Source organism: the organism of the source record quoted next, unplaced genomic scaffold, assembly GCF_019419815.1.
Source record: "Pyrus x bretschneideri cultivar Hongxiangsu unplaced genomic scaffold, Pyrus_bretschneideri_v1 Contig18, whole genome shotgun sequence".
NCBI lineage: Eukaryota > Viridiplantae > Streptophyta > Magnoliopsida > Rosales > Rosaceae > Pyrus > Pyrus x bretschneideri.
The window spans coordinates 1,074,082-1,146,170 of NW_025999479.1; the positions used below are offsets into that span (position 1 = coordinate 1,074,082).

The 72,089-nt window shown below is 37.8% G+C and overlaps 3 protein-coding genes across 4 annotated transcripts; 1 reads left to right on the top strand and 2 right to left on the bottom strand.

The window, feature by feature from the left end:
- Positions 1 to 17,992: 17,992 nt before the first annotated feature.
- LOC103926692 (ubiquitin carboxyl-terminal hydrolase 27-like) lies at positions 17,993 to 27,959 on the bottom strand. Its single transcript, XM_009335506.3, is given in 10 exon segments — positions 17,993 to 18,544; positions 18,734 to 19,072; positions 19,182 to 19,244; positions 20,275 to 20,412; positions 25,553 to 25,681; positions 25,842 to 25,910; positions 26,290 to 26,520; positions 26,602 to 26,702; positions 26,881 to 27,007; positions 27,404 to 27,959. Coding segments are annotated over 10 exon segments (1,752 nt in total). The 5' UTR covers positions 27,683 to 27,959; the 3' UTR covers positions 17,993 to 18,268.
- A 15,210-nt stretch (positions 27,960 to 43,169) lies between these two features.
- LOC103926677 (ethylene-responsive transcription factor ABR1) lies at positions 43,170 to 45,251 on the bottom strand. Of its 2 annotated transcripts, none has more exons than XM_048581952.1 (2): positions 44,580 to 45,251; positions 43,170 to 44,021 (listed from the first exon to the last, which is right to left on the bottom strand). In XM_048581952.1, the coding sequence occupies exons 1-2, from the start codon at positions 45,049 to 45,051 to the stop codon at positions 43,306 to 43,308; spliced, it is 1,188 nt and encodes a 395-aa protein (XP_048437909.1). In that variant the 5' UTR covers positions 45,052 to 45,251; the 3' UTR covers positions 43,170 to 43,305. The 2 variants fall into 2 exon arrangements, with proteins under 2 accessions (XP_048437909.1, XP_009333767.3); XM_009335492.3 differs by having other exon boundaries at positions 43,170 to 44,024; positions 44,580 to 45,244.
- Positions 45,252 to 61,246: 15,995 nt separating this feature from the next.
- LOC103934782 (pentatricopeptide repeat-containing protein At4g19191, mitochondrial) lies at positions 61,247 to 63,555 on the top strand. Its single transcript, XM_009344529.3, has one exon. It carries the CDS (start codon positions 61,564 to 61,566, stop codon positions 63,499 to 63,501), a length of 1,938 nt encoding a protein of 645 aa, XP_009342804.1. The 5' UTR covers positions 61,247 to 61,563; the 3' UTR covers positions 63,502 to 63,555.
- Positions 63,556 to 72,089: the final 8,534 nt, after the last annotated feature.

A 72,089-nucleotide genomic window follows, 5' to 3' on the forward strand; every position in this document is an offset into this window, starting at 1 on the left:
TTTCTTCAATATCTGTTTAAATAAAAAAATGTTTAATAGTCATGGCATGCAACAATCTTTGTAAGTTTTTATTTTTTTTATTTATAAATATATTGTTGAGGGGAAGGGAGGGTACAAAATTATTACAATAATTTAGGAGAGGAAGAGTTTCGAACTCGGAACGGATGGGTGGAAACCTAACACCTTATCTACTAGGATATTAATGCATATGAAGACTGTATCGGAGGGTGCTTGTCGACCAAGGATGCAATATATCTTTTCCACACTAGACAGCAGGAGACATGATGTTGACTCCATAAGACCTTATGCTCACGTAGAGTTAAGAGCAGAGGAAGAAACTACTACAAAACTTACGTGGCATGTAGTCCATCACAGCACAAGTCTTAGTAGCTAGTAAGAATCGACGTACGTACAGTACCCTTCATCGGTCTATAAAGACCCTTAGCCATCAAAACAACCTCCAAGCAGATAGACAGAGAGAGTAAGAGATTAATTGATCAATATTAATTCGTACTACTAATTCTGTACTAGCTTGCTTAGCTGAAAGGAGCAGTACTCTAGTTCAGATCGATGGCTGCGATTCCCTGCAAGAACCTTGTTGTTGTGGCTTTGTTCTTGCTTTGTTTCATCTCAATCACAGCTCAAGGTACGTAAATCATGTAGACATATATTTTTCTTCTTAGTAATTGTTTGTAATTCTTGACTATTTGCTATATTTAACTATAAACATATTTATCGAACGAACTAAATATTTTAACGTATGGTGTTAATGTGTTGTAATTTGTTGCAGGAAGGAGTTTGGAATTGGGAGTTGTTAGTAAGGGAGCTGCTGATGCTCATCAGAAGAAGAGCCATGATCTTCATGACACTACCTTTAAACAGAAACAGGATGATGATCAAGGAGTAGTACTGCCAGACGAGAGTAATGATCTACTGGCTATGGATTACACTCCAGCAAGAAAAAAGCCTCCAATCCATAACTAAGTTAATATAGTAGTCTTGCCCAAGGGAAGATAAATGGAGTAATAGTTTAGTCTCAATCTCTATATATTTTCATGTTCTCCTTTGTAATTACATACCAAGCTTCATTATCTATATTCTAGTAAAAAGTAAAAATTGTATTGGTTGCAGTCCTAATTTTATTAGGAATTTGGTTGTGTATATCCGACTAGATTATGTATAGGAATCCTATGAGATCTAGAAGAGCTTTCCTTTTACAACTTGTATTACTTTGAGAACAAGTTCTCTCTCCCTTATTAGTATAAATAAAGGCACATGGCATGAGGGATACATATAGAGAATTCCTCAAGGCTTTCTATTCTCTTTTTGTCTGGCGCTAACTCTCTCCCTCTCTTTTCCCTTAGTAAACTATGCCTACAACATGTTATCAGCACATTCTCAATGTTGCGCTAAGGAACTAAGGGATTTTGGAGAAGGATATTCTACAACTAACAATCAAAGGCTTTTATTGTTTCCATACAATTCAGGTTCTTCTAAAACACGAAATTGATATTTAATAAGCTCTGCTAGCATGAAAACATTAACCATGATGCATGAATCTCAAATTTATGTTATTCGATATTGCGATGGTGAATTGTGCAAGTACAAAGAAAAACAAGAAAATAGAAGTAAAAATAGGATTTTCTTTCAAAACCCTAATCGTTAAGCCGAGACGAGCCAAGTCGCAGCCTGAAGCCGCCTCCAATACGACATTGTTTTGGCATCATATTCTACAGCCCAAATCTTTTAGGCCTATTGTGAGCTAAAGCCCAAGCCTAAGAGTTGGGCTTTCAATTTTTCTCGGCTCACCTCAACTTCTGATATATTCCCTGCTGCTGCGGCATGCGGCCAGATGATGCTGGACTGCCCTCATCTCAGCTGAAGCCCCAAGTTGAGCTCCTCTCTGTTTTCAGCCCACACACAACTTTTATTGGGGTGCACTGATCACAACTCACGCCAATTTGGGTCTTCCACCTGTTTGGCCTGCAGACATCTACCCTCAATATGGCATGAACTGTTATACTTTCTTGCTTCCACGGCCATCCCCTATTTGGGCCTGGCCTATTGAACTAATATAGAGACCCACGGTCCATAATTCAATAAAAGAACATATTTTTGTCTCGTAGTCCACTTTTGTAAATTACGATCCAATATTTTTTTTTTTTTGAAACCGAACATGAAGTTTCAAATTAGTGCCTTTGAAATCCGAAGTTTTCATAAAACAATACAACCATGTAAAACTCGAAGTTTTTCATGCAAATTATACCAAAGTCTTTAAACCCGAATTTTCTAACTTTGATGCTTATGGAGGTTTTTATTTCCCATAACACCAACCACAATTTTGTTTGCTCCATGTAGTGGATTGCTGAACCATCACAATTTTAATTTCACCGACATGGAAGTTTTTGATAGAAACTACTTTATGTGGGTACAAGACATGAAGCTCTACTTGACTATTGACGCCAACAAAGGCATGGAAGAGCTGAATAAGCTTCCATCATGATCTTCATTCGAAGACATATGCATGAAGTATTACAAACGGAAGTACCTAGCTAAAGAGGATTTCATGGCTCTTTAGCTTGCTTTACGGATTATTCATTCATGAAAGATGATTTTGCCTGAAGTAAAACATGATCGAAACCCTTACGTTCATGAATAGGTACAATTCTGAGTTTATAGAATCAATCAAATTTTGGTTCTAGCATATTTTTTTTCTCGTTTTTTTCATGTCTCTAACTTGCTCCTAAAGTAGCAGTGTAGAAAGCAAAAGTTTACTAAATTCTCAAATTTGATTACTACCACAACTATGAGAGAAAAGTACCTCAGTGATCCAGTTGGGAGGTATAGAACAGTATAAACCTAGCTTCGATTAGAGTCTAACGAATGGTTTGATCCAGTTTCGGTTGGTGAACACCTAAAGACATTCCCTATTTCGGCATGGATGTACCAAAAGACATGCAAGGGCGTACAGAATAGAAGGCTCTACTTTGATAGATGCCTACTGAATATGCTCATCCAGCTTCGGCTGGAACCTTCCGAACCTAAGTTTGGATTTGTCTCTTTCTTACCCATTTTACGATTTGTTTTACTACATATATCTACCAAGGGGTGGCATCACAGTCAGAAGTGTGATTTTTTCGCACCTAAGACCCAAAACTTCACTAATAAGGGACAGTATTCTCGAACCTTAAAATTAAAGAATCTACTTTCGTTTTGATGGAAGAGATCATTGGTTATGCACTTACTTGTTTCTCGACCAACGTTGTTGAGAAGTGCCATTCCCATAATCAACATGTGAGACTAATTTTGCTCCACCTAACACATTTGAAATAGCAGAATTTTCACATGGAATGCCCATGTTGGCCAAACCCCTAATTAAATTTGGTTTCCTTTAACAATTTTCTATGTTCTCGGATTCAAGTTTGGTGTTTGTTTTATTTATGGATAATGTTTTGGATATTGTCCTCGAATATGAGTTAATTGAATCATGTTTCTTGTATACATGTGATTGAAGTCAATTAACATGTGATTAGGTATAAATGTGGGAAAGTTAGTTGTTTAGATGAATGTGCTACTACACACTAATTTCATACCTCAATCATCACTCTGACTACGAATTCAGGTTTATCTAACCTGATTACGTGTCTTGGCACCACTCCTCATTGTATGAATGGTACTGAATTACCATTACAAATGCCTTATATCCTTCGCATTCTAGAAGAACGTTGTTGAGTATTAATGACATGCTCGACCCTGATATTCTCCAAACACCAGGGTAGGCACGTGCTGGCCGACACCCGAAGGTGACGAAGCCATATTAGGATGCATGAGAACCAATGAAAATAAATAAGACTTATAAATTTAAATATAATTAATATGCAATGCAAATGAGGAACATGTTCAAAGCATACAAATAATCTAGAACACTAAAAAGAAATAATGTAAAATTGAATGAACAAAGAGATGGGTCCTACACCGTGAGGACTCGAAGATGCCAATGCGGGAGTGCCTTGACGTTGGGATTGTATGCCTCGATTTTAAGTCTTGAGGGGCGCAAAACAAAACATGAGTGGACCAATTTGATATATAAATAGTACTAATATAATTATTCAACAACGTACTAACCCCCAAAGTTTATGAAAACTTAATAACATAATACGTAATAGGTTTTCTGAAAACCCTAGCATGCCATAAAACCTTTCATAAAACATGTATCATATATAGTGTGTTTAGTAGTGGTATATATTATTAAGGCATATACATATATATAATATTTCATTCGCCCGAAAGCATATACAACACTTATTCATTCATCCGAAAGTTCTACATCACGTGCCCATAGGTAGTGTCATTCGCCCGTAGGCACTACATCTCCTGGCCAAAGCTAATTTAAGTATCTTCCGACCGAAGCCACCAACCTACTCCCGGCCGAAGCCACTGACCTACGCCTGGCCGAAGCCATTATAAATATCTTCCGCCTGTAAGCCTTCATTCACCCGTAGGCTCCTACAGCACTCACCCATTTGCCCGTAGGCTCCTACAGCACTTACCCGAAGGCATATAAGTATCAATCGCTCGTAGGCTCCTACAACACCCACCTGAAGGCATATATAAGTATCAGTCACATGTAGGCAGAACATATGCACGTAGGTAGGACCGTTCGAATAACCATTTAGTAAGTACATAAGTATATATCTATCTTGATCGGAGTTCAGTAGCTAAAACGTCATATCGTAAAACCTATTCGTAGTATATACTCATTAATCATATATACTACGAAGAACGTAAAATCGATAAAGTGTGGTATTCCAAAATATTCTCCATAAAGCATGATATCTCATAAAGTGTAAATCTAATTTACTCATAAACGTTTCATAAAATGTAACCATTAAATCATGTTTTTCATGTATGCATTTCTAATAGTAAAATATGCATTTTAGAAGGGGTCCACTTATAGATACTTCGCTGCCGAAGAGCCATACAAACTAGCGAAGATGGAATCGCCACAATAAATGCACCCAAGCACATAAAGGGTCCAATTAATAAAACTCTATCATAATGATTCAATTTCAAAAAACAGACATCATAAACGGATTCAGGACGTTGAAATTAGCCTAGGAAGGATCTTGGACAAAACCCAAAAAAGTCAACCCAAAAGTCAATGGCCAAAGTCAACGGTCGGGTGAACAGTTAGTGGGTTGGCCAGGTTCATTTGGGTCAAATGGGTGGCCTCTCTTGGGTTTGGGCCGGTTCTGCTTGGATTTTTGGGTAATGGGTTTATGGGTTTGCGTTTGCCAAAAGGGCCGATTCCACGGCCCAAAGGCCTAGGTTGGGGTTTGGGTTCAAAGTGGTTTGGTTTGGGTTACCTCAGGTTGGGTCTGGCCTATTACACTTGTGGGTCACCGAACCCTTTTAAAGAAGAAGGTCAGATTTCGACCGAAATTTCCTCGAGCTCCGACGAAGCTTAAATCTCAACTAAAAGTCACCATATAATATATCGAAATGAAACCTGTGAAACAAGGAATTGAACCATACCTGTGGACTGAAGATGGTCGGAAGACACCTATAAACCTTCAGTCTTCAACGGAAAACTGGGGAGAGTCTCCCCGAGTTGATTTCTGCGTCAAAACACATGTATAACCCACAACCAAGCTCAGAAGTCTGCCATTTTAACAAAATGAAAGGAAAAGGGAAGGACTTTGAAGCTTACCTTGGTCAAAGTTGGCGGAGCTCGTTGGGAAGTCCAAACACAATCACTGTGCTGCCATAACTAGAATGAGAGAGAGAGAGATATGGAAGAAAAGATAGTGGTGATCTAGGGGTGTGGTTCAAGGGCTCGCCAAAAATGGTAGGGTGGTGAGGGTGGTGGTGTCGTTTGTGTGTGTAGTTTAAGAGGGATGAAGGGAGTGTAGAGGAGGGAGAGAGATGAAGTGAGAGGGAGAGTGAGACTCACGGGAGGGAAGAGGAGAAAGGAGAGTGGGCTGGGGGACAACCCAAAAGCAAGTGAGCCCCCCTTGAGCACACCTAATCAGACCCAAAAACAATATTTTAAACAAATATCCCATAACCCAAATGAATTTACCAAAATACCCTTCCATTCCATAAAATCTGGGCCGAGTTGTTACAATTAAGGATATTTAAGAGAACAATGATCATTAATAAAACCATTGAAGAAAAAAGAGTGGAATATATTTGCACCACCTCCAAAATATGAAGGCAGAGGCTATGTTTTGGGGCAAATAGGTTGCCTTCCAACTGAGATGCATCACTAGTTGGCCTGGCGCCAGGTGATTCAAGCGGTTTACTTGCTTTGGCACAACAATTTAGGACACTAAAGTCAAACAACGATGCCACGTGTTATATGAAGCATCTCATTAACTGAAATAAGAATTTTGTGCCTACAAGCACACTTTGCCAAGTCTTCTTTTTAGGGAATTGGATTTCTATATCATCCCTAGCAAAGATACTAAATGACCCTCGTTCACTATTGATTCAAGGAAATAGTTGTGTACTAATCCAACTTGTGGGATTATGATTTTCCGGACACATGCCCAAAGCCTATAGAGCATAGTCTGGTAGGACATGCTTAGACTTATTAAAGATATTACTTGTCTCCCAAGTAAAAGAAAACCCTAGTTAGAGTTAAATTAGGACATCTCAGGGATTAGGCAACATAATCCACATTCATGTAAATACTTATGGTTTTGTTTGATGTATCGACACACTGGTCACATGTTTGTCTGCACACATTGCCGCTAACCTCCTTGCCAATTCTATCTTAAGGGCTCATTACCTTGATTATCATATAAAATTTGGAAAACCGGATAATGCTGGAGAGTTTATATTCGATATTTATTGATAAGTATTGCATGTCTTATGGGATTGAAATTGAACATCAATTCTCAATGTTCAAGCCAAAATAACATCTCAGAGGTGATCATAAAGCACAATTAAATTGATCACTCAGACTTTGGTAAATGCACCAAGTTTTCGATTTCTACCAAGAGTTATGCAATCTTGTATGCAGCTATGTTGGTCCACTTGAGGCCTGTTGTCATCCAACCATTTTTGGCTTACAGTTGGTTACATGGGTCCAAACCATGATGTTTCGCATTTACGCATTTTTTATGTGCACCCTATGTGCCATATTGCACTGCTGTAATGTACCAATATAGGTCCTCACATCAGGATTTGAATTTATGTCGATTCTGATTCTTCTTCAAGCTCTTTAAAGCCCTTGCAAATGATCTCTTTACTACTTATATTTTGCAGATTGTCACTTTAGTGAGACAGTATTTTGACTATTAGGGGGAGATATGAACGTTAATATTCTTGAAGAACGATTTGCATAGGCACTGCCCACTATGTCTCATCTCCATCCCTGTATCACACAAGTATGATAAGTAGATGCAATGTATTCTAACTTTCAAAATATTGCTACAGATGCATTTTTTTTTATCTAGTTAAAGTTACAAGATCATATACCAACTGCAAACATACCTGCAAGGATAGATATACCTAACAGACGTTGAGTAACTTCCCTAAAATGTGTATCATCCCTGAAGGATGGTTGGCCACCTTTGTTTGATGGTCCAATACCTTGGCTTCTAGCCAATCATCTGTCTTCGGCTAGAAGTGCAAAAAATCACTCGGTTCATGGGATTCATTCCCCTAAAAGAAAAAGGATATGGCACAAATGAATCCATAGTCGACCACTGTCTCAACCATTCAATCTCATAAGATTAATCTGGTTATCCTAAAACTTGAAGTTCTTGGTCCAATATACTAGTTTGGGTGAGATATGGAATTGGAACGAGATAATGAAAAGTGACGAATTGAACCGCATTCCATTGATTAGTCAAATTCCAATCTAGGTTGAATTAAATTCCTTACCAAAGAGTGTTTGGACCTATTGTTCCTGCACTACCCAAAGTTAGTTCGTTGTATTACAAGTGGGAAAGAAAGCGTAGTGAGATGAATGAAATAACGTGATGTAATGGACACCTTATGGTGCAAGGTTTCTCTTAAAAGCCTTGTGAATGATTGCAACATTATGAATGTGGTTAGCGTTTCTCCATAGGGATATTGATATGGAGATTTCATGTAAGTTCCCAAAGAACTACATAGACTGATTCGGATAGTTCTAGGCCACAAAACACCTTTTCAATTCAAATTAGGCGTTCTGTTTACGGATTGAAGCAATCTAGGAAGATATGGTATACATGTTTAAGTGATTATTTGATTAGTTAGACATATAAGAATAAACTATGCCCTTGAGTGTTAACTAAGAAGTATTTCGAATTGCTAGAGTTGCAGTTAATGTCATGACATAAATCTCACCAAGACTCTAAAAGAGCTTGAGAAAACTGCCTCGCACTTGAAGACGAAATTTGAGATGGAGGATCTTAAGAAAACTTGTTTATGCCTTAACGTGAAGTTCGAGCATTATTTTGACGATCTTCTGGTCCACCAGTCGAACTACACTCTGAAGGTGTTACATTTTGCGTATGCTTATAATTATCTATTCGCTAGATGCAAATAAGTCCCTTGAAGAGGTTGAAGAACCCGAAGTTCTATATCTAAATTCAATTTTGCACTTTATTGTACTTAAACTTTCTCGGCAATCCCTCAGTGAGTATTCCTACCTATGCATGTGTTTGACTCTGCATTCCTTTGAAATCTGATGAATGTGGACAAATGATGAATGTATGAATGTTGCTGAATGCATGATTCAGTCGAATGTGTTCGCTTAGTGGTTTTTAGGGATGAATCAACACTGTATGCAACTTGCAAACATCACAAAAATTAAAAACAGGTTAGCTAAAGAATAAAGAAAAAGGAACTGAAATTGCTATTTTTTGGTTTTTCAATTTTCTGAAATTTTTTTTTTGTTGTGTGATTTTGTAATATTTTTTTATTTTTTTTATTTTTTATAAAAGCATGAAAGCAAATAACACAAAAATAAAAAAAGAAAATGAGTTTAAAAAGTTGGGTTGCCTCCCAATTAGCACCTTAGTTAATATATATAACTAAAGAATGAGGTTGGTAATCACGTCACTTGTTTTTTTAGAGTCAAACACTCCTTAGCAGCATTGTGGGGTGACAGTGGATACAGAATAAGTCGATGTTTATCAACTGTGCATTTAAATGCAGTGGGTGAATACTTCATACCAACCCTTCTATGAGAATGAATCTTTATAATCAAATAGGGTTGTTTCCAGCGAGGCTTATGTCTCTGTCGAATTGACTTCAATCTTGTATTTAATACCCATAACCTCTACAATGGCAAAATTTCTTGATGAAGAATTTGGTTGCCAATAAGCTTTTTATTTTTTATTTTAATTTTTTTTCCCATGTAGATCTTAGCTTTCTTGTAAGACCTGCACTGAATTTCTTCAAGTATGATCGATTGTGCTAGTGCGTTGTCCAGTATAGCAACTAAAATTTTCTCATCAGCAACTATTTTCCATGTGTCCAAATTGTTCAACTTGTTGAAGAGTTGACCATGTGACATACTTGATGTTGAATTTGTGTGAACCTCCCCTAACACATTAACTTTCAAGCCTTCCTGCACCTTTTATGGGAAAGGTTTGTTGGCACATAAACTTAGGTAGCCATAGATTATGGGAGGATTTTAGGATCAGCATGTGCCATTTCCTCCCTTAGGCGTGAATAGTTGACAGATTGCTCCTCAGTTCCTACACCAATCTCATTTTGATCATCACAGCTTTTCCCGCAGTTAATGCTTGAAAATGAAATCCTTCATTGGTTATTTCAATGTACAACTCAGTTGATTCCAACAATTTAGAGATTTTATCTTCCACCGAAAGCTCTAATGGCACAATAGGCTGCTCAAAATACTGCTGATTATTTGCCCACATAAATAAACATGCTTTTTCAAACCTGGAGTGTAGAACTCTGAATAGGGATCGTTCCAACGCCTTTTTGGGTTGTTTCTCACATTGATATGCTTTTGGACAAACTTTGGAAAATATTCCCCTTCGGGGCATTGCAAAATATCATGGGTCTTCAAACAGAAAAGGCACAAACTATAGGTTTAAATCCATAAAAACCTTTTTCTGCTAATGAAACCTATAAAGGTAGTCTTCCTGGTGGTAGCTCCATCATTGAATTGCTCTCAAAATTAACAGACCATAGCCTACACAAATAAAAATAAAATCAACAAGTAAATAAAAAGATATATACAAAATTAATTAACTAAGAATATGATAAACATAAGTTATTTAAAACAATCCCTTGCAGCGGCACCAATTTCTTGGTGGGATTTTTATCACCTGCAAAAATAGGGATAAAAACACTTACAAATACTTGCAAGAGTATAAGGTAATTGTAGTATAAACGGCCCAAGTAAGGTCGTTCGATTATTTAAAACAATTTATGTAAAACCAAATCTTAATTAATTATTTAAAACAAAGTTTGAGAAAAGGTTGATTTTGTGACTTAAAATATTATAAATGAATTTAAAATAAAAACAATTAAATAAATTGAAAAAGTAAGGAAAACAAAATAAAACAGTTTTTGAAAATCAATTTGTAAATGCACTAGGGTTCCATCTTCACCTTAACAATCCTATATAGTTCTCCCATTTACTTATGAATTACCCATGCATGTTTTGAAGGTTAAGTTTTCCTAAAGTATGCTCTATTTGGACCTCTAACCTAGAACGTATATCAAACATGTAGCCCATCCCGACTTCCGATCGAATGTGAATATGAAAGACTCACTAAGCTTTATGAAAAATCCTTTGAAAAACCATTCAACCCTTAGGACGTGGTGTTCACCCTAAGTGAACTACAATTATTAACCACAAGAACCCATTGCCAATTTTAGGGAACCTTCTGTAACGACCAATCCCCAATTATTACGATTTTTATAATTTTTAAATGTGAATCTACAAAAATGCCCTTCGAGGTAAAGTGTTGAGTTTTGTTGACTGCTGTGTCGTGTCATGTAAGGTTCAATTTCTTGGCGTATCTTCGTAGTACTCGTCTATACGACCCGACCCGCGGAAACTATGAAACCCGATGGGTTTCGATGGTTTTCCGGTCAATTTCCGACAATTTACACCGAGTTATCACCTGGGAACTCCTCACCAGCCTTCCCTCTTCAATTTTCCACACAAATTAGACAAGATTTGGTCTTGGTTTCATGAGAATGGCATCGGCGGCACCATGGTGTTCTTGGTGGCAATTCGCCAATTTTTGAAGCAAAGTACTTCGATCTCTACCACCATTAGACTCTCCTTGAACCCATAAACAATGCCCAATCATTGGTTGGAGCGTCAGAGTCGATTTGAGGACGAATCAAGAATCACCCTTTATAAGGTTTCCGACGGGTTTTAGTGGAATTAGGGCTTTTCCCGACCAAATTGGCCTTAGTCACAGGTATGAAACTTGCTCCACTCACTGAGATCTTCATTCTTGTTAAATTTGGTAATTTTTAGAAATAGTTAAATTTTCTGGCAAGTCGGGGCGGCCAAACCTGCAGTGGCCCATGGGGCAAGACGTCCCCTGACGTTCCTAGGTTAAATTTGAATACTTTAATTCTATTGGTGAAGTCCGATTGAAGAATTTCTGTCATTTGAATGTAGTTCCATGAAAGTCTGCCGCTTGATTATTATAGCAATCGACAATCCGACCGTTGGATCGTCACCAAACTTTGATACGTTATAATACATAATATTTGAGGATATTAGAAACTTATGGATTGGGAATCCGACATACGTATCTTCCCAATTAGGACATGTAAGTTATATGTTCAATTGATAAGAATTCTAAGACATGATTTGATAATTGTTCTAGGTGCCGATCGTTCGTGATGCCTTGATGTTGTGCTAGGGCGTTGGAGCGCGGACTCCAGGTGAGTAGGCTTTTGGTTTTCTATATATATACGTATGTATACTTTAAGTTTTTCCCAGAATTTTTTTTAAATGAAATGTGATTGAAATGCCATGTCATACTTGCGTTATATTTTAATATATGCATTAGTATAGCTTTGCATAATGTTGCATGATGCTGCGGAGCCCAGGTAAGCTACAGGTAAGTACATTATGATGTTAGTGGTTGTGATTGATAGCAACATATTTATGTGACTTAGTTAGCTTGTTTTCTTGCATTTACATAGCTAATTTCTATTTGTTAGAGTGTTTTAAGCTATTTTCGTGTGTTTTCAGGTTCAATTGACAAAGTTGGCAAGAAAGTGCAATTTGGAGCATTTTAGAGCAGTTTTGGGCTTGGAATGGATTGCACATGCATGGAGCAAGGTGGATGGACGAATTTGAAGATCAAGAGAGGCTAGGAATGTGATTAACATCTAGAAGAATTAAATTGAAGACTTGGAAGATAAGAAATCAGCTACAATGAAGAAATATTATCCAAATTACCTTATCTTATCCAAACCTTATCCAACCTTATCTTATCTTATCCTATCTTAATCTTTTCCTACCTTAATTCCAGCTTCAAAGAGGACTCCTTTTCACATTAAATCACCTAAATATTAGGTTCTAGAAGCCCTATTTTCGTGCCCTAAGTTTATGTCACATGTAACCCTTCTAGAAGTTCTAGAATCTGCCACAAGGACCATTCCTTGTCCTCCTTGGAATCTGATTGAAAGTGTCCTTGTTCTTTGGTGATTTGGAGTCTTAATTCCTTTCATTTTCAGCCCAATTTTGTGCCTTCCCTTCACCCTATAAATACATGATGCCGCAACACTCATAAACCACCACCCTCTACCCCAATTTCACACCACACCATCCACCACACCTCAAGAGCCTAAATTCACACAAATCCCCATTGTGTGCAGCAAGGAAGGAAGGAAGAGCCACCTGGAGTGTTTTTAGGTGTATTCTATCTTTGTTCTTAATGTTAAGTTTAATTATCTTTGTTTTACGAACATGCGAAGCTAAACTTGTTTTAGCTAGAGGAGACTTTGAAACCATGATTATATTTGCAATATGAATTGATTACTTTCAGTTGTGATTTCATAAATCGTGAATATAATTTACTTAACTGTTTGATTAAGAACTTATTCTTGTGTGTTGATTAAGAGGGCCCGCTTAGTTTGCATGCATGAATTTGATGCTAAAATATAAGGGAGTTTCACCTAATCGTTATGAACTTATATTTATAAGTAGTGGAGGTTGCTAGTCACAATTGTGTTAAGTAAATTCTTGGCAGGAGTATCATGTTGTTCATAGTTACGAATGCCTTGTCAATGCTTATGATTTTCACAAAGCATAATGATCTTTGATTGTATCTCTATTATGCTGTTCATGTAGGGAACTATTGAAGAATAATTTGGTTGTCGATGTGTATTCCATCCAATTCAATGACTTAAGGAAAATCTGAGGGTTAATTAGTGTTGTTCACGGTTAATTTGGGGTGTTGAGGTTCATGGTTTATTGGAAAAGCAATTGGAAATCAATTTGTATGCAAGTGTGTCATGTGTGGAGAAGGACCCTCTAGCTAGCTTATCACCCATAGTTTTCCTTAATTTCGTCCAAAGTTGTTTAAGTCTTTAAATCTGTTTGTTTTTACTTTAATTTCGTCCAAATCAATCTCCCCTTTAATTAAGTGTGTTAGATTAGTTAGAAACGTGTTCAAATCTATCCAATTTAGTGTTTTGAGTCTTAATAGTCTAAAATTCGTCCAAATAACTTCTTAGAGTCTGTTTCGAGTCAATTTAACTTAGTTTGTGTGTTTTGAGTCTTTTTAGTTTGTTTTGAGTCATATAAGTCTAGTTAAGTGTTTTTAAGTTTTGTTTTGTGTTTTTAAGTTAGTTTAGAGTAGATTAGCATCCCTTCTAATCCCCGGCCTAAAACGATCCCTACCTTCATATACAACAATCATAGGGTTTTAATTTGAGTGTTAGAATATTTCACATCAGTGATGTATATGGTTATGCCTAGATGCATTTGGTACCCATTATCCTACACCCCAATGTTAGTGCTCCGCCCGAGGTCAAGGCCAGCCTTCACGTGATCGTTCACCTCCCACACCGTATGCTCACCTTGGATCCAAGGCATGTGCCAGCCTATCGTACAGACCACATTCGGTGGTTCCGACTCGTAGGTCACTTGCGATACTTCGCACAGTCTTTACGTGATCGTAGCACTTGAGCGTATTTATTTACACCCAGCCTGTAGTACAGACCACATTAGGTGGTTCTGACTCGTGTGCAGGTTGAGCCGTACAAGTCATGTTAGGTGACTCCGGCTGGCATATCATTTTACATTGATTTATTTTACCTAGCTTACCTATTTCATTGCTGAGATACTTGACATGGCATATACTTGGTTTTCACTACTCTCGAGCATGATTTCTATATACGTATGTATTATTATTTTCTGGGAAATTAAATGGGTTTTACGGCGAGGGGTTATAATGTTTTCAAAAGGTTTTTATTAAAAACTTTATTTTCAGGCCCACTCACTTTTGTTTTTGCGCCCCTCCAGGTTTTAGCTGTCGAATATTCGTATCGACGAGGATTTGTGGCGAATCTCAGCATAGGTGGCTACCTCTGAGGGTATGATCCTTACCCACACTACTGTACTTTACTTATGCTCTGACGTTGCGTGTGAAACGGGTTCTTTCCCGCTCACAGCGCACTCTGGTCCTTAGGCACTTTTAGTTTTAAATTTATTCACATTGTCCACATCATTATACTTTATGGCTTCGTCACTTTCTAGGTGTCGGCCAGCACAGCTCGATTCGGAGTCCAAGTGGACATTCCGGGTTGGGGTGTGTCACATTCTGACCAAAATTACATCAAATTACTTTTCTAAATATCCTAATGGTGGCCAATCATCAAGACAATTAGATAGTTTCAAACACGGTGACTAATAATTCAAAACATGCATGTATAATATCATAAGTAAATTGAAAAGAAACTACATATTTTTGCCAAGGTGCATACCCTAACAAAAAGAATTAGTTACACAAATTTGTTATTAAAAAACAAAGTATTATTAAGAAGAAAAAAATTGAAAACACCTTGTGAAATAAACTTGAATCTTCATAAGCTCTCTAAGCCGAGTTCTCCAAATGGATGCATCTTTAACAAACAAAATCCTACTTAGAAAAGGTCTTAGAATAAAACTAGGAAACATAATAAAATAATAAACTAGCAAAAAAAAGGTTTCCTATTTAATTTCAAATTCGGACTTCTCCTAAAAACATACTTTTGACCAACCAAATCAACTCTGATTTGGTCCCAAAAGGTTTCTTTTGTTAGCTTAAGACGCCCCCAAAAAATCCTCAGAAGGAACATTCCTCAAAACATGCCATTGTGACCTCCAAAATACCCAAAACGTCCAAAAATGTCAATCTAGGAAAGTTGCATGCTGGGCCTTCTTTTTTCGCCACATTCAAAGGGTTAGGTAGAAAAATCCAAAATTTTGACACAATCATCTTGAAAGAATCACAAACACTCTCCAAATGTAATCAGTCCCAAATTCGTCCATTTGATTACTTCATGCTCAAGAGGAAGTTGCATGTCCTAAATTGAAAATATATAACAAAGTATCAAAATTCTACCAAAATAACCAATAAATTATAATTAAGAATAGGGTAAAATACTTTATATAAATCGACTCATTAAAATGCTAAAGGGACTCTCGCAAAAGTGGGACACTTTGTGGACTTTCTACCACCTCACAGTTTAACGTTGATTCCCATGTCAACACTATAACACATTGTGCCATAAGCATAAGGCAGAAAGTCTATGGAGAGCCCCTCTTTTGAGAGTCACCTTAGCATTTGTCTTTTGATCATCTTTGGTGGACGACATGCAAAATGCATTAAAATTGACATTCTACAATTTTTGTTGATCGGAAAGCTTTACAATAGATAAGATTTAAAATACCCGATCATGGCAAAAAATAAATAAAAATTAAAATAAAAATTTACGTTTACATTTACATTTTTGTTTTACATCTTTTGGAGGTAGGTTTCGTCAATCAGATAGATCAAAATAAATAGTTTTTTCCATTGAAATAGAGCTCATATTTGCATCTCTTGAAAATGTAAAATGTGATATAAATATGATTTTGATATCACAACTTCACTGCTAGAGAAAATTTCATTTGCGTCGCTATTTTACGACATTTGATGCGGTAGCAAATCATGCGGCAGAGGACTGTTGTCGTCACAAAAATTAAGATAGAGAACTATTGTCGTTGCAAAAATTGAAATGCTATCGCAATATGGGCTAGATTTTGAGACGGCATACATAGTGGTGCACTTATAACTTAGAAAATTTTCGAGATTTCCAAAGTCATGACTCATGTTGTCCAACACACAAAAGAAAAAACAAAAATACACTCAAAGTGCTTCACTCAATCGCTTTGTTCAGTCTTCACTACTTGTCCTCTCTTCAATCGTCTTCACAACAAAAAAAGGGATATGCACTCTGTCACTCTATCGCTCCACCCCTCTCTGTTACAACTCGCCCCTAACTCTATTGTATTTTATTCTCTCACATTGTGAAATTTAAAAAATGTCCCTGCAAGGCTAACTGTAAATCTTACGTAAACACTTGAGCTCATTTAACATTTTGTCTCCCTCCTTGATATATTCTTGTTGTACTCTTCACTACAAACCTGTGAGCGCAAGTGGAATAGAGTTTGTAGTTAAAAACGAAGATTTATAGAATTTTAACGTCAAGGAAGTTTAGTAATTTAATCACTTATTGGATACTTCCATTGTTGTTTTATTTCGTTGTTTTGCGTGCCATTGGGATCCATTTCCTCTCTTTTTCTTGCAGCTTACTCTGACATACTCACTCCCTCCGACACTCTCAGAGCATTTCTAGTGTAGGAAGGTCCCTGGGTAATAGGCAACTCAATCCACTTAAATGAACAGTAACTCCCTACAGTAAACAGTAACTGACCAAATGCATCTTCACCTTTAAAATATTAAAATATTAGCATTTTTTATTTTATAAAATAATAAAAGATAACTTTATTTTTAATTGTGGGTAACAATATAAAGTATTCAAAAATATTAAAATTTAGTGTAACGTGGAAGAACATGGTTATGTATATATAGAAAAAAAGTTATAATTTTTTTTTATAATTTCTATAATATTTTAATAATTTAAATCGTGGCTGACGTTATCATGACGTTAGCCTTACACCACATAGGCAGGGCTCTGGGTTAGGTGATTATTGCTTGGCTTCTCCATTGGGCTCATCTTGGGTCCAATTACTTGAGTGGGCTGAAGTGTTTTGGGGAGGGGGGGATAGTGATTGGGTTGCCTATCCTCAAGGTAATAAGCAACAGTGGAGTTGCTCTCACTTAGCTTAATACTCCCACTCTATCTTCTCAACTACATTGACTCTCTCTCTCTCTCTCTCTCTCTCTCCTCTACATACCATAAAACCAAGACCACACACCACGACCATCTTCATCCTCTCCTCACCTCGAGTCCGATATAGTGTTATTTTCACAGCAAGAAACTCGTCTTTTCTAGCGAATGTAAGTCTCGAAAGCACTTTGGAAACCATACAAGTTTTACAGCAAGAAGTTACTATGTTACAAAAGGCAAATGATTTAATAAATCCTTATTTTTTTTCCACTCACACTTTCTATTTTGTGTCCCTCCAGGACTTAGTAGCTAGATTCTGTGGTGAGCAGGACCTTTGGCTAATTCTGACACCCACTTTTGACAATGTAGGAAATTTATTTCTTGTTAGATATGTAATATCCATCCTACCCAAGATGAGAATATTCTTACTTATACTGCAATTTTATCTGTGCTCTAACACTGCATGCATTTATAATAAGAGTTCTTCCCACGTTGTGCATTCTCATTCCTAGATTAAATTAGTTTTAGACAGAATTTTAATTTCCTCGTACTTTTCACACAACAATCGCATATTATAGCTTTGTCACCTTCTAATTGTTGATCAACATGCCTCATCCAAAACCAATCAAATAGCTTTCAAGTTTCTATAAATACTATTGCTGAGGAAGACAACATAAAATGCACACAATGCCATTTTTAAGTCCAAACAAACTCGTGTCGTCCAATTCAAAGGTCTTAGAAGTTCTTTTATTTAAAAAATAGAAAGAAAAATAATAAAATCAGATAAGAATATAGTTCTACAAGCAACCCCAAACCTTCACAAAAATACAGCTTTTTATCAATTCTATTGATACATTTTCTTTTTCTTTTTTGTTTAATTTCCAAGGTAATGTACATTTTCAACAATTCCTTTCGTGACAAATTCAAAACTAAGGTTCATTCTTCAGTCTTCATATTTTTCGTAGAAAAGAAAGCTGGCTTCTGCAGCGAGAACATCTTCCATTGAAACAGCACACACTTGTGAATCTGAAATAGAAAACCAGCACAACGCAGCAGCGTCAAACTCAGATTCATCACTAGGTTCTTTGTCACATAAATCAGCTCTCACGCTTCTGTAAACGGTGTAGTGCCCACTTCCAGCTCTTCCAAAGTGCTCCACAACGGCAACAACACGGTACAGGCTAGTATTTGAAGGAACCACTTCGCAACTCTCAGTCAACTGCACTAGGTACGCGCACATTAATAATCAACCTAAAAGCTAGTTATTCATCAAACACCATAAAAAATACTTTAAAAATGAAAAACAAATACAAGTTTTAAGATGCAAAAATTGTTCTTTTATGAGGAAAAGCAAAGGCCAAACAATTCTCAAATCAACTGATATACAATAGCAGCAAATTTCAACTACCTGATCTTCTGAGTGCAAGTTCATGTCTGCATGCATGGATTTTGAAATCCCTGCAGCTTGGGAAAAGCTGGATTCTCCCGAAAAATCTTGTGCATTTGCAGTGAATCGAGATACATCTGAAGCTAATTCTTTTGGGTAGATACTTCCTCTCGTTGATCCATAGATATGATTCCGCTTTATCTGATCATGCTGCATACTGGATTGATTGTGGAAAGTTCCCAGGTTTCTACATTGTCGCTGAACTTGCCCTCTTTTCATGTTTTCTTCCCAACTCTTTATTCCGACCTCAGTTGTCCTGAATTGCAACAGATCCAAAACCAACGGAAAAGAAATATGGCCCTGCAATCATCAATACAAAACCCCACGCCATGACAAATATTTTAAACCATTTTATCCAGGAAATATGTTCTCATGGACTGAACAAAGAACAACAAGAAATTTCAAATACCTGAAGTTTTACTAGTTCCCCAAATATATTGACTGAAACACGTTTTAGATGAATGCATAGAATCTGCAAGACACAATCAGATCAAAAGAAATTTGTAGAGATTTAAGCATACACCTACTTCTCAGGAAAATCAAGATGTCAGAAAACGTTTAATAAAATGCAGAAAGTGAGAAACAACTAGAGCGAAATACCCAAAATATGAGCGAAAAGTACAAGAAACCAGTAGATTATTTGCAAACAGATTTAGTGATGTTAGTCATATAAAGGAAAGAAGACAACCAGAGATATAAATGAACATGGCTTGTTGAACAATTTTTAGCTCTCTTCTGATTTGTACTTCACATAACCAACCATCAGTTCAATTCCCAGTTGGGGCTTAACTTTTCCAAAACAACCAAATCCACTCTAGAAATTGCATCTTTTGTCTAACTATTTTCAGTAGATATTTAAATATAATGGCAAATGATATCAAACAATACTATAAATCACTTCTCCAGTTTTTCTCTTATGCTGGGTCACCAAGTAAATTGAGATTTCCTTGTTTTTCTACTATCGTTTTCCAAGTGAATATAATAAAGATAAACAATATAACAGAATAATGGATCCTGTTACAAGAACTGAAGAACCAAATAAACCAGTTAATCCACTTTGGGTTTATGCAAATTTGACAGTTAATTTTGCAGAGGCTTCCCCAAAACTAAGCTTTCTTGGTTAGGTTAGAAAATTTTTCCAAATACAACATGAAAATTGCCTTGACCATAATTTGTTAGTTACGTTGGGCTTTCTTTCGTATTATGGACATATCTTGTTCGTACAACATTTTCCTTTGTTTTCTTGTAACCATAATAAGCAGGCTCCAAGAGCTTTTGAGATGCCTATTGCCACATATTCCCTTATTCATTCTTAGATGATGCCAAAGCAGCTGAGGTACATGGGCTTCCACATGATAATCAAATAAACCCAAGTGTTCAAGAGCAATATCGTGTCATGCCAAATAGTTCCAAATTCCCATTTATCTTTCTTCCTGTCGGTCTAGTTGACACCTGGAAGTACCTCAGGTTTTATGTAATAACAGAAGAAAAAAGGAACAAACCTTTGGGCAACGAGCAATACTTATTTGCTTTAGAGTATATGAAAATCTATTTGACCACGGTAGCTTATGCAGATGAAAATGGCTTCGACAGTCACAGGAATCTTGCTCAGGGCACCTCTTAATCTTTTCAATCTCTTCCTGAAAAACAATCAAATTAAAGGAGCAAACGGGATTATGTTTACAGAAGTCAATAGCTCTTCTTGAAAGGAATAAGAACCTCGAGGGCCACATAAGGAGAAATGCGATAATTTTTATTTGACTTAAATGTCAAAATGGTCCATGTGTTCTAGTCATTGGGTCAATTTAGTCCCCATGTTTTTTATTTGGCTTAAATGTCAAAATGGTCCATGTGTTCTAGTCATTGGGTCAATTTAGTCCCTATGTTTTTAATTTGGCAAACTTGGTCCTTGTGTTTATCTCTATCATCTAATTGAGGACATTCCATCCAATCTATTTTAAAAATTCATAAATTAGGGAAGTGTTATTGACACTCCAAAAATCTAATTCTACACTCCTCACAAGTGTATTTTTCTTTCCTGATATAGAAAGTTTGGAGTGTAGAATGAGATTTTTGGAGTGTTAATAACAATTCCCATAAATTAATATAAACTTATTTATAAAATTATCTATTTGATTCAAAATATTTAAAAATGAAATAAAATTAAAAATTAAAAGAAAAATTACTTAAGTCTCAACTCCCCGACCTCCTTCCTAACGTTCTCTCATCCCCCAATTTTCTCGCACCCTCCTCTCTTTTCTATGTCACAACCTTAACAATTTTTCAGATTGGAAGTTTTATCTCTTATATATCTTATTTCTCATTGATTAGCAATTTTCTGCAAATTTAAATTTAAATAAAGAGAAAGGGTAATATATGGCTCTCTACGATCAGTTTCTCAATTACACAGTCAAAGACGAGGTGATCAGGGTTAATTTTCTTGGGACTACCATGATGGAATTCGCGTGGTGACAGGTGGGGTCAAGGTGGATGTAGAGACTCGTTGGTCGAGTTGCCTACGTGTGTGGCTAGGGTTGGGGTTTGGATCAAGGACAAGGCGGATGGCGTGGGTTTGTTTAATTTTTTTTTTTTTTTCATTGGCAGGGTGGGTTTGTTAAAATATTTTTCTATAATAGGGTGTGATAATTTTATGATTTTTTAACAGAGATTGAATGGAATGTTCTTAATTGGCTAACAGAGAAACATAAGGACTAAATTGGTTAAATTGGAACACAAGGACTAAATTGACTAAATGGCTATAACACAGGGATCATTTTGACATTTAATGTTCGCGTGAGTCAACCCTATTAATTAGGAGATTGTTTGTGATTAGGAATACAATTGTGTTTCCTAGTTTAGTTAGTAGTCCCTTAATATTCCTTGTATCACAAGATGTGTTTATATAATGCCTCCTATAGGGAGAAGAATACATAACGATTAAGCCCTATGTCTTTTAGTTTTATCTTGGCATCAGAACAAGTTTCGACTTGTCTCTTCCCCTAAACCCTAAATTCTGCGGACTTGAGGATTCCATTGTTGGCTGCCGTCTGCAACCAGCAACCAGAATTCAATTTTAAAAGGTTTCAAAGCAAGAAACCTCACTTTATCCCAATCCAAAAGAGAGGAAAAAAAAAAAAAAAAAAAAAACCACCAATTCAAAGGTTTCGAAGCAAGAAACCTTACCGGTAATCCAAGTACTAAACCCAGAATATCAAAACTGAAACCAACAACTTGCTGCTTTAATGACAGACAGCCTAGTCATGTTCTCCCTCGTGGGGTTGATGCCCGCCTCATAAGCGTCTGACAGAAGCTCTGTTGGCACCGCATGGAGGAAAATCAGGAAGTGGGCTGTGCTTGACTGACATCCCACCCATTGCGCCACAAAGAGGAAACTCGGAAAATGGGCTACTGAGTTTTGAAGCCAGAACAATTCAAATCCACCAGCAGGTGCTGGCGTTAGCAACATTGATGGAACCGGCCTGCTTGGCCCACTAGCAGGGACAACCCAGGAAAACAACTTTGACCTAAATAATCTGGACCGTCAGTTTTCCTTTTTAAATTTGATTGCTTCAAGAAAGCAATTTGACGACCCTAGGTAACACAGGCAAGTCTTAATTGCATCTGATGATTATGATACAGGTTGGATTATTGATTATGGGGCCACTGATCATATGATTTACGATCATACTCTTTTTAACTCAATGACACCACTACCACGAGACAATATTATTACTGCCAATGGAGGTGTTGCCCTGGGTAGAGGGGTGGGTTCAATAGCACTCACTGCTACCCTCTCTTTACATAATTGTTTACTTGTTCCCATACTTTCTAGCCACTTATTATTTGTGGGGCAAGTAACTGAGCAATTAGACTGTATAGTGCAAATGTTTCCATCTTTCTGTCTACTTCAAGATATTCGGACTTAGGCGATCATTGGACGTGGTACTAAGAGGAGGGGGTTGTACTATGTCGACGATGTTACACAAGGTTGGGGTTCACCAAGTTCGAAGTTGTGATAGTGGAAAGGAGAAAGACTGTTGAATTGTGGCACCGTCGCCTAGGTCATGCCTCCTTTGGTTACTTGCGGAAATTACTTCCGTCATTATTTAATAATATTTCAAATTCTTCTCTAAAGTGTAATGTGTGCACATTAGCTAAAAGTCAAGCTTCGTATCCTCCGAGTTTTAATAAAAGAACAGTTCCTTTTGAGTTGGTTTACTCTGATGTATGGGGGCCATGTCCAGTTACCACTCAGCATGATGTGCGTTGGTTTATAACGTTTGTTGATGACTGCACTAGAATGACTTGGTTATATCTCATGAAACATAAGAGCGATTTAAGTGAAACTATCCAAATGTTTTATCATCTGGTCCACATACAATAATCGGCTTCCTATTAAAGTACTTAGATTTGATAATGGTGGTGAATACATTAATCAGGACCTTTCTTAGTTTTTTGAAGACAAGGGAATTCTCCGTGAGACTACTGGTCCTCAGACCCCACAACAAAATGGAGTAGCCGAACGGAAAAATTGACATATACTTGAGATTACTCGTTCCCTTCTCATTGGCGCTTGCACGCCCAAGCTATACTAGGCTGATGGGGTGACCTACGCCATATTCCTCAGGGGGAGACAACCGTAGGTGGCTGGTTCGATATCCCTACTGGTTTAAGTGCTGACTACCCAAATAACAGGTCAAGTGAGCAAACGCATCTGGAGGATAAGTACAAGGCAAGGGTAGTAGCCAAAGGGTACACACAGACCCTTGGTATCGACTATCAGGAAACGTTTGCTCCGGCTGCAAAAATCCATTAAAGTTTTATTATCTCTTGCGGCTAATCTTATTGGCCTTTGAGACAGTTTGATGTGAAAAATGCATTCCTACATGGGGATTTAGAGGAGGAGGTCCACCTAGATTTTCCACCAGGGTAGGGCATTGAAAACTCTAGTGGGAAAGTGTGCAGATTTTGAAAGGCATTCACTCAGGCTATGAAAAAGTACAGATACCGATAAGGGAACTCAAATCATACTTTATTCATCAGACGCAAGGATGGTACAATTACTTTGATCATTACATATGTGGATGATATGATTGTCACATGTGATGATACGAACGAAATTGAACGGCTACAGGGATACTTGGCCTTCGAGTTCGAGATGAAAGATTTAGGAGGACTAAAGTACTTTCTGGGTATTGAGGTTGTTAGGTCTCAAGAAGGGGTCTACTTGTCACAACGTAAGTACGTGTTGGAATTGTTATCCGAGACAGTTATGTTGGCATGTAAACCGGTGGACACTCCAATGTGCAAAATCATCATCTTGCAATCTATCAAGATTAAGTTCCAACAGATAAAAAGAGGTATCAAAGGTTAGTGTGAAGATTAATTTACTTGTCACTTACTAGACCATATATTGCTTACGCAGTAAGTGTAGTGAGTCAATTTATGCATGCACCAAGTGAAGATCACATGGCGGCCGTAATGAGGATTTTGAGCTATTTAAAGGGAGCTCCACGAAAAGGCCTAATGTACAGAAAGCATAGGCATATGGAGGTGACATGATATACTGATGCAAATTGGGATGGGAACATCACATATAGGCGGTCTACATCGGGTTACTTTACATTCGTGGCTGGTAATCTAGTGACCTAGAAAAGTAAGAAACAGAATGTGGTGGCTAGATCGTTAGCCGAAGCTGAATATAGGGGGTTGGCACATGGTATTTGTGAACTTCTATGGCTTCAAATACTTCTTACTAAGATAGGTTTTAAGCCAAAGGGGTCTATGCTATTGTACAGTTATAATAAAGCGGCTCGGGAAATAGCTAACAATCCGGTGCACGATGATTGGACCAAACATGTTGAGGTGGATGGATACTTCATAAAGGAGAAGCTTGATGTTAGGCTTGTTGACATTCCATTTGTGAAAACAGAAGAATAGCTGGCAAATATTCTAACACATGCAGTATCTCCTGGGAGATTTTGGGACTCACTCGACAAGTTGGGCTTAGGAGATATCTATGCACCAACTTGAGGGGGAGTGTTGGTGTGAGGCAACCCTATTAATTAGGAGATTGTTTGTGATCAGGAATACAATTGTGTTTCCCAGTTTAGTTAGTAGTCCTTTAATATTCCTTGTATCACAAGATGTGTTTTATATATAATGCCTCCTATAGGAGGAAGAACACATAACGATTAAACCCTATGTCTTATAGCTCTATCTTTTAAACCTTTTTATTTTTTCGAATTGACTATCAAAGTCCCTAAAAGAGCATCTGGTGACACATCCAAGCACAAGTGATTTAGTTTTAGTTTCCCGGTGATGCAAAGCATTTATGGAATTTAATAAACAGTCAATGAGTGTTTTTATTTTTCCATATAGTAATAAGTTTTTGTATTATAAAAGATTATTAATGCATAGCCAAAATTCGAAAGTTTTTTAAGGAGTATGAGTTAATAATCATGTATTCAATAAATGGGACACAACGCTTTGTCTGCAGTAGCAAACCTGGTGCAATATAATTGGAGGTGATGTCAGTTTCTAAAGTACCCAATCAGCTTCCCTTTGTTTTTCTTTCAGGAATCTAGGATTTGGCATCATCATTTCTTCACTTAATGTGAAAGAGAACTGTCTTTCTTTTCCTAGTCGCATCAGACAAGAAAATAGAAGGAGAAACAGGAAGATGAAGGAGTAACAGGAACCCTATTCTGCTGCAGTCGTCATATGCAAAATAAGGCTGTCAAGTTACATATTTTCATAATATGGGAATAAAGGATTTACCTCATTTACTCCTAGAGAAAATAAATACTTGACTGCCGCAATGTGCCAACAATGGTTACAGTGGTAATTCTCAACTTGCTCAGCAGCAGTGAACTGCTCCAGGCAATCCTCTAAGGTGCATCCAACCATCTAACATTGTACAAAAACAGAATTGATTAAGAATAAAAAGGAAAGGTAAAAACGGAGACGTTTTAGTTTAGAAGAAAGCAATCATAACAGCAGAAGTCAAGTGATAGGCTCAACATACATAATATCAAAGAGTGAAAACTTCAGTACACATTACACATACAATTGTGCCACCGCCATCAAGGACTGGTGAAAGAGGCAAGCTGTGAAAAGATTCGAAATTCAATGATATCTGCAAAATAAAGAGTCAGACTCTGAAATATCCACAATTGAATGATACCATTGAAATAAAAAGAGGAAACCCTGACTGAAGACTCTAGAACAATGGCCAGTGAAGATAGGATATTGTCAACAAGTAACTTTATTTATTAAAATTCAACATCTAAAACACAAAATTGCAGCCTACTAGGACAACCAAGACCGAAGGATGTAGAATTTCAGAAGAATTTAAGGAAAATTAGACATGTGAAATTGATTTTGGAAACAGAAACAGTAGCAAACCAACTAATCGCAAGAGTTGCAAATACACAAAAGGTGCAGATAAGCATACACGAGATCAAGTATAACTCAAATTAGTGCATGATTGTGTTCCTTCAGAAATTCATGTGAACCTGTGATGAGCAACTTTGGCACGTGAGGATGCTACCGAGAATTCCATCAAATGGCCCAAGGTAGTGTTGCTGCCACCTTGCCTGCTTACTCTAGTTCTCCATACTCTTAGGAGTAATAATCCTACAATTAGATGCACAGAGTTCTGCCAAAGAACATTGATTTGGAAGATAGCAATCTGAAAATTCTTCTCTTAAAGAGGACAGAAGATGAAGAAATGCTTCTGCTGCATCCTATGTGTACATAATATTACATATTAGATATTCAACTTTGATTACTCAAGTTGTTATGGTATTTAGAAGGCAGAGTAGCACATGCTGGCTTGTTAGATCGAAATTCTGAATGTAATCTGCCATTGCAAGCATCACTTTCCGTGGACTTAATACAACTCTTCCTCCACCAACTATGCACAGGTCTACAGAAATATTATAAATTAGTTTGGAATACCTAATAGAAAAGCCAGAAAGTTACATATTCTTAAGACATGATGACATATGATGTCTTATTGAACCAAGTTTTATATTTAAAAAGCATTCCAGTATACAGTTTAATTCCAACAAACGTCAAGCGAGTCCAAAAGGCTTAATACTAACCTTCTAACGAAGTAGCCAAAGCTATTGCAAGAGGAAAGCCATCAACGCGATTGCCAGCTGCTGAGAACTCATATTCCTCTAAAACCTTCTGGAGAAAGGGTTGAAAGCATGAACAGCTAGCAAGAGCCTGAAGATTAAAACATCCAACAACAAATCACATAAAATCATTCTAATTCATGAAACACTTAACGTAATTGATTTCTAAACAGAACATACATAGAATGTAATCGACTTCCATCTTCAAACACTTACAGGTGAACAAACGCGACCATGCGCGCACACACAAACAAGCACACATATAATGTTCTCCTAGTATTTCCAAACATGATTTAACCTGATAGTGTAAGCGAATGTGCATCTCGTTCTACCCTGATCAATGGTCTTAATCAAGAACATATAATACAATGGATTTCAATTTCTAATCAATATATAAGTCAACAAAAGCAATCAAACAAGAGTATAAGTACAAAAACTAAATTAAAAAAAAAATTGAAAAAAAAAAAAAGGAAACAAGTGGGAATACCTGTAAAATAACATTGAGAAAACAATTATTTCCAAGATTTTGGAGGCCCGGTACCAAAGGCAGCTGCTCGGGAGAAGAAGTCTCAGTGTGTAGCAGCCACTCCAAGTCTAAGGTGTTTAGGATGCTGAATTTCGAGCCTCTGAGAGCAAGAACAAAGCCACCAGCAACACCCAGAATAGCAGCCACAGATGAAATCGAGCTTGAACCAGATAAAGTCATAAACCCTTGTTGGAATTGCCCAATCAAACACTTCAAATTTACCTCCCTTTCAAACTTCATCCTATTTCTATCTTACCCAATAACTCAATACGCAATACCCAATACCCACACAGATAGACAGATTCCAGAGACTTCTAGGAAGGATCAATGGGATTTCAAAACCGTCAAAACCCTGCAACAATAACAATTGAAGGAACACCGGAAACACTGTGTTCTTTATGCAAATCTGAAATAAATCAACTTTAATAGGGCAGTCTGAAAACTAGGCAAACGTCCATAACGTTTTTATAGCTCTGCACTCTTTATGCAGTCTCACCCAACTCCTACATATGCGGTGAGCTTCAGGATGTAGTGAGCTTAGGTTGATGTTAAATAGGGAGTTTGGAAAAAAAATCCTGTTTTTTAGCGGCCTAATTAAACAGTAACCCACCCTTATTGCATTCAGAATTCATGTTTACTTGACATAACTGGAATTAATTTTATTTTTGACTTTGCTGCTTTACTAAAATATGGGTAATAAAATTATTTTACTTCTATACTTCCCTCTGTGTTTGCTTATACATAAAAAAAATAATAAAAAAAAAGTGTAACTTTTCTCCCAAAACTCGTAATCAAATATGTAAAAGTCAGGAATTAAATCAACAAGGGGATCTAGTTGATCTAATTCCATTTTCTCACGTCTCAAACTTCTAAGCTCTCCAGTGTCATTCTTTTCCATTTCTATTAAGTAAACATGCTCCTAGTTGTGGTTTCTATTGCTCATCAACAATAACAACTCGAGCCCGTTTCAGGTGCTTATAGGGCACATCTTTATTTTTAACAAAAATCACCTAAATCGGAAAGCATATGATCATTGAATTAAACATTTATCTTCTCCTATAATTTATTATTTATTTATTTTCAGTTTCAGGAAACGTTTTCAAGGGTGTTTTGGTCATTTTACATTTCAATTTCTTGTTTGGAGGTGAACAAATAGATAGAGGTTAATTCCACGAGCACATAGGTGCAAACAGTGCCTAATTCAAAGTTAGAAGTGTTTAAGTTGGAGGGCATTTTTCTCACTTAGACCAAAGTTACTATAAATGGAAAGAGTCTGACCCATGGAAGTAAGAAAACCAGGTCTCCAAAAACAAAACCCTTTAGCTCTGCTAGACCAGGATCAGGAATCGATGAGGATGGTGGGGTTAAATTATTGTTGAGCCCAGTTGAAACCCCATGTCATTTTTACCTCCAACAACGACATGGTGAGCCTTTGAAGTTTTTGACATTGTGGCTTTCCTAGGGGTTTTGGCCATCTTTCGTTACTATTGGACTTCATGACAAGTAAAAAAGTTGTTCCTTGTGTTGAGCTTTACATGCTTGTAAAATTTTTTGAAATTTGGAGTTAGCGGGAACTGAGTTTCCGTTTGCTGGAAACCACCATGCATAGTGGTGTGTATGGCGGGGCATGGGAAAACTCAATGACATGGCTTTTGGACATAGAGATGTTTTTGAAGCCTGAGTCCATATTCAAGGTTCGATTGTTGAAATTTGATGCAATGGTTCGATCATTAAATTTTTGAGATAATTGTACAGTTGTTCGATTTTCATGATTGACAACAATGCGACCATTGGATTGTCGTGCAATTTTTTAGCATGTTATTTGTTTATTGTCAAACCTTTGAGAAATTATGGAACGAAAACTTGACGTTTGAATTTTCCATATTGGAGAATCTTGGTTGTTAACCACTTTGACTGACGATTGACTTTTTGGTCAACGTGCCCCAATTTATTCTGGTGGCTTATTTATTTTCGGATTCTAAGATAATATGTGTATTTTAATAGGCGTTCATCGTGTCTGAGTGCTCCGATTGCTAATAATCGAGATTTTTGGTAAGTGATTGTAATATTATGTGATGATATATTGCATATTCTCTTGTTACTTACTTCTATATAGCATGGATTTATAAAATGTGTTTATCGCTAGTCATCAATCTGTTGTTTGAAATGATATATCTATATTTACTTGAAATGATTGCAAATTGAGAGGGCTAATAGAAGACCGATACCTTGTATACTTAACTTCTCATTTCATGCATCGATATGAAATCTTAGTGTGTTACCTTTCTTTCTAATTCCATGAGTAATTCTGGAATCCAATTTTCTTGAGAGGTTCTAAAACGCTACTCTATTCGATTCCATGCGAAGTTCTGAATCCCTACATCGTGTCTGATTCCATGAGAGGTTTTAGAATCCTACTCAAGTTCTAGAGAGGTTCAGAAACCATGTGCATAGTTTCTATCTGGTTCCATAAGAGGTTCTAGAACCCAGTGGTTTGCTCTGGCACGGGTCTGCTAGCAGACATGTGATGCACTGCGAGCAAAGCCACTAAAGGCTGCATTAATGGGCCAAAGCCCATTGGAGTTAGGGTTTCTAAATCAATGGGCTCAAGACAAGCCGCGAGATTATTCATATAGACTGTTCGTGGAGGCTGGTGCTGTTTGGTAGTGACCAGCAGAGCTAGTGGCTGTAGCTCGATAGAAGCATGTTGAAATGGTGATGGCTATTTGATGGGGAGTGACTGAACCTGATGAGGCCTCGCATGCGGTTGTTGTTGCAATTGTTGCTGTTGTTATCACCACTATTGCTATTGTTATGGCGCTGTAACCACAATGGCCTAGCGCGGTACTGGTGTGGTAATGGAGGCAATAACTGTGGAGGTGATTTGGGGCCAGGACAAAGTCATGGCAATCCTTTTTTTTTACGAAAGCGGCTATAATCCTCGAATAAAAGGTGCGGCAGAGATTGTGATCAACGAAAATTTTGAATTCATGTTCTAGGGCCTCAGAGACTCCATGGAAATCCTAGATTGCGAGGATTGGCCATTATTGTTCTTGCTTGCTGTTCTTTGTGTATCCACCATAGTTGTTCCATGTGAACAAGAACTAAGAACACTAAAGAAAGCCTTTTATGAAATGCCCCGACCCGAAAAATTTTTATTTCAGAAAATAATTGTGGTGATAGGCCAAATTAAACTCTTGTTTATTTCACTACCATAATTCATAATTCTTTATCTAAATTTATTAATCACTCACAAAATCTATAACCAAAGTTTAATTACCAAAACATAAGATTTAATTTTTCAATTAATCACCAAGTTTCTTTTCTTAATTCAAATTCCCAAGAAAAGAATAATTTCAATTATTTAAGGTTGCATCTAACCCCTATTAGACTACCTACGTACCCTTGATGCGGGCTTCATTTTCAATCCATTTTCCAAAGACATTCAAGTAACCGAAATAACCAACATTGGGTTTAATAATTGAAACACATCAATTGGATACGAAGTTCATATTTAGAATATCAACATTTGCACAAAATGGCAGCATCGGCCCATTGGCAACATGTCGCCGTGGGTGGCGGTTTCTAGCGAACGGAAACCCCAAATTCCAACCAACTCTAAAAATTACCAAATTTTACAGGCAAGTAGAATTCAATGAGAGGAATAACTTTCATACGTGAGCCAAAGTCCAATTCGGCCGGGAAACACCTCAAATCGCCCTTGAACTACTGGAAACCCTTGAATTGGGCGTTCTTGATTCGACTCCAAAACAACTCCGACGCCCCAACCAATGCATGGGCTTTGTTCCAGGCCTCAAGGAGAGTCCAAAGGTGGTGGTAATTGAAGGATTTAGCTTCAAAATTTGAGGAATCGCCACCACGAACTCGATACACCAACCATCAATTTTTCACAATTTCAAGCTCAAATTTCATCAAATTTGGGGTGGAATGGGTAAAAGGAAGGTTGTGGAGTGTTTCCCAGGTGTTTTTTTTTTTTGGCATGATTTGCCTGAAAATTTGACGAAAAGTCGTCGGAAGGGGAAAATGGAACCAGTAGGGTCGACGGGTCGAAGGGAATGAGCCGGGTCGGCCAATTCTCCCTTCCCTCCTTTCCCTCATTTCTTTCTTTTCCCATTGGTCCTCTCCTTCCCCCCCCCCCCCTTTTGAATCATCGACCCCCTCATTTTCTCCCTCTCCATCACAGCCACACACGTGGCACATCCATTGCTCCAAAAAATCTAGAGCCTTCGAGATGAAGGTTAAATTACAAAAATATCCCTAACTTTCAACGTTAATAACTTCTTCGTTATAACTCCGTTTCACGAACGGTTTGTGCCTATGCGTTTGTGAGATTGAGCTCTATTCAACATAAATTGTGACCTCGAAGGGTCTACGGATTTTAGATAATTAATTTCCAAACTTCAAACTTCGTAGCTAGTTTAATTTAAAACTCAATTCAAATAAAATAATATAAATTCTTGAAAAATAATATGAAATCTCAATAATACAAATACGTAAGTTATAATAATTTTTGGTAACAAAATTTTAAAATTCCTCAATTAAATTTTCATAACCATAAATCGATTTGTTTTCGATTTTCGCCACATATTCATAATTATAAATATTCTATTCCATATATTTAAATTTTTAGGGTATTACATTTTAGACCATCCCTAAAGGAGATGTCAAATCCTAAGTGGAATGTCATATAATCAAATTTGAAGGTAGGAGCAAGCTCCAACCAATATGTTAATCCTATGTTTTCATATGTCAAATTTGATATATCAGAAAACGTGATGTCAAATAATTTTTAATTATTTTATTGTGTGAGTCCCATTAATGCACCAATTATAGATCTTGAAAATTTATTTTAATTGATTTATTTTTAAAATGGGTGCTACAAATATCATTTGTAACAAAAAAACATATCGGTTGGAAAAAGAAAAAAACTAACATTGCCACGTTAGCCATCAAATTAACATTTGACATTAATCTTTTGACATCTCCATTGGAGATGCTCTTAGGGTTTACTTTCTTCACTCAGATCTCCAAGCACACATTGAGTTGTAACTCAATTTTTCTCTCAACGAAAATACCAATTTGTGGATGCAAATTTCATTCACGATTGATTTGACGAAATTTCACCTACAAGAGAACAAACACCGTTAGCTTAATTGATGAACACCTAAAAAAAAAGAAGGGTTTATCTGCCAAAGAGCATTTGATGCCTAAGTTAGAAAAATAATAGAGAGGAAATTTGAACTTGAGAGTATTATGAGTAGTACGTGGCGATTACTCTTTTATTTGATTAACTTGGCTATTTATGGGAAAAAAACCCTAGCAGGCAGTTGGGAAAGGAGGTTGCAGAGTATACTAGGTAGTCCTTAATGATGCAGACAAGTCTCCGTGGTCCTCTAAAAGTCCATGTTAGTAAGAGCACAGGTGTAGCAGACACCCAAAGGGAGACTCTGAAGAGTCAGTGCCTTGCCACCATTTGACTGGGTATGGCTCGATGGTAGGACGTGTTATGGGTAGCCTAGAGAGCCCCTAATATGTATCATGGGCAACCCAAAGTGACATAAAAGCCCAATTAGTGACATAATTATAGGGCAGATTGCGTCTTATTCCCTTAAGGGAATTTTATCATCAACTAACAACGTAAGGGAAAAACTGTTATATTGGACATATTTCCACGTGTCATTTTCCTATTAGATGTGATTAATTTATGTTTCGACAGGTTCTCATAATTTTGGTAGTTGTTGATAGATTTACAAAGTATGCCCACTTCATTCCTTTGTCCTTACTAGGGGTGGTTCGGTATGGGATACCTAACCGAAACTAGTATCCCGAATCCCAAACCGAAAATTTTCGAGATAGGAATTTGAATACCAATCCCAAACCAAATTTTCGGGAATCCCAAATTTTGGGAATCTCGAAATATTTTCGGGATTTTGGGACAAATCGGGAATCCCAAATTAAAATGTGAAATTATGATTTATTCTTCAAATATATAATTCAAGAACACATTCATGAACTAGGAATGTCATTTCATTCACACTACCATTTAATCGAACATTGGCCTGCCTGACTGTTTTTATCAGAGTCAAAATTCAAATTAATTAAACCTTTTTGGCAATCTGTTGAGAGACAAAATAATCAAGCCTTTTGAAATCATCAGCCATGACAGCAGCAATAATAAAATCCAAATGAATATAAAACAGAACATGAAAAATATGCAAGTTGTAGGGCATTCCAGGTTGTAAAGCATAAATTAGAAACTACTAGCATCAATTATAAAAGAATAATATATATAATATATATGTATAAATATACATATATAATAATTAATAATATATATTTTCGGTTTGGTATGGGATTCCCAAAATATCAAGAAACCAATCCCGAATCCCGTACCTAAATTTCGGGATCGGTTCGGGATAGCATCCCGAAAATTTTGGGAATTTCGGTTTGGGAAATTTTTGGTTTGGGATCGGGATTTTTTCGGTTCGGTTTGAGATTTTCGGGAATTTTTTCCACCCCTAGTCCTTACATAGCTAAGCAAGTGGTTGAAGTTTTCGTGAAATAGGTGTTTCATCTTCATTAAATGCCACAATCTATCATTAATGACATAAATCAATCTTTTGTAGCAATTTTTGAGAATTATTTTTTTTTTGGAAACTGGGGAATTCATTACCTGGACAAAGATGCCAAACATAACAGTGATAGCCAACATCGAGGCAAGCAAACAACAATGCAAAAGAAAACATCGAGCAGTAGAGGGAGTTACAAGGAAGACGCATTAGCCAAGCTATCGCGTCACCCCATTCAATGCCCTAGTTACATTAAGGAGGACAAGGTAAACCATCAATTTGAAGCAAATGAACTAACGAAGATGGGGGTCTGTTGACCCAAGAAGTATTTCACATCTCCAAACACCACTGCGATGCCAACAAATCTGCTGCCATGTTGGTTGATTTTAGAGTCCAAGACCAGCGACAGTCCTGGAAAGACTCCCCTAGCTTTTTAGCTTTCACTAAAGAAGGGTAGGCCTCCCATCTGCCATTTTCAAGCAAATCTGAAAGAGAGCAAATGGATTCATAGGAATTAGATTCAATTATAACCATTTGAATCCCTAATGCCATACCAAATTCACAACCTTTGAGGAGGGCCACGACTTTAGTAGCTCCAACAAAAAGAGCCTGAATGGCATGTCTAATCGTTGCCACGAAATAACCCCCAGCATCCCACAACATAATCCCCATAAAGCCGGATTGCGTCATCGCCGACCAACTGGCATCAACATTAATATTTGTGTACGGCATAGCAGGAGGAACCACTAGGTCGACTGATTAGCCAATGTCAGGACCGGCACAGGTGGCACCAGATTTTCACGGACAGCTTCAAAATATGCTTTAGCCGAGTTTGTAATTGCACATAAGATTTGTGTGGGGTTAATTGGTCTTTGATTATACAAAAGGTTGCACCGAGCTTTCCATATATGCAAGCACGTGAAGGCTGCATACGATAGTAAGTACATTCGGTCCCCACTTTCACCCGACATGTAGGTTTAAGAATGAGTATAACCATTCCATCCAATTCGAGACTTCATTCCTGTCAATTTTGAGATTAAAAACCCCTCCAAACCAGATGGTCTCCACCCATAGGCATAATAAAAGTAAATGTTCAATTGACTTCTCTTGGTTGTGGCATATCGGGCATGTCAGGTTAGGGGCAGAACGTCGTTTATATAATGTTTCCATCGGGGCCAATGCTCTATGGAAGGTTTTCCACATGAAATTACGGATCTTTGCTGGGGTAAGCTTCCATATGAACTTCCAAACCTAAGCCGAGGTAACTCGGGATGAAGAAGAGTGTTGTGGCGCCGGGGGGCTAGCTCGAGACTGAACCCAGTGGTACCCAAATTTCACCGAGTATAATCCATTCTTGGTAGCCGACCATATAAACCTCTGCCCACACATTGAGTCACCGATATGCGTATCACTAATGGGGTTGAGATTTTCCATAGATAAGAAGGGTTGAAGGGAGTTGAGTTCCCAAGTTCTAGAACTTGGACATATAAGAGTCTTCACCCGAGTATCCTTAGTGACCGGCACCTCTCCACTTGGAATAAGGTGACCCGAAGGGAGGGATGAGAGCCACCTGTCTACCCAAATCCGCACATTCTGCCTATTCATTACTTGTCAATGAGCACCCTTCAACAGAATATATCTTCCCACTAATAAGTTGGTTTAGGCCCATGATGCTCGGCTTCCACGTTGGGCGTCAAGAAAATAACAATATGGGAAGTACCTGGACTTGAGTACCAAAGCCCATAAAGAATTCGGCTCCGTAATCAACCTCTAACATTACTTGGCAAGGAGAGCATCATTGAAGGTTTTAAAGTTGCTGAAACCCATGCCCCCTTCATGCTTTAGAAAACCCAACAAGTTTTTTGATACCTAATGAATTTTCTGCTCCCCATTTTTTTGTCCCCACCAAAACCCAAAAATCATGGAGTCCAACTCGTTGCAAATTGCATATGAAAACTTAAAATAAATTCATTGGGTACCCAGGAATAGCTTGAGCGACAACCTTAATCATAACCTCTTTGTCGGCTTGTGATAGAGTGCACTGCTTCCACCCTTGGATTTTCTCGATCATTCTACCTTTCACATAAGTGAGTTCATAACTCTTAGAACGGCCCCATGTGGCAGGAACCCCCAAGTAGGTCCCCGGATCGGAAACCACAGGTATACCAAGAATGTCCCCCAACTCCTCCGCAACTGCTATGGGGGTATTGGCACTAAAAAAAATACGCATGATTTCTAAATATTCACCACTTGGCTCGAAGCCGAGCAATAGGCCTTAATTAGTCGACCCAAGTTAATGCAGTTCACGCTGTCAGCCTTTAAGAAGATTAGGGTGTCATGATCAAAAAAAATATGAGATATGTAGGGGCCATAAAGGCTCATCTGAACCCCCTGCAACTGCTTAGTATCAGTGGCTCTGCTAATCATCTTTGACAGAACTTCACTAACCATTAGAAACAAATACGAAGATAGCGGGTCTCATTGCCTTAATCCTTTCGAAGAAGCAAATTTATTACCCAGTTGATCGTTGATGATCACAAAAAAATTAATCGAACTCACACACCCCATGATAAGCCTTCGCGAGCAGGGGTGAAACCCCTTCTTTTCCACTATCGCATCCCAAAAGTCACATTCCACACGGTCATAGACTTCGTGCATATCAAGCTTGATGCTAAGTTCAAATTTACACTTTGTTTTCCTGAGCTTAAGGAAGTGGAATAGCTCATGCGCAATCCCAATATTGTGCTGAATTTGTTGTCCCCCAACGAACGCATTCTGCATAGGAGAAATAAGACTTGAGAGTAAAGGTTTTAGTCTATTAGTTAAAACCTTGGAGAGTACCTTGTAGGAAAAATTGCATAAGCTAATAGCCCAGAATTGAGAGACAGACTCCGGGTTCAGAACCTTTGGGATCAACACAATGTGAGTCGCATTGAGTTGACGGGGACAATTATCTCCATTCGTCAAAAATATGACAAGCTCATTAACTTCCTTTACAATATTATCCCAAAATGAATGGTAAAAAATTCCTTGAAAACGATCTTGTCCCAGGGCTTTTAGGCTGCCTATTTACAGAGCAACATCTCTGATTTCCTCCTCCATTATCGACATCAGGAATGATTGATTCATACCATCAGTGACCGATGAGGTGATGCACTTAAATACTTGCCCTTAATCCCTATGCCCCAACGATGTAAAAAGCTTAATATAGTAGTCATTAATCAGCTGATGCACCCGGCTTGGGTTCTCCTCCTATACTCCGTCTTCCCTCTTGATCTTTTCCACTTTGTTCATCCTTCATATTTGCAATATGGATTGATGAAAGAACGCTTGTTGGCATCACTTTCACAAAGCCATTTTACCCAAGACTGTTGTTGCCAAAAACTCTCCTCTTATTCCCAAAGCTTGTCAACCTTTATGGTCTTCTCCTTGATTTCAACCGCATTTGGCCCCCAATTCATTTGAAGTTCCCTGAGTTGGCCATCAATTCCTCTATTTCTCTAGCTCGCATCTTGAACTTTCTTTTACTCCATTTGATGAACTGAGACCTGCAGTCATTTATCCTTTTCTGCAACCTTGTTATCGCGTCCTCATTGCATGGGCGGTTCCAACAAACTTCGACTAACCTTCTGCATTCCTCATCTTTAGCCCAAAAAGCTTCAAAACGAAATTGTTTTTTACCTTTTCCTAGATTCGATTCATGATGGATAATGATTGGGCAATGGTCAGATCCCACAACCGTACAATGGGTAATAGAGGTGTTTGGCCAAGTAGCCTGCCAAAGTTGATTACTAAGCCCCCGGTCAATCCACTTATCCACCAACTCCCCATTTCTGTTCCCGCACCATGTGAATGGTGGTCCATTAAAGTTAAGGTCAATAAGCTTTGTAGCTTCCATAAAGTTTGCCAAGTATCGAGGCCGGTTATAAAGGACTGCAGCCCCTCCGAATTTTTTAGACTCCCTGATAAATTCGTTAAAGTCACCCCCACATAACCAAGGTATATTAAAAGGCACAAAGTGAGAGTTCATCCAACCCTAGAACTCTTCCTTTTCCCCCCGATAGGATGTGCCATAGACTCCAGTCACCCTCACCCACCTAATGTCTCCCACACTCCGAACTCGAGCATAAATGATATGTTTTGATGAAAAATTAACATCAACCTTCATCAAATCATCCCACCATAAACTGAGACCACCAGCCTTGCCAATAGGAGATACATTGAACCCACCAGAAAATCCCATTCTTCTACGTACCCCGTCAATTCTATGATCCTTCATCTTAGTTTCCGAAAGAAAGATCATAGAGGGTTTGTATTTTCTAATAGGCCCATGTAGGGGCCGAACTACTGTGTCTGACCCATGAACACGACAATTCCAAAATAAGTGTGTCATGACGATCGTGCAACTGTTTCATGCTAGCCGCCACTTCCTTAGGAGCTCGTCCCCTTTCTTCTCGCCATGAGTTTAGACCTCTCTACCTCCGAAACCTCCTCCATATACTCCCACATCTCCTGGTATTCTTCTAGGATCTCCAACAGTTCCTCTTTCCATCATCAGACACCTCTCCATGATGCTCATACTCCTCAGCCTAACTGCCACCCTTTTCTTCCCCTCTTCTCTGCTCTAGATATTTTTACTTCTCTTTTGAGGCAATTGACTGATTTCCATGTCGCATAGCTCAACCCCACGCTTCGATAGACTACCTTCAGTCACCCCACATATATTGAGCACATTTCCCCTATTCTGGGCATCCTCCTCCCTAATCCCTTTTATAACAACCGAAGGCGTGTCTCCATGTTTCGGTTGAATAGCTTTAGAATTCGTTTGTAGGAAGCAATCGGGACGACGACCCAAAGTTACATGCCGAGTCAAATAATGGTGGCCCTAAAAAATTATCCAATGAGGGGTGGCAAACTCGAAAGTTTCCCCATGTTTGTTAATCCTATATTTTCTCTTCCATTATCTCTTAGGTAGTTGTGTCATCTCAGGATACCCCTTCTCTACCTAGCTGTTTCCTCCCTCGTAACTGTTCCCCTAAAATTCAGTTCCAGTATAGCTCTGGTTGGCTATCCTCTTGCCTATATAGCAGAAATCCTGCAGTCGCTCATATCAAAACTCCACCTAGGTGTCCTTATTATCCTCCCTCGACAGCCATCAACTAGTGGTTAAAGGGTTAAGGGTGTTAACAATTACCCTTACTCTTAAGAATCCAAGAGCTTTAGCTGGGTTCTCGAGCTCAATGAACTCACCTATTTCCTTCGAAAGGAGTCAAATATTGGCTTCCGACGTGAGGCAAGGTGGTACCCCCTGTATCTGTACCCAGAAATAGACCATGTTCAGCTCTATTTCATCCAGGGTCAGTTCTTTAGGTCACATTTTTACTGAAAAGTTTTGTTTCATTACTGCCCAAGGTAATTGGCAAAGAATCTTTGCCACTGTACTTTCGTCATGAACTGTTATGATGAACGTTTTGTCCTCTACCCATTTGATCTGAACTTCCCCAAACTCTTTCTATGAGGACCTTAGAATGTTTCGAACGTCTCACTTGTTCAGATTTTTGTTGACCAGTGCCGCTTCAACCAACTCTACCCCATGTTCCATGGTCGACAGATCCATGAACTTATCAAGGTGAACCACCAAGTCTTCAACTACCTGCTCTGCCATATGTTCCTCTCTGTACCTAGTGCTATGGACCACTTGAACAGATGTATGAAGTAGATAGATTGTAGAGGCCTTACCCAGTTTGTCTCTGGACGTACTGGCATATTTTTCCTTCTTAACTTCTTTCCAGTTTGTTTGATTACTAAATAGCAAAAATACCCATAAAATCGATGTTGGGAAGTACCTTATTTCTTTACTCAAAATCATCTTGGTGCTTTATTGTTAGGTTTTGGGTTGGTTGAAACTTTCCCAACTGCAATAAATGCTGGGGTTGGCAGACGTCATTTACCTCCCCCCATCTGTCGGATTTGCAAGATCAGGGACCTACCCGCACATACTTCTGATGGGATCGAAGGTTGATTTGGCCTTAATTCTTCCTCACCGATTGCACCTGTACTCTGATAGGATCAAAGGTAGTTGTGGGTTTATTGCCTCCTCACTGACTGTAATTAATTGTCATACCCACTTCCTCTTAGCTAGGTCGATTAATTTTCAGAAAGAGCAATTACTGACCAGACCCACTCCTTTTAGCTGGATAAACTCACTATAGATTATCAATCTACCCACTTGGAGAGCCAATCAAGGGTGATAGGGTGAAAAGAGTAGCAAAGGGAGTAAATGCGGGGTATGGAGCACCAAATCACCAACTTCACTTTTAGTCTCACAAAAGAGAAAAGGAAACACTCACAAAGGAGGCTTTCACGGAGGAAAGAAGTGGCTCTCACAGCGGAGAGAAGTTTAAGATTTTTGAGAATCTTTTATAAAGACTTTAAAGCACAATTGTACGAGCAGTACCTATGATCCTCAGTCTGAGGGAAAGGGATCCTCTTTGGATCCCTTCCACCAAATTCACCCAATCAATCAATCCGGGTCCTTGAAATTTGATGCAACGGCTACAAACAGGGGGCTCCTTTAAAAGTTATAATAACTTTAGCCGTTGGATCAAATTTCAAGGGCCCGGATTAGGTGATTGGGTGGATTTGGTGGAAGGGATCTGGAGAGGATCCCTTTCCCAGTTTGAGGGCCAAACATGGTCGTCAATTGTACTTTTGGAGTATAGTTTGAGGGCCAAACATGGTCGTCAATTGTACTTTTGGAGTATTACCTACCGTGTTTTGTTGGAGACAAAACTTCTTGGTTATATCTCGTATATTTTGGGATGATTGGTGGCAATATGTATGTTTCCACTAAGATGTATCATCGTTTCAATAATGAGCTAGCACCAATATAATATAGTCTGTTTCATATCTTAAGCCAAGGTTGGATAAGTGGCATGCATATTGATTCTACATCCTCGGATAATACTATGAGACTAAATTTATAGATAAAATTTGCAAACTAAATGATTTGTCACCAATAAGAATGAGCACGTTTATCAACGTTTAAGTATTAACTCAATCATCAACTAACATGTCATTTAGCTTATAAAATTTTGTCTACAAATTCAGTCCCCTAGCATTAACCCCTCCATCCTCTAATGAAATCTACCATTTTCACCATTAAAAAATGAACGAAATACCACTTAAGCAGCCATTAAAACTGTTCAAAATGAATGCCATAGAAGTATTTCCTACAATTTGAACACTAATAGTGATAGTTTACAACATTTCTCGTATTTACTAGTTTTATGTAAATTGTCATCTGTCATGACATAGTTACTCTAACTAATAGTTAAGCTATTTGACTGAGATGAATAAATAGGATAAGAAATGACTGGGTTAACTTTTCTTTTTCCTAGTATTCGTATTGTAACCTTAACATTTTTTCGGTTATCGGTTTTTATGTCCACCCTTATTTTGATTTGTCAAAAAGTATATAGTTTCTGAATGTACTTTTTTTTTTTTTTTTGACAAAATTCAGTGCCAATTTTTTATGGCGGGAGTTTACCTCTAACCTCTAAGTATTACAAATGGGGTTTTTATCACAAATGATCTCTGAAATTGACCCTCACCATCAAGATGGTCCCTGAAATTAAAAATCAATCAATGTAGTCCTTGAAAATAGGGGTTGCAAATCAATGTGGTCATTTTGTCCCAATTCTGTTAAAAGATATGTTAAGTGCTGATGTGGCATATAAATGGGCTCCATAAGTTCTTTTTTTCTCACAAATGGTTGTTGAATTTGACTCACGACATCAAAATGGTCCCTAAAATTGACCCATGACATCAAAATGGTCACTGAAATTGAAAATTGATCAATGTAGTCCTGCAAGTAAGCATCTCAAATCAATGTAGTCCTTCCGTCATAATTCTGTCAAAAATTCTATTACGTGCTGATGTGACACATAAATGGGTCACACAAGTCTAATTAAATTAAAAAAAAATTACAAATAGGCTTAATAATTTAATAGTTAATAAAAAATTTGTCAAAACCCCAGTCCTGCAATCACCTTTGATCCTAGTCCACATTTCTATACCTCATTCGCTCTATTCTCTAAAATAAAAATAAAAATAAATAAAAATCTCAATACACCCATCTTTACACACTTTGACGCCCTTCCTTAATTGAACTTGGATTGAGATCACCTTTGGTGACGGCTTGGCCCATTAGCAACGACTTTTAGGACATCACCTTTAACATTTAGGTGATCAACATCCTCACAACCTTAATTTGGGAGAGCTTGTTCGACGCTTCCTTGGTGGTCTGGTGATGCAAAGAACGACGAGATCTGACTTGAGATAATGAGATTATAACCGACGTGCGTCCATTGTAGGTTGAAAATTATTTCCACACCCCCTCTTAGGTCTTGGTTAAGCCTTATGCCTTCGAGAATTTATGGGAGGGATCTCTCTTCGGAGTAGGCCCTACTATAAGAAAAAACAATTTCATTGTGCAAAAAGCTATTTAGATAAATTTTTTAATTAATTATTAAACCCACATCAGCACATAACAAATTTTTTTACAAAAATTGTGGCAGAAGGATCATATTGATTTGCAACACCTACTTACATTGGTTGATTTTCAATTTCAGAGACCATATTGATGGTGTGGGTCAATTTCAGGGACTATTTTGATGGTGTGGGTCAATTTTAGGGACCATTTGTGATAAAAACCCATAAATCTTGTGGGGCCCCCATTTATGTGCCACATCACACTTAACATAATTGTAATGGAATGGCCGATTTGCGACACCTATTTTCAGGGACTACATTAATTGATTTTTAATTTCTAGACCATCTTAATGGTAAGGGTCAATTTCATGAACCGTTTATGATAAAAACCTTTAAAATGATGCTTCTATTATCTGAAGGAGGCAAGTCAACCTAATTACAAATGTTGTTTCTATTTTTCTGAAGGGTAATGCCATGGAGACTAAATTTGTAAACAAAATTTACAAATTAAATAAATTGTCACCAATAAGAATGAGCACATGTATTGACGTTTAAGTAATAACTCAATCATTAATTTTCATGTCATTCAATTTGCATTACGCTTTTGTGAATCATAATTTGTGTTAGTCACAGAGAAAGAGATATAACATCAACTTTTTTTTCGTATATGATTGTACCAATGGTAAATACATCTAACAAGAAAAAGTTTCATAACCGAACCAAACAACAATTTCATAATAAATGGAAAAATATATATGGTAAAAGATGTAAATGAAACCATCATCTCGACGAGGGAGTAGTATATTGAGCATAGCTAGACCATTGCTGCATTGGAAAATCAGTAGTACTAGTACTGTTGTCACTTACGGATGGTCCGACGGGAAGCCATGACCGAGCCCCAAAGAGTGAAGACAACGGAGGCGGTGATAACGAAGAAGAAGAGGAAGACGAAGAAGCAGCAGCCTCAGCAACAGCAGAGGATGATAGAACCATCTGATCATAAAGGCTCATAGGTTGCCTCTGCATATCAACCAACTCAGAATAGCTAACAAGATTTCTTGAGGTTGAAGGCACCTCGTCCGACGAATGGAATGCTTGAGAGTGAACAATCGGCTCACAGGATGTGGCAACGGACAAAAGGGTATTTTGAGGAGCAGAATTGCTCAACTGGGTCGGCGGAGGAACGGCGGTTGACGACAGGAGTCTGACGTTTTCAGGGAAGTTGAGTTTGGCCTTGTTGCCTCTGAATCGGAGGGCAGCTTGATCGTAGGCTTGGGCGGCGGCTTCGGCTGTTTCAAAGGTGCCTAACCACACCCTGGCAGCCTTGAAGGGGTCTCTAATCTCAGCTGCCCATTTTCCCCACGGTCTTTGTCTCACTCCTCTGTATCTTCTCCTTATTGGCTCTGCTATTTCGGGCGCACTGTATACATATCTACTGCTTGGAGTTGGAGATGGAGTTGGAGGGATTGCTGTTGTGGTTGTCCTGGTGCTTAAGCCTTCTGCGGATATTGGTCAAGAGAAAAAGTCAGTTTTTAACTAAATTGGTCTGTCCCAACGCCACGCATTTTGCGTGAAGGAGAGAGCTTACAGAAACTGCATGCCTTTTGTAATTTTTTTTTTTTTTTTTAAATAAGTAGAAAAGAACAGATAAGTATAAAGAAACAACAAAATCACAATTATTCACATATTGGTTAAACAAATAAGTGTTTAAACAAATTAAACATTAACTAAACTATGATATTAGTCTCATTCTTTAATTGACCTGTTCTGCCACTCTACGTGCAGAAGAGAGCTTCTGAAAAATTTCCGCGTTTTGTAATTTTATTTATCTTTGAAGATAAGTGGACAGGAACAAGCAAACAAAACCGATAGAAACAACGAATCATAGTTGTTCTTATTTTGGAGTCTTTAAGTAACTTCATGTGTAAGGAATTAGAAGCGTGCACGACTTTCGTACAATTAGACTTTCGTACAATTAGAACACCTTAGAAGGAGATTTTCTTTTGCTTTAATCGCAAGTCACTCTATCGTGTTAAATGTAAAAAAGAAATTACCTCCAAAAGCGGAGGATGGCCCCTGAATGTGCTGTGGAAATTCATCGAAAGCTCTACAAAGCCTTGTAACCGACTCGGACAATGGACCGCCGCCGCCGCCTTCTTCCTCTTCCTCTTCTTCTCTTCCTCTTTTAGTTCCAACACTGCCCCATGAACTAGTCCTTGAATCAGAATTAACACCTGCAGCAGCCACCTCATTTTCATCTCCGGCCACCACATGCGTCAAGGCCGATACCATCGCCGACATCTCTCTCTCCCAATCCAACTGCAACAGCATTGACGATGCGGCCGACGCTAATATCCCACTTTCACCACCGCCAGCCCGCTGTCGTTGCTGATGTGAAATAAGCAGGGGTTCATTGAGCCATTCTCCAATGTTATGATGTCCTCCTTGTCCCTCCTCAATGTTGGTGCGCCTTGCGGCACGTTGGTCGTTATTACCTCTTGAATTCGCCACCTTTAATACACACATATAGAAATAGATATGATTGATGAGATAATATTTGTTGATATATCTATCTGTATCTACCCAACAAAACTATAAGCACACACAACACAACATACAAAACCAAGTTTACTACTGTTTACGTGCAAATTCTCTCTCGTCAAGAAAACCAACACGCCCCGCCCCCAGACACGCAGACCTGTTACTTATAGCTTTGAACCGTCATCTAAATATAATATATTATATATATGCAATTTATAGATGGGACAAGCAGATCGATTTATATAAACGCTGTCATGGGAATCATGTCGGTTAATTCAAAGTAAAATTAATAAAAAAAGTTTAAAAATTTTGAGTTTTAATTTTTTAGGGTAAAAATATGATTTGTTGTTAAAGTAAACAGTACCAGGAGTTTTTCATTAAAATTCTCTTAATTCAATTGGTCAATCTTCATGCAGAAGGAACCCATGATTTAAAAATATTGAATGTTAAAAATGGATTTTTATAAAAAAAAAATGTTAAAAATGGATAAATATATACAGGAAGGAATTTTATCGAGTCAAAAGAGGCAGTATGAACTTAGAACACAAAGTGTGAACATACAGATGCCAACAAATATATTTGTGACAGGCTGGCTTATAGGATTTCTTTTTTTTGTGGGCGTGGGGTGGGTGGTGGGGCGGGTTGGTTGTGGCGGTGTTTGGGGTCAGAGGGAATCAATCAACCAACATGATGGCTTCGAGTGGAGTCCGATCAGTCGACATGAACTATTAACTTGGTTTGTTGCGAAATGGATTAATCTCTTACTACCAACAACCTAGTGAAAATGAAACCAGTTTCCTTAACTTTGAAAGTCAAAGGGCTCAAGTTTGTACATCCCGGTTATTCAATTAGAGAAAAATATAACTTTAAGCGAAGAATTGATTTGGGATTGTGATGCTTTTATAAAATAAAATAAAAACAGCTTATTAAAATGAGAATTGTTATTAGCACTCCAAAAATCTTATTTTACACTCCTCATATGTGTATTTTTTTCTTTCTAATTATGGAAAGTTTGGAGTGCCAAATGAGATTTTTGGAGTGCTAATAACAATTCCTATTAAAAATTGTGGAACATTAAATATGTTTGGCAAAATAAAAAAGAAAAGTCTTTTTAAAAAACTGCACTTAGTAGAATAGTATAGAAAAACAGAAGTAAAGGCTATTATGCTTCTAAAAAAATGTTTTTTTTTATTTCAAAGCATAGTAATCATGTCTGTTTAATGAAATTTTCAAATAGCAAATGTATCCCCACACATTTTACAAAATTACAATCATTGGTCCTATATTATTCTCTTTGATAATTATCATATTATATTAAATACTATATCATATTTAGTCATTTAACATATTTACAGTAATTTATATATAAGTTTACTAAACATTTGGATACTATTTTTTTGTTAAAAGCACTATTACAAAAAAAAATTTATCAAACACTCAACAACTTTATTGTACAGCTGTTTATTTTCATATCACAGCAGAAGCAGTTTCTTATAAAACACATCAATACTAAACTAGAATGTAATATACTGACTTGTGTTCAGTTAATGTGTTGTATATATTAGGAGTATTTACAGTTCTTTTTTATCACATTTGAAATCATTAATTAGATTCTCCATTTTTTTGTGTTCCATGTCGACAACGTCTTTGATGGAAGGGCAATTTACAAATTGGTTGCACATGACAATGACGGTGTTGCCTAGTTCCAAAGATTATATGTATATCAAGTCAACTGACTTGAGCATGAGCAAATACCAATCATCTTAAAGTTTGCGTCTTTTGATGGTCCACCTTGTTTGTTATTGTTGTTCTGAGCGACGCAATTGGTTTACGCGTTTACTTTTTAAATGAATGAATGGATATACTACAGTAGTCACCGCTAACTCGATCGGTCCACAGTTTTACATGTTCAATTCAAAAGAGCAAGTGGGGAAGGAGGTTGCTGCGTCGAAGGAAGGGAGTTCTCATGAGTTTGCCTTTGATTATTTTTCGAAGTTTCAATGTAAAATTAATTAGTAGTATAGGGTAATTTAATTATTTATAAATATATGTAAAGTTTTTTTTTTCGATATGAAATTTATATTTTCAATTTTTTTTTTTTTACATGTGATTAACTTTTAAACTTAGCACGTGAACAACATAAAATCGGACAACGTAGATCACGTGTGGTTATCGAGCTTCACACAATGGAACAACATGCTTTAATACTAACAAGAAAGTTGGGGAAATCCAATTGGTATGAGAAATAGCCGAATTATTTATAGGTAATGCTAGAGAGACCTAAAATTTTAAACCAAATAATGTGTCACTAATAGAAAATAAGTACGTTAATCAATACTTAAGTGATAATCCAATTTTCAACAACAACATCAATTGGTTTACAAAATTTGATCTCCCTATCATTAAACTTATTTATAACCATATGCAAAGTCTCTCTTTTCTCTAATATGAGATTCATAATCTCAACAAAGGGTGGTTGGGGAATGGTGACGGCTACGGCGAGTAAGAGAGCTTTTGTTCCCCAAAATCCAATTGCATAACCGTCACAAACAACTTTAATCGATCTAGGGAATCCATGAAGCAATGGTGACAAAAAGAATAACTTGTAAATCTTTTCATTTTCCCATTCGATCCGATCCTCATCATTCGTCGTTGTGCGTGGCCATTTCATAGCAGATAAGAATTATTCTCTCTGCACCTGATTCTCAATAACTTCCCGCAGTTGTGGGTAGAGTACGATTTACCCCATATTCATGGGCGTTCTTTTTCCTGCTACTGTTATGCATTTCCTTACCAAAACATACTCATTGAGGGTTGCAGACACGTAGGCGGTTCATAAAAGCCATTACCACCCGTCACTGCTCAGTACTACGGTCTAATAGTATTCTTCTTCACTTGTAAGTAAGAAGTCTTAAGTTGATTTTCACTAAAGACAAATTGTTTTAGATTGTTGGATCAATATTAAAAAATATGAAAAATAACAATATAATTCCAAACATAATAATCATAAAGAAATTCACAAGATCAATTATATATGAGATTAATATAAACAACTAGAGAGAGTTGGAAAAACTGACAAACTTGGAGGGTGAGGCTTGCATAAATGTAATGTCCTAAAGACATAATTTCGCCCCTACTCTTGTGCTTGTAGTTTTGTAGGCGTCCGTCTCCCAGGATTTAACAATCTATAATCCAAAGTTAAAGCACTTCAATCTTCGGACTCTGGCAAACTTCATATATTCCGTACTCTCAAGACACAATTTATTATAATATGAAACATTGTAATATATAATTTTAATAATTGAATGAAAAATATTGTTAACCAATTTCTTAGAAAGGTTATGTTGTTTAGGTGTATTTCCTTGATAAGTGATGTATACTTATAAATGAAAAGTTACATCTCTTTAATAAGTAGAAATTGGATTCTATATACACCCATGAAACCATTGGTATTATATATAGAAAATTAGAGTTAATTTTTCCTCTTGAGAAATAGGGTTTTCCCACTTTGTTTCTCTCATGCTTTGTGAGTCAAATTCCGAGTCGTGTCTTGAGAGTACGGTATATATAAAGTTCGGCAGAGTCCGAAGATTGAAGTGCTTTGACTTCGAATTATAGATTGTTGAATCCTGGAAGATGGACGCCTACTGAACTACAAGCACAAGAGTAGGAGCGAAATTCTATCTTTAGGACATTGCATTTATGCAAGCCTCAATCTCCAAGTTTGTCAATTATTCTAACTTTCTCTCTAGTTGTTTATATTAATCTCATATATAATTGATGTTGTGAATTTCTTTATGATTATTATCATTGAAATTATATTGTTATTTTTCATATTTTCTAATATTACTCCAACAATCTAAAGATAGAAACTTATTTGGAGTAATTAGAAAAATATGTGATTGTAAGATGTATATGCAGTTTACGGAAAAAGCAAGAGGGAATGTAAGAATGGTGTGATTTTAAAATCTGGCAGCTATTAAGGCAATAAGTCAGTACCTTTTGGTAAAGAAAGACTGAGAGACACAAATGAATGGCGTGTCTGTTTAATACTTGTGTTTCATATACACAATCATGTTTGTAACTCTGATTTGAGGTTTTATGATTATATGTTTTGACTTGATTGAATTAGCACATATATAGAATGATGAGCACTTCCTGATAAATGAGTAACATGTGAAGGCAACTACAAAAATGAGTCTTGCTCATAAGCCATGTTAGTCATGGATAAAATCAAAGCCAATTCCTTGCAAGGAATTACACACTAAAAGTGTGGGGGTCCTAGTAAAAGGAATGATGAGAGTAAGCATACAAAATTAAATTAGACATGATGATGCTTTTTAAGTAAGCATATGAATGGTCATGCATGTTAGTCATAATAAGGAAATGATGGAAGCCAAGAAGTGCTTTTCCGATAATGGCTAGTGAGGCATGAAGGCCTATGAAGATAGATACATAAGGTCTATCTTAATTGTTTCCTACTTTTTAAAGAACAAAACATGTTCGATTTAACAATAACGTTAGAAATTAACCACAATTATCGAAGAATTGTGGGGGTAGCTTATCTATTTTTGAGATATGAGATTTACTTACAAAGAATGGAAACGTAATTTGCTAATTGGATGAAACAATCAAAATGTCATCTCTTGTAATGAGTAATTGTTTAAGGTATGGTAAGGTTATAGACCTTCTATAGATACCTTAAATGTGGGGGAAGTCTACTTCCTAGTGTTAGCAAATGGATTGTGCATACCATTAAAAATAGTCAACCTAGTAGTGGATCCAATTATTAAAGGTTAGACTAGAGAGTAAGTTGATCATCGAGGGGAATGAGGCTAAAGCCAACATAACTAATGAATTAGCCGAGCGGAAACCTAACTTAGTTGATTGGAGATCCCATGGTCTAAGTTCAATAGGCAAATTGGTTAGGCATGATTCAAAGAAGTTAACACACTATATACCTCATTCCTATGGTGGAAGAAGTGTGTTATCTGCAGAAGTTTTAGGATGTATATTTATACTTAGACAGTGATATCTTATAAATAAAAGGAATATAGCATACTATTCTTAATCAGTGGTCACCTATGTGAGAGTAGAAGTTGGTCGCTTCTATGAGTATGAGATGGCTAAATTCTCTAAAGCTCTCATGAATCCGGGATTTGTTCAGGACCAAAATGAACAAAACCGTATGAACCGGAATATATTAGGATTAGTGGTGTGTGTTGCTTATTGTCTTGGTTTACTACTGCGGTGAACAGTTCAAGATTCTATATTCACTGAGTCACCAAGTAAATCCGATAAGTATTCACTAGGGTAGGTTCAAGTCCAAAAGACACATCTGCCGATGCATCTCTTATTCACCTGTACTCTCAAATTCTTCCTATTTTTTCATTCATGTGGGGGATTGTTGGAAATTATATATTATAATATGAAATATTGTAATATATAATTTTAATAATTGAATAAAAAATATTGTTAACCAATTTCTTAGAAAGGTTATGTTGTTTAGGTGTATTCCCTTGATAAGTGATGTATACCTATAAATGAAAAGTTACATCTCCTTAATAAGTAGAAATTGGATTCTATATAAACCCATGAAACCATTGGTATTACATATAGAAAATTAGAGTTAATTTTTCCTCTTGAGAAATAGGGTTTTCCCACTTTGTTTCTCTCATGCTTTGTGAGTCAAATTCCGAGTCGTGTCTTGAGAGTACAACATATATAAAGTTCGGCAGAGTCCGAAGATTGAAGTGCTTTGACTTCGGATTATAGATTGTTAAATCCTGGAAGATGGACATCTATCGAACTACAAGCACAAGAGTAGGGGCGAAATTCTATCTTTAGGACATTGCATTTATGCAAGCCTCAATCTCCAAGTTTGTCAATTATTCTAACTTTCTCACTAGTTGTTTATATTAATCTCATATATAATTGATATTGTGAATTTCTTTATGATTATTATCATTGGAATTATATTGTTATTTTTCATATTTTCTAATATTGCTCCAACAAGTGAGAAGTCTTAGGTTGATTTTCGCTAAAGACAAATTTGAACCACATTATTTCTAATCCATTATGAGGCTAAGCTTACCTCCTCCCTCCTAGTGTAGATAAACATCGTTTGTTAAAAAAAATAAAAATATACCTTCATTTTGCCAAAACCACAAGTATCATTTCAACAGTTTTTTTCACTATAAATACTTTTTAAGTTGATGGCAGATGTCTTTCAATATACACACTAACCGTCCTGGAAAGTTTTACGTTTCCTCTGATTGTCGTAGGTACTCTTTCAGATTGATTTTCCAAATCCGTTTACTATGTACTACTTTTTTACCATGATGTTCATCATCGGGTTTCTAGGTTGATGTGTTCTGAGGTTGAAGATGTTACTGGTGTTGCTATCACGGTGGTGGTGCAGACTTAAGATAAATCTGGTTTACGTTGCTTCATGTGTGCGCTATTTTTTTCGTCGTCAAAGTTTTGTCTCAAGTGGTTTTCTTCGGGAAGACTTTGTAATTTATAGTTAGTTGTGTTGATATTTTTCGGACTATTTTTGTTTTATGCCCTATGATATGGTAATCAGATAGCGTGTCTTTTAATTAAGATGCAACTTTAATTATTGATATTCATGTTTCAATTTTAAATAGATATTATGCTATCCTACGTACTATCTTATAATGTTTAATAAATCATCTTATTCTTCAAAATAAAAAAGACGTTGAATGCACACGTCGCAAGGCTAAACTCACGCTTCTACATCTACAATAGAAGGTTCTTTTTTAGTACGATTTGGCATCCCTGGTACGTTTCATCAGTGGGAATAAGAAGAATGTCTCTTGGTCTATCTTTCCGTTACTCCGCCAGATTTGGAACCTTCGACACCGCTTCAGCTTCTCTAAGGCTATTTCCAACCAAAAGGGTTATGTTCAGCTCTTGTCCAGATTATAGCCTTGCAAAAAAAAAAAAATTTTAATGAATAGTGTCATGCCATATTTATATACCATCTCTAACCAAAGGGGCCAATTTTTCAGTCCCCTCAATAATTTATTATTTTAAGTTTGTTCTTTACTTTAGGGAATTTTAATGAAAAGCTCCTAATACTGTTCACTTTAACGAAAAATCATATTTTTACACTAAAAATCAATCCTAGTACTATTCACTTTACCCTTTATTTTGTCCTTATCATTAAAACTCAAAGTTTTTCAAGCCATTTTCATTAGATTTCCTTTAATTTTATTGGTTAATTGAATTAAACTACCATATTAAAATAAGGATTTTGAACATATTTTGAGTGCAACTTGTCGCTAAATGAAAAAGCCTCCAGATTTCTTATCCTTTGGTTGAATATGTGGCCATTTGAAAAAATATTGAAAATTTTAAATTTAGATTATCATAAGAGGTAAGGGAGTGGTGCTTATGAGAGAGATGTGAGCCAAAAGAATAAATGAGCTTTTAGCTCGAGAAGACATCTTTTGATCGTTGAACTTTCATGCTCATATAGCGAGAAACTATTCCAATTTCTAAAAATAGCTCAGTAAATGAATGGTCAAGCAAGCGGCTGATGACAAGAATACATACCAGCGGATTTCGATCTAGTGTCTGTGCCAACCCACTAGCTCCAAGAGGGTTTTAGAAATTATTATCAATATATAAATTGTAACATCCCACATCGTCTAGGGGAGTGGATCCTCTATGCCTTATATGTACATGCCCACCTTCTTAGTACAAGGTCTTTTGGGAGCTCACCGGCTTCGGGTTCCATCAGAACTCGAAGTTAAGCGAGTAACGCGCGAGAGCAATCCCAGGATGGGTGACCCACTGGGAAGTTTTCGTGTGAATTCCCAGAAACAAAACCGTGAGGGCATGGTCGGGGCCCAAAGCGGACAATTTCGTACTACGGTAGAGTCGAGCCCGGGATGTGGTAGGGGCTCGGGCCAGAATGTGACATAAATTCCTTAAACCCAATTAAATTAATAAAAGCCCCGTTTACATTTTTAGGTAGTTATTTTGTTTTGGTTCAACCGTAATCATATATGAAATAGCGGATGGTATAAATTTAGCAACATTTTTCCCTAGGATCCATTGCGGGAAAGGGATGATCTAGAACTTAGAAAAAAAAATGAAAACGAGTGAGAAATGGAGTGGAAATGGCTTAGGTATTTATAGGGAAAAAAAAATTAGAAGTTCTATTTTTTCTTTGTTTCTATTTTTTTTTTTTTTTTAAAAGGGCCCCTCAAACGGGCTACCTGGCTGACTAAGAATGGCCAGCCCGATGGGCAAAGGGCTAAAACTTGACTTGGTGGGTCCCTTTTTTTTTTGGGCCAACCATTCATTAGAGTTAGATTTTGGAGCATTTCAGATTTAATTTTGCCCTACAACCCTATATCCATCTCCATTGGAGATGGCCTAAATAGAGCTGGGTTCCCCACCAAGCGAATTTGATGGCTGATTGGTCGCCTTGCAATGTAGAAGAGGGACGTGTCTAAAAGTCTGGATTTCTAGGCCCCCATCTGCTCCATTCCATATCATTTCCATTGATGGACTCCCTTGCCAACACTAACTTAGCTTTTGGATGCATGGTTCTTAAGGACAGTGACTCAGCTATGCCAGTACTTCCTCTATCTGTCCTTAAGTTCCCTGCCTCTCCTTTGTTATACTTTATTTCTCTCTGGTCCTGCGGTTGGCAGTTGATCTTGGCTTGTATTCTCTTTGGTTGTTAATGAAGAAGTATCTTTACTCAGGAAAAAAAAAAAAAAAAGATCCCATACTTCCAAAAGTGCAAGTGTAAGGCTCTGCTTGTTCCTACGACAGAACTGTCTCAAACTAGTTTTAAATGCTAAGTTGTATTCGGCTTGTCATGAAATCAGACATATAAAAATAATGAAGCGTTTGGTATAATATAAAACTGATAAGTTGGATAATACATGAAAAACATTGTCCTATGTTAGTAGTCTCCTCATAATGGACTGTAACTTTTTAAAATATAATACATGTCATTTTAAAACTATTTTGTATCGTACTTTGGACTACAAATATTAGAGCAAATTCAGATTATACCATTTATTATATAGATATTAAGGAAAAATACTAATTTTAAGAAAAATTACTAAGCCCAACTAATTCTATTTGTACTTTTCTGCCCCCTTGCATCTCATGAGTCATCGACGCTAATGCTGGAAATTGTCATCCGCCACCAATGAATCAAGTCATTGTTCAATAGTGACTTATTTACCTTCAATAATCTAAGTTCATTGGTTTTTTTTTTTTTTTCCATGTATACAAATATATTAAAGAACTTGTGAGAAAATTCAACACCTAACATATTTTTCTAAAGGTCACTATTAAATAGTGACCTTGAGACTGGAAAAGTTTGATTGTGTTGAAAATGTGTCCTAAAACCAATCATATGATGATACTTTACAGACATTTCACATGTTAAACTAATCTAATTTAATATAAAGGGAAAAAATTATTGTTTTAAGTCGTCTCATATAAATGTTATATACTTAAACGATAAGTCCAAGGAATATGCAAATTGGGAGAATATGATCTAAAGAAGTTAGATTCATGAGATTGCCAATTGAGTATTGACAGTCCGTTAAGATCAGTACGTGCTATGTCTTCTCTTAGGGAGAGTGACTGGTCTCGAGTCATTGGTGTGACTGACACCAAGACAAGCATGTAGGTGCTCAATAGAGAATGAGTCCACTGAATACAATCAACAAGGAGTTCTCATACTCATGTCACATGAGAATTCATGGTTGGGATAATGCAAAGTAGTCCTTTAACTTGAGGCATCATAGTTGTCTTGTGGTTAGGTCCTTAATCTTTGACTATGTCAAAGTCACTCCATCAAAGGGTGTCCACGGCATAGTTGGGGTTAAGCCACTTAGCCACAGAGGCAAGTGAAAGCGCAACAAGGGATCTCTAGCTTTCAAACCATTTGAGGGAGAATACTCTATGATATGATTAAGAATCTTTGACCAGAGTATGAATGAGATTTAAGAAGTTGTTCCAAATTACATTCAAGGTAATCATATAAGTAAGAGAATCACATTGGATAGTAGACATGAATAAACTATCAAACCAAACAATGCTGATCAAGAGTATTGTATTAGAGAGAGACCTGTATTGCATTGTAATCTTAAACTGAATAGGTTCTCCACCTCTTCTGATTAGCTTGGGTAGCCATGACATACTGCTAGGTGTCACTCATGGTTTTTGGAAGCCTTAAAGGTGAGTAATCACTAAAGGGAGAATTGAAAGTAAGTTTCAATTCACAATCGATTTGAAGAGTTCTAATCGCCCACTGCCTCGCTAAAAGGAACCTAATGGATCGTACACCGAGTACGGTAGAGATTGCAGAAACAACGGAGATGAGTGAGGATAATTAAATGGTTTAATTATTTATGGTTAGGATTAATTAATATGTTAATTAATCAAACGAATATGTTCATTATAGACCTCAGGTTAGTTTTGGGCTACAAGGCCTAATGGGATTTGAATGTCAAGCCCATTAACTCAAGTTGTATGACAACTTGAAAACACAAAGAGCTTGAAAGCCCAATGAACCCTTAATGGCCAGGCATATAGAGAGGGATGGTGAACTTGACTTAATTTCAAGTTTGCCACTCCATTGTGAGGTGGTATAAAGGCAACTTTATAGCCATTTCATCCTTAGGGTTTTCTAAGGGAAGAAAAGAGAACACAGAGCTCTCTCTTCTCTAATGAAGGCCGGCCACCCTAGAGGAATTTAGCTAGCAATCTTCCTTCCTCTAGGTCACTCATCTCTTCATCAATGCTCTCCTTGGTGTGGAGACTTAGAGGTTCTCTATTTTGGGAACTTGGAGAATCCATTCTACCATCCTCATCCAATAAATTTATGGAGCTAAGAAGTAAGGAATGAAGGCCCTATCTCTTGGGTGATTAGCCATTGTTTATGCAAAGAGGAATCAACAAAGGTATGATATTTATCAACTCACTTTGTTCTTGAGTTGTGTATTGGTTCACCACACTCACTAGGCCTTGAATTTCATGGGTAAAGTTTTGTTTTTGAGTGCATACAAGCATGATTCCACCTTTTAATTGTTAATTGCATGCATAGATGTTTCTTAAATGAACTAGTTTTCACAAATATTTCCTTCAGATTGGCATGTCATCGGAAAAGTTGGCTTGTTGGAAAACGTGTTAGGATCGAGGGACAATTATGTAATTATATTAAATTAGGAAACTGATATTAACACTCTAAAAACTCATTATACACTCATCACAAATTTATTTTTTTAATTATAGAAAATTTGGGGATGCAAAATGAAATTTTTAGAGAGCCACCTAAATTATAGTAGCATTTATAGAATTGTTTTGGTTGACTTTTCAACTAGTAAGTGGTTTGTTGCTCGGTTGATTAAAAGCATTTGCCCTTACACCTGAGGTCCATGTTTGGATCTCTCCCCTAGTTTAGATGAGTTTGGTATAGATTATCCTATTGTTTTTCAAAAAAAAATAAAAACTAAAAATATGGTATTTAGCTAAAAGTTTTGTTAGAATTGGTAACTAAAAGATCTTAAATTATAGTTGTTCTATTTAATAGGTAAGCTTATCCACGGTTGCCTCCTGAAACTCAAACTTGTTCTCATTTTACCCTATAAGACTTACAATGTTTCACTTAATCCCTTAAAACTCGAATTATCCCTAACTTGGCATTCGTATCGTGTTTCTCGTGCTCATGTCGTTTTCGTGTCATACCCAATAGCTTAACGGGTCGTGTCATGTAATACCTGTTAAAGTAAACGGGTAATATGACCCGACCCGAAATCAACTTGTTAATATTATCAGGTAATATGACCCGACCCGTTACCTGTTAAGAAAAATATTTTTTAAATCAATAAAAATGAAAATGAAAAACATAAGTTGACCCAAAAAAAATATTTAAAACATAATACTAAATTAGTATATATATACTAAATTTCGGAGTTGACCCCTTCATAAAAGTTGTAAAGTTTTTCATTACGAGTGATTACATTTTTCACACTTCTACAATAATTATTATTAATTTTGCACTCAAATAAGAAACACTATTTGTCACATCCCGGCCCGGGGCGGAACCACTTTCCGGGCCCGCTCCACCACCGTAGCACGATATTGTCCGCTTTGGGCTTACCATTCCCTCACGGTTTTGTTTTTGGGAACTCACGAGCAACTTCCCAGTGGGTCACCCATCATGGGATTGCTCTAGCCCCCTTCTCGCTTAACTTCGGAGTTCCTACAGAACCCGAAGCCAGTGAGCTCCCAAAAGGTCTCGTGCTAGGTAAGGATGGGAATATACATTTAAGGATCACTCCCCTGGGCGATGTGGGATGTCACAATCCACCCCCCTTAGGGGCCCGACGTCCTCGTCGGCACACTCGCGACCAGGGTTAGGCTCTGATACCAAATTGTCACATCCCGGCCCGGGGCGGAACCACTTCCCGGGCCCGCTCCACCACCGTAGCACGATATTGTCCGCTTTGGGCTTACCATTCCCTCACGGTTTTGTTTTTGGGAACTCACGAGCAACTTCCCAGTGGGTCACCCATCATGGGATTGCTCTAGCCCCCTTCTCGCTTAACTTCGGAGTTCCTACGGAACCCGAAGCCAGTGAGCTCCCAAAAGGCCTTGTGCTAGGTAAGGATGGGAATATACATTTAAGGATCACTCCCCTGGGCGATGTGGGATGTCACACTATTCATGAGATTTGGAGGGTTTTAAAAATCTAAAAGACCATGTAACCATCATCTAAGCGTTGAGGATGCAATTATGAATGTTTATTATGCTTTTATCTTTCAAACTTATACATTAATGATTATGAATTTTGTTTATTTTGAACTCGCTTAAAAATACTATTCATGAGAGTTTGTATGGTTTTAAAAATTCAAACTATCATATACCCATCCTCAAAGCGTAAAGGATGTAACTACGAGCGTTTGCATATTTTTTCATAATTTTCGCATATGTAAATTAATTATTATAATTTTTGTAATGTGTTTGGTATTTTTAAATTACTTGATATTTTTATTTTTAATGTGTTTTATGATTTTTAATCTCAATCTTTGCCTATAATATACTATAAAAATAAATAAATAAATAAAACTTAAAGTTTTATAGAATAGTAATTAATAAACAATATATACATATTCATTATATCTATTGTATTTTATAGTAAGTTTTTTTTAGTAGTTTAAAAAATTAAAATCATGAAAATAATTTTTTTCTATCATGTCAAAACAGTTACCCACGTGTCACTCTCATGTAAACCTGTCGACTGTTAAAATAAAAACAAATAACTAAATAAAGGTTTCAAAATTAAAAATTAGATTAAGTAGGAATTCTTTGTGATTAACTTAGATTAATTAGGGTTGGCAAAACCCAACCCCATCCCTACCGTGTGCCTCCCTCACTCCCTTACGCCGCCACCTCCAACCTCTCTTCCCCCCTTCCTCTTCTCTCTCCCGTGGTCGCAGCCGACGACAATTAAAGGTCTATGGGGATTTTTGGGCTTTCCGGATACTACTGTTGCTTTGCGAAAAGTTTTGGTATAATTGCTGAACTGTTGACAGACTTGTTGAAAAAGAACGGTTTTTTAAGTGGAATGATGACGCTATAGTTTCAATTCAATTAATTCTTAACAAATTAGTATTTGCAATTTGTGAGGTCGTTCTAGCTATATACGAAATTCTTGATTAATAATAAGATAAAGTAATTTTTTGGGGGAACTCCATAAAATAGATTTATTGCATCGGGGATGCAGAATTTTAATAGGAGAAATTTTATTTGAACCCATGTAACATTTTTCTACATCAAATTTAAACTTTAAATATGAATTGTCTTTTTTATTCTATTGTATAATTATCATCAAGTACAAAATGAAATTAACAATAAAGCTAAAATTTATCAATAAATCCACACTCAATCATTAAACATTTACCATAAAGCAATCATTTTCGAACTTTCTATTTGGCTAACAACCTAAGACAAGAGCAAACTCTTTTTTACGAATAGATGGTAACTTTGAAGTTTTGAATCCTTCAACTAAGTTATGAATTGATTTATATAAACAAATGAACCATTGAAGTCTAGTGGGCCAAATAAGAAGTTTGATCATGCCCTATATTGTGTTGTAAATTTACTTGTCTAAAGATGTAGTTCGTTCCATATATAAACGAATGAACTCATTTTAACTAAGAGCTCGTTGTGGTCAGCAAAAAATGTGAAGCAAATGGATGGTTTCATTATGGATGATTCAATCTAGTAGCCTTATCGCAGTGGCACTAGATTCAAACCCCTAATTTCGGTTGCATTTCCACGACTTCTACATATATTCATTCGTCCTACCGTAGTAGGAGTTAAACCTACAAGAAACTAACTTGTCCAATAGCTATAATGACTCACAAGTTAAGTTGGGCTACACAATCTTTCTGTTTCATAGCCTTGAATTTCTTGTGCCCAAATTGCTCATAAAAGCATCAAAAAGCGAGCAAATAGGGTGTTATCAAGCTTTTCCAACATGGTAATTGCATAAAGGATGGCTTTATGCCATCCTCCTATAAACCTAAACGATAAATTAATATTGACTAATTATTATTAATTTCGATATCGATTTCTGTTAAATCATGAAGAATTAAAAGGGAAGACGACAGACCGGTCGGAAGGATAGAATGTCATACGAGAGAACATATGTTTTGATTTTGAGTTTTTTTTATAAATGGGTGTAAAAATAAATTTGCATATTGAATTGAGTTTGTGAAGGTAGTTTAGATAGTAAACTAGGGTTTAAAGAGATATTAACAACTTAATTGAAAATAAAATGGGTGTAGAGAGTAAGCTGGGTGTAAAAAGATATTATATGGGTTCAAATAAAATTATCCTTTTAACATCCAGTAGTCTTAATATAATTTTTTTTTTTTGGTTCCGGGGTACTTCGAACCTACATTCAAATCAAGACAAGTTTCAATTGGCCCAGACTTAAGAAAGTCTCTGAAGAAATGTATGGCGATGTGTGGTATATGCCAACGACAGAACTATGAAGTCACTAAACCACCGGGGCTCATTCAACCACTTCCAATTCCTTCTGACATTTGAAAAGATATTCCCATGGACTTTGTGGAAGATCTTCTAAAGGCACAAGGAGAAAACTCCCTGTTGGTGGTTGTGGATTGCTTGTCCAAATATGAGTATTTCATTCCTCTCACACATACATTCACAACCGCCAAGGTAGCTGAGATTGTTATCCTAGAAATTTATCACTTGCAGAGTATGCCTAAAACCATTGTAAGTGATTGTGATCTGGTATTCAGGAGTAATTTATGGACTTCTTTCTTTGTTGCACAAGGTACCAAATTATGCCATAGCTTAGCTTAGTAGCTTACCACCCCCAAACTGATAGGCAATCCGAAGTTCTTAACCACACAGTGGAGCACTACCTGCGTTGCTATGTGGCAGACAAACCATCTTCGTGGCTTTACTGGCTCCCATGGGCCGAATGGTGTTATCAGACCACTGTCCAGGGCACAATTCAAATGGTGCCTTATTAGGCGTTGTATGGGCATCCACCACCTTAAGTTCCCACTTAGGTAGGAGGTACAACTTTTGTTTATGCGGTTGATACCATTCTCAAAGATCCCTGTGGAGCCAAAAAATGATCCAAAAATTCAGAAGACTAAACACGGACCTTTTTCTCAATAAAGGCGAGGTTTCCCTCATTAAATGAGCAGGACTCTTATGTACTCCCACGCGCATCTCAGCATCCTTGAAGGTCCAAACAACTGACTACGACTGCTCAAGGATCCCTTGCTTGTGGCATGGAAAAGTTAAGGCATTAAATATATGATTAATTAAGAACAAAGTAGAACAATCTCACAAAGAGAAAGGCACAAAACTGAAACAGAGAAACACTCTGAGAGTTTTCATTAATCAAAAATGTCCAACTTCCATCTTACAGAAATAAATGGTTTTTAATACCATTTTGTAACTTACATTCAGAAATTGAAAGACAATATGACTAAATTGATATAAAACTGAATTAAAGTCACATAAACTGAAAATTACATAACTAAAGTAATGATATCAGCCATAAAACGTCCTGGAAGTAAACTGATCAGCCAATATGTATTAAACCGCCCTCTTTATTCCAGCACATAGAAGTAAACTGATCAGCCAATATATATTAAACCACCCTCTTTATTCCAGCCCATAATTTATCTTCCAATAATTTATGTGCTCCACTCGAAATGCATTTGCTCTTTTGAGTTATAATACTTTTATTTCATGTCCTCCATCGGTTATAATACAAATTATATTAAAGCCAACTAGTTGAACATCTCTCTTGTCTGCTAAATCTTATAATGGCATGATGTCTACTTGGCTTGATCTTTTGTTTGACTAATTTGCAGGCAGTTGCTTGATCTGGGCGTCGCGATTCAGACGACGAAGGGGCGAAGGGGCGAGGGCAATGATTTAATGGTCCTCCTTTCAAAACCGTCAAAGAATATTGGTGGTGTGTTTGAGTGGAACTCCGCCATAAGAGAATGTGTGAAGCAAAATCGTTCCCAGAAAGCCCTCCTCCTCTTTCGCCAAATGAAACAAAATGGTCTGGAAGCTGACAACTTCACCTTCCCCTTGCTTGCCAAAGCGTCTACCAATCTGTGCAGCCTCAGATCCTCCCAAATCATTCACTCCAATGTCCTCAAGTCGCCGTTCCGGTCCGATCTCTATGTGCAAACAGCAATGCTTGACATGTACGTCAAGTGCCAACAACTCACTGATGCCTGCCTTCTGTTCGACAGAATTCCCGTCAGAGACGTGGCTTCCTGGAACGTGATGGTTCTCGGTTTTGCGCAATCCGGGTTTCTTGATAAAGTGTTGGGTTTGTTCCGTGACATGAGGTTTGACGGAATTCTGCCGGATACTGTCACGGTTATGGGGTTGACTCGAGCAAGTTTGGATACGAAAAATTTGGCATTGGTGAAGTCCGTGCACGCGTTTGGGATTCGAATTGGGATAGATGGAGATGTGTCAATGGCCAACACTTGGATTTCTGCCTATGCCAAGTGCGAGGACTTGAGTTCCGCCATGGCTGTATTTAATGGGGTTGAGATTGGTGTGAGGACTGTTGTGTCTTGGAACTCATTGATAGCAGGATATGGAAGCTTAGAAAAGCTTGTCAATGCTCTAAGTTTTTACAAATGGATGTTGTGTGATGGATATAGGCCCGATACAAGCACTATCGTAAGCCTCCTTTCTTCGTGCATTCAGCCTGATAAACTGTTCCAAGGCGCACTCATTCATTGTCATGGAATTAAACTGGGCTGTGATTCTGATATTTTTGTTGTCAATGCCCTTATATCTATGTATTCCAGATGCGGTGATATTTTGTCTTCTCGATTTTTATTTGATGGCATGACTGATAGGACTTGTGTTTCATGGACTGCTATTATCAGTGGGTATGCTGAGAGTAGGGATTTGGACGAGGCGCTAAGGTTGTTTCATGCTATGGAAGTTGCTGGCGTGAAACCTGATGTGGTTACCGTCCTTTCACTGGTTTCAGGCTGCGGCCTAACAGGAGCACTTGAGCTTGGAAAATGGATTCATCAATATGCCTTTTCTAATGGGTTAAGAGACAATATAGTGGTCTGCAATGCATTAATAGACATGTATGCAAAATGTGGAAATATTATTAGTGCTCGAGAGCTCTTCAATGTCTTGCCAGTGAGAACTGTTGTTTCCTGGACAACAATGATCACAGGGTGTGCTTTGAATGGCGAGTACAAAGAAGCTCTGGACCTTTTCAGTCTGATGGTGGAGTTTGGATTGAAACCAAACCACATGACGTTTCTTGCCATTCTTCAAGCTTGCACTCATGCAGGGTTGCTTGAGAAAGGATTGGAGCTCTTTCACATGATGAGAGAAGTTTACAACATATATCCCGGGGTAGACCATTATTCCTGTATCGCTGACCTTCTTGGACGTAAAGGGAGGTTAAAAGAAGCAGTGGAGCTTGTTGAAAGTATGCCAGTGAAACCAGATGCTGGCATATGGAGTGCATTGCTTAGTGCTTGCAAGATTCATCACAACGTAGAGATGGGTGAATACGCTTGTGGTCGTCTATTTGAGTTGGAGCCCGACCTCAAGGGGGCAGTTCCATTCGTGGAGATGGCTAACATATATGCATCGAAGAGAAGGTGGGATGAAGTGGCTGCAGTAAGAAGAGCGATGAAGATTAACAAAGTGAAAAAATTTCCGGGACAAAGCCTTGTTCATGTAAATGGGAAGCCTCATGTGTTTACAGTCGAAGATCGGGGTCATCTTGACAGCTTACTTTTATATGCAACGTTAGATAGTTTGAGTTTGCAGTCGAAAGAAGAATACTGGCCATATTTGGAGGATTTTGTGACATGATCAATATTTGGATTGGTAATTTCTTGAATTATAATTGGTTATGAACTTGTCATACATGAGATTCGAACTTCTCTCTTACTAGTTAAAAAAAATGCTACTAGACCGTAGTACTAAATGACTAATTCCTCTTCCTTACAAAGCTAAAATGTGTAGATATTTATGCTCTTGCCCCACAATTCTCTCAAATTAAAGCCCAATTTTGATTCACAATTCAGCAATTAAAGACTTACCAAAGCACTTCAAATGGGCGAAATCTAGACGAAAGAGTTAAAAAAAGAACCTTTTGTTTGACAAAGAATTTTTTATTTTTAACATACGATATTATTTACAATGAGAGCATCTCCTATCACCACCGCCTTAGAGTATTCATTCAAGGACTTAGGTGCCCATCTCCAAACTCTAGCCCTATCCAGAATTATAGCCCGTCAAAATATTGTTTCAAATGAACAATATCATGCTATATTTATATATAATCTCCAACCTACAGGGGTTAAACATAGTCCCTTAATAGTTTATTATTGTTAAGTTTGTTCTTTAACTTATTGGTTACATATTTTTTAAGTTTCATGTTGGTGGTGTTGTGAACACGAAAGATTCCTGAAACACAAGAAACAAGAATACGTGTACAAAATAATATTTTTGTGTTTAATGATTTTGGGGTTACGATCTCTTTGTAATTTGATCCTCTGATTCTATCTTCGTAGGGTGTAGGTTTGTGGATGAATTGTTGATCCAAAGGGCCGTCGGGGCTTGATCTAAGGATGAAGGGGCGTTGGGCTTGATCTTGAAGAATGGGTGTATGGGTTTGTTGAGGTTGTTGATCCAAAGGGCCGTTGGGGCTTGATCTTAGGATGAACGGATGATGAATGATGAACACTTTCTTCAAGGGCCGTCGGGGCTTGATCTTGAATAATGGTTGTATGGATTTCTTCAAGGGCTTTTGGGCTTGATCTTGAAGGTTGATGGATGAGCGGATCTTCAAGGCTTTTGGGCTTAATCTTGAAGAACGATTGGATGTGTGAATTTGTTGAGGTTGTTGATCCAAAGGGCCGTTGGGGCTTGATCTTAGGATGAACGGATGATGAACAATGAACACTTTCTTCAAGGGCCGTCGGGGCTTGATCTTGAGTTGGTGGAAGTTCTTCAAGGGCCGTTGGGGCTTGATCTTGAAGGTTGATGGATGAGCGGATCTTCAAGGGCTTTTGGGCTTAATCTTGAAGAACGATTGGATGTGTGAATTTGTTGATGTTGTTGATCCAAAGGGCCGTTGGGGCTTGATCTTAGGATGAACGGATGATGAATGATGAACACTTTCTTCAAGGGGCCGTCGGGGCTTGATCTTGAGTTGGTGGGAGTTCTTCAAGGGCCGTTGGGGCTTGATCTTGAAGGAGGATTTGACGAAGAATGAAGAGTGCTTTCTCCATTCTTCGGGATTCTTGGGAATTTGGGGGTTGGATGCTTGAGACCTTTAGAGTTTCAAAGCTTCAAGGATTTTGGATGTGTGGGGAGTATTCTCTTCCATTTTGGGAGTAGAGAAATGTATTTGTGAATTGGTGTCTGTGTAGAGAAATGTATTTGTGAATTGGTCTTTTTTCTCTTGATGGAGAAGCCTATTTATAGGCTTTGAGAGTGAATCACCACCACAAAATTTTCTCACTTAATGCAATATTGAAATTGAAGTGGTCTAACAAATGGCCTAATTTTCCACTTAATGCAATATTGAAATTGAAGTGGTCTTCTTTATGGCCTAATTTCCCACTTAATACAATATTGAAATTGAAGTGGTCTAACAAATGGCCTAACTTTCCACTTAATGCAATATTGAAATTGAAGTGGTCTTATTTATGGCCTAATTTCCCACTTAATACAATTTTAAACTTGAAATGTGCTTGCTTTGTCATTGCCCAAATGAGAAAAACTTGCTTTGATCCGTAATGGATTGAAATGTGCTTACCTTGTCATTGCCCAAATTGAGAAGAAAAACTTGTTTAATCATCCAAGGGTATTTCTTCCTATTTTGTTGAGTCACATGCCATGTGTACAATTTGTACGACACGTGGCGTATGCCATGCATGCCCTGACACGTCAAAACTTTAATACGTTGGTGAACATTTGTTTCACCAAAATTTCGATGTCTACAGGTGTTACATATTTTATTAAATATTTAATACCATTAAGAGAGGGGTGTGTATGAAAAAAGTGCTTAAGGTGAAAAGAATGTCAAAAATTAGAATAAAATAAGGTAAGATAGTATGTAAGGGTGCCATAGGTATTTGTAGGAAAAAATAGAATTTTTAAATTTTGTTTGAAAAAGAAAAAAAAAATTTCCAACGGCTAGTTGACGTTAGCAAGTTGTTGCTGCTGCTGATGGTAGTGAGCTGGAGGTGGTAGGTTGGATCCCAACAAGCAGCTTGATTTTTTTGGGGGTTAAGGGGGGGGGGGTGTGGTGGAAGTAGTGTTCTAAAAATCAGCCTAGGCGCTGGGCGGTGGGCTTTCGTGGCGATTTTGGGCAAAACATTCAATAAAACGGAGAGGGTTTAAGTGGCCAACTAGGCGGCGCTAAGCGGCATGGTAGGCGATTCCTCGTCTCTCTGCTATGTGATTGTGCAAACTGCAACCCATAATCACTAGATGTCTCTCGTCATACTGCAAACCCATGACTTTCGTGCATGAAAACAGAGAAGTGCGGTGGTGGATAGAGGGAGATGTGTGGTGGAGAGATGAAGGGATTGAGGGAGATATGTGGTGGAAAGATGAAGGGATTGAGGGAGTTGTTTTAATTTGGAGGGATAGAGGGAGATATTTTCGATGTTTGATTTCTGTTTTTTCAGGAGAGAAGAAGATGGAGAGATAGAAGCGGAGGACTTCAATGTTTGATTTGTGGTTTTTCAGGAGAAAATAAGATGAGGGATAGAAACGGTGAAGACCACAAATCAAAGATACTTAGTTTGGCGTGAAAGAGAGAGTATGGGTAGCAAGGGAACTTCGAAAGTGTGGAAAAATGCATAGTTGGTGTGAAATCCACCAGCCTTATCATAAAATAAAAGGATAAAGAGTTAATTACAAAAAACTACCTCAAATATGGGTCAAATGACACTTTCATACCTCATCTTTTAAAATTGACAATGTCATACCTCATCTTACGAATTTGTGTTAATGTTATACCTTCCGTTGGCTTGGCCGTTTATTTCTCAGTTAAATGCTGACGTGGCTTGATCCGGGACCCATTTTTATTAAAAAATTAATAAAAAATTATTAAAAACAAAAAAAATTATTTAATATTATTTAAATATTAAAATAATAAAGAAAAATTATTAAAAAAAAAAAAAAAAAAAGAAAACCAACGTCGTCCTTTCCCCCCCCCCTCTCTCCCTTCTCCCCATCTGCAACTACAACCCAGAAAAACAAAAGAGAAAAAAAAAAAAAAAAAACCAATTTGTTTTCCTTGCTCCTCACCCCGTCTTCTCCCCACACCCACGCACCCAACCTCCCCACCTTCACACCCCACCCTCTGCACCCAACCTCGCACCCACTACCTACAACCCCAAAATAAAAAAACAAAAAAAAACCCAGAAAAAAAAACCCATTCTCCTGGGCGAGGAGAAAATGGGCGGCGGGGGCGCCCGGGGGGGGGGGTGTGGGTGGTGGGGGAATGAGTGTGGAGGGGAATGGGTGTGGAGGGGAGAGGGTGGGTGTAAGGGGGGCGAACTGGGTTGCTGCTGTTTGTTTGTTTTTTTTTTTTTCCTTCTCTCTTCTTCTTCTTCCCTCTTCTTCCCTTTTCTTCTTCTTCTTCTTCTTCTTCTTCTTCTTCTGCAGGGGGACGAACTAGGTTTCCAATTTTTTTTTTTTTTTTCTTCTCTCTTCTTCTGCTTCCCTCTTCTTCTTCTTCTTCTTCTTCTTCTTTTTCTTCTTCTGCGGGTTAGGTTGGGGGGGTGGGGTGGGGTTGGGTGGGAGGGGACGGGTTTGCTGCTTTTTTTTTTTTTTTTTTTTTTTCCTTCTCTCTTCTTCTTCTTCCCTCTTCTTCCTCTTCTTCTTCTTCTTCTTCTTCTTCTTCTTCTTCTTCTTCTGCAGGGGGACGAACTGGGTTTCCAATTGTTTTTTTTTCTTTTTTCTTCTCTCTTCTTCTGCTTCCCTCTTCTTCTTCTTCTGCGGGTTAGGTTTGGGGGGGGGGGGTGGGGTTGGGTGGGAGGGGACGGGTTTGCTGCTGTTTTTTTTTTTTTTTTTTTTTCCTTCTCTCTTCTTCTTCTTCTTCTTCTTCTGCAGGGGGACGAACTGGGTTTCCAATTGTTTTTTTATTTTTTTATTTTTATTTTTTTGTTTCCTTCTTCTTCCTCCTCCTTTCTAGGTTGCAGGGGGTTGAGTTTGTGGTGGGGGGAGGGGGGATGAACTGGGTTTGGTTTGGTTTGGGTTTTTTTTTTTTTTTTTTTTTTTTTTTTTTTTCTCTTCTTCTTCTTCTTCTTTCTCCTTCTTCTTTTCTGGGTTGCTGGGTTGCAGGAAGATGATGGGGAAGATGATGGGTTGCAGGAAGATGTTTTTTATTTTTTTATGTACTTTTTTATTATTATTTTAATATTTAAATAATATTAAATGATTTTTTTTGTTTTTAATAATTTTTTAATAAAAATGGGTCCCGGATCAAGCCACGTCAGCATTTAACCTGAGAAATAAACGGCCAAGCTAACGGAAGGTATAACATTGACACAAATTCGTAAGATGAGGTATGACATTGTCAATTTCAAAAGATGAGGTATGAAAGTGTCATTTGACCTATACTTGAGGTAGTTTTTTGTAATTAACTCAAGGATAAACAATAATTACCCACTATCCCTTAATAAATAAATTATATAAATTATTTAGATAATATTTTATTATTTGTTCTTTTTAAAACAAAATTACATTATACTATTGCATTATATTATTTTATTATTTTTCTTTTTAAGATAAGTGTGACATCCCACGTCGCCTAGGGGAATGATCCTTATATGTATATTCCTATCCCTACCTAGCACGAAGCTTTTTGGGAGCTCACTGGCTTCGGGTTCCATTGGAACTCCGAAGTTAAGCGAGTAGTGCACGAGAGCACTTCCATGATGGGTGACCCACTGGGAAATTCTCGTGTGAGTTCCCAGAAACAAAACCGTGAGGGCGTGGTCGGGGCCCAAAGCGGACAATATCGTGCTACGGTGGTGGAGCGGGCCCGGGAAGTGGTCCCCTCGGGCCAGGATGTGACAATTTGGTATCAGAGCCTAACCCTGGTTGCGTGTGTGCCGACGAGGACGTCGGGCCCCTAAGGAGGGTGGATTGTGACATCCCACATCGCCTAGGGGAATGATCCTTATATGTATATTCCTATCCCTACCTAGCACGAGACCTTTTGGGAGCTCACTGGCTTCGGGTTCCATTGGAACTCCGAAGTTAAGCGAGTAGTGCACGAGAGCACTTCCATGATGGGTGACCCACTGGGAAATTGCTCGTGAGTTCCCAAAAACAAAACCGTGAGGGAATGGTAAGCCCAAAGAGGACAATATCGTGCTACGGTGGTGGAACGGGCTCGGGAAGTGGTTCGCCCCAGGCAGGGAATCGTCACATCCCGGCCCGGGGGGACCACTTCCCGGGCCCGCTCCACCACCGTAGCATAATATTGTCCGCTTTGGATCCCGACCACGCCCTCACGGTTTTGTTTCTGGGAACTCACACGAGAACTTCCCAGTGGGTCGCCCATCATGGAAGTGCTCTCGTGCACTACTCGTTTAACTTCGGAGTTCCAATGGAACCCGAAGCCAGTGAGCTCCCAAAAGGCCTCGTGCTAGGTAGGGATAGGAATATACATATAAGGATCATTCCCCTAGGCGATGTGGGATGTCACAATCCACCCTCCTTAGGGGCCCGACGTCCTCGTCGGCACACACACGACCAGGGTTAGGCTCTGATACCAAATTGTCACATCCCGGCCCGGAGGGACCACTTCCTGGGCCCACTCCACCACCGTAGCACGATATTGTCCGCTTTGGGCCCCGACCACGCCCTCACGGTTTTGTTTCTGGGAACTCACGCGAGAACTTGCCAGTGGGTCACCCATCATGGAAGTGCTCTCGTGCACTACTCGCTTAACTTCGGAGTTCCAATGGAACCCGAAGCCAGTGAGCTCCCAAAAGGCCTCGTGCTAGGTAGAGATAGGAATATACATATAAGGATCATTCCCCTAGGCGATGTGGGATGTCACAATAATGATGATTTTAAATTTTGAGGACGAAATTTTCTTAAGGTGGGTAGATTGTAACAACCCGTTCCAAATTTTACGTTTTTATTTTATTTTAAAAGCATGAATTTACGAAATTGCCCTAGAGGCAAGGACTTTGACTTCCGTTGACCATCGACTTGAGAGATGTGGGACTTATTCTTTTAGCATATCCTCGTAGTACTCATTGGTACGAACGTATAGGCGAAAGCCGTTTGCAAGTCCGGATTATAACGGTATAGTTACGGACGTTCGAAATTGGTTATTCAAGGTTAGGGTTTATTTAAATTAAATCCCCACTTTGTGGGGGAAGCCCAATCAGAAATGGAGAAGAAAAAAAAAAAAAAAAAAAAGGGAGGAAAGCTTCCCGTGCACCCATACCCGCACCACCGCGAGTCCATCTTCCAAGGCCGATTCCGGCCAACTCCGGTGGAGTTTTTCGATGCCACCACCACCATCTTGAAGCTCTCATTCCCCTCTACAAAACCCACTCAAGAACCACCTTGATTAACCATGGGATGTGCTCCGGCCACCCTTTTCGATTTTCCGGCAAATCGGCAAAGCGATGGCCGATACCACCACTTGGGCTTTGTAGCCCATCATCCCAGGAGCAAAACCCAACCAACCTTGACCCCGTTGGACCACCGTAGACGACGACTCGACGTCGGGAAGTTTTAGGCACCCGCCGGCTTCGTGGGCAAAATTGACCATCTTCCGTCCACTTTTGGACTTCGTGGCAGGGACCAATCATTCAGGACGCCTCGATGCGTGCGCTAGAGAATCATAGCGTGGACTCCAGGTGAGTGCATCTTTTCCTTTTTATCGTACATATTATTGAGAGTTCTATCGACACCTTTAAATTGATTAGGCATATTACTTTCATATATAATTATTGTGAATGCTTGAAGTACTATGTGAACTACGAATGGCTTGATCCCTGTTTAGGGTACGTAGGCAGTCTAACAAGACGTTAGATGCAGCCATAAAATATTTGAGACAAAAGTCTTGCTTGGGAAATTGAGTAATGCGAAGGAAATTGGTTAAGGCAAGTTTTAGTTTTATGAATTAGTTAGTTAAATTAGTGTTAATTGGGTTGTCATGAATAATTATCCTTGAAAATAAGTAGTTTGGGAGTAGGGCATTATTGATTGTACACTTCACACTATATTGTTTATAATTGAAAATGCTACGACATGGTTGAGTAGTAGATTGCATCATGATATATCCATATGTATATTACTTGCATATAATTATTGGGAATGCTTTCAAGTGCAAAGGTGAACTCAGGACATCCAGGTAAGTTCAGGTGAGTTTATGGTACTAGTTGAATCGATTGCGTTATAGCATGACTACAGTTATGAGTTAGGCAACTTCGATACAGTCGTACTGGTTGCCATGAGTTGCACATGTTATATTGAGATGCATTGAGAGCTCATAAACCTGCACCTCGGTGTTAGTGCTCCTGCCCGTGGCCAGGGCACAGTCCTTCACGTGATGTTCACCTCCCGCACCTTACGCTCACCTTGGATTCAAGGTAGGTGCACAGTTATGTCGTACAGACCACTTTAGGTGGTTCCGACTCGTAGGTGAGCCGCGATTATTCGCCCAGTCTTCACGTGATCGTAGCACTTGAGCGTATTTATTTACACCCAGTCCTGTCGTACAGACCACTTTAGGTGGTTCCGACTCGTGTGCAGGTATACTTATTGAGCTATTGGCTAGCCAGGATTGACGAGATATGGATAAGTCGTACAGGTCACTATAGGTGACTCCGACTTATATGCTAGCCAGGATTGACGAGATATGGATAAGTTGATGAGATACGGATAAGTTGTACATGTCATTTTAGCTGACTCTGACTGATATATCACTTTGTATTGATTTAGTTCATTTGGCCTACTTATTAATTTATGGTGGATGTGATGGCAAACCGTGGTTTTGGTCATTTCCGAGTATGGTTTGGATATATGTATATATGTTGTACTGTCTTATGGAAAACGATACGGGTTTTACATTTAGGGGCATTACTTTTTGAGAGGTAGTAACTTTGGGAAGCTTGGTTTTATTGCTTACTCACACCTTCTGTTTGGTGCCCTCCAGGTTTTAGCTGCTGAGTTTGTATCGACAAGAATCTATGGCGAATTTTAGTATTGATGGATATTTTTGAGGGTATGATTCTTACCCACATTACTACACCTTACTTATGCTCTGACATCGCGTGTGAAATGGGTTTGCTCCCACTCGTAGCGCACTCTGGTATTTAGACACTTTTAGATTCAAATTTATTCATTTTTTATGCACTATCACATTTTATGGCTTCGTCACCTTCCAGGTGTCGGCCAGCACAGCT

Coding starts and splice junctions, on each gene's coding strand:
- LOC103934782 (XM_009344529.3), top strand. CDS start 61,564: ATGGTCCTCCTTTCAAAACCGTCAAAGAATATTGGTGGTGTGTTTGAG.
- LOC103926677 (XM_009335492.3), bottom strand. CDS start 45,051: ATGTGTGTATTAAAGGTGGCGAATTCAAGAGGTAATAACGACCAACGT. Junction 44,025..44,579: donor GCCATCCTCCGCTTTTGGAG/GTAATTTCTTTT, acceptor CAATATCCGCAG/AAGGCTTAAGCACCAGGACA.